Genomic DNA, 72,089 nt, shown 5'->3' on the forward strand with positions numbered 1-72,089 from the left:
GTTATGAGCGCCACGATCACACTGAGGAGAGTGAACTGCATTTTAAAGACAAGTTGCTAAGCATTAAGTAAATAATCCTCAACTTACTTTCAGATTGAAAAACCTCTACAAGTTTATGAGGCAGGGAGCTATCCTTGCCATGTCACAACAAGCGGATACACAGGAATTCAGCATCCACTTTTCACGAGCAATCTTCAGTTTTCTGTACCCCACACTCAGCAACAACAACTGCCTTTAAAATCAACACCAGCATTTGTCCTACACAGTCCTGGCAGTCTGACTACAGCTGTGTTCTCAGGCACACGACTGAGGTAAATAAATGCCATGCACTGCTACGTGTTAAGAGTAGACTTACACATAACTCCAAAGTGGATCCAACTTTATATTGCCATCAAAATAGTTGGGCTGCTCTCTCTTTATACACCCAGCAATAAATCTCTACTGATGGCCTTGACTGGATCACAGGAGTCAGTTGGATTAGATCTCATTGATCCAGTGGAGAAATACACTTGCAATTAGGTTTCCTTGGAATCAAAAAAATCTGACTCAGATTGCAAAATTGCTATAGCCAACACTATGGAAGGGATAATATATAACTAGGATACAAAATAAGCACAATAAGTAAGGAATCTCAAACACATAGAGTTACTTCTCCAAGTCTTAAGATGCTGTCCATCAGAATGAAAAAACAAAGCAAACAAACAAAACAAACCCAGCAATGCAACTGCCACAGACAAAGCCCTTAGTTCTCTCTCTGGTGAAAATGGAAAAGGACTGGGACTAGCGGTGGATGTAAAAGTTCACAGAACAGTCAAGTCAATGAACAGACAATCTCATGATAGTTAGCTGCTATAAAACTTTGAGATCCACTTTAAGTCCTGATCTTCTAATGAATGAAAAGTCCCTACCACACACACAAAGTTACATCCATTTTTTCCTAGAATGTTTCCTGAATGTTCCAAACTGCTAGAGGCAGCCTCCTAAGGCTACTGTTAAAAAGTAGGTAATTAAACACCACCTTTTTTTCAGGATAATTCCCACCTGAAAACTCCACTTCATCTCCAGTACACACATCTGCAAGTCTAGGTGAGAAATGCAGAACCACTCATTCAACATAAACTGTTACTCTGAAATACAATATTGTTAAACCAGAAAGGAACAGGATGTTTAACAAACTGTAAAAATGTTTTGACTCAAAGTGTTGTACAGCAGATGGAGCTACAAGTATAGCCCAAGAATAGCCACCTACACTTGAGAACACTCAGTAATGATAAATATAAAGGATGTATCCCAACAAGTATATTCAACAACTTTCCTTTCTACTGCAAAATGACACACAGACATTCACAACAAAGCAACTCTCAAAGTTTCACATCAACAAAGACTGAAAAGAAACAAAGGTAATTAGTTAATTCGGTAATTTTTACTTTGACTGTACTCACAGGGACTGTCCATCATCATCTAATAACCTTTCATCTCATTAAAGAACACAAAAAATACGTCTTCATACACACAAACAGGTTATGAAATAATTGACCTAAACCAAATGAACTAAACTAAACATAAAACAGACTTTCAAGAAGTCAACCACATGCTTCTAATGAATGTTTGCACACTCCCACCAGTCCCAGGCTGGAACAGCTCCAGCTGGAACACTCTCCTAATGCTGAGGAATCCAGTGGGCACAAGGATTTCCGTGACACTGGACATATGGAAAGTGATATAAACATAACAGTACACATAAAATTTATTAAAGTACAAACAGATTTTTGGTTTCATTAATAACACAGGAGAGATTTCATCAAGTACAAACAGATTTTTGGTTTAAATAATGACACGGGAGAGATTGAATCAACATGTTGTACTTTAATCCAAAAGCTAAGAAACTGAAGGCCCCATTTGTGTGGGCAAGACATTCTTGTTCACCTTCCTCCCCCCAGCCTCACATGTATATGCTGAGGGTAGAATTCCAAACACTTAAGGAGCTGTAGCATATAATTTCACATGGTACCTTCTCATCCTCAACCTGGCTAGAAAGAATAGCTTAAATTCCTGCAGGACAACACAGATCCAAGACTTCTGTAGAATATTTTCAGAGGCTCAAACAAAATGCATCTTGTCTCTTCTCAGTTCAGACTGTGGCCCTAAACTAGATTGATTTAGATAGGACAAACTGGAAATTATGGACAAAGTTTCATGAACAAATTGCTTCAAAAAATTCATCAAAACCAAATAAATCTTGCCCAGAACACTGTTTCACAAATGTCCATAAATACATATAATGTGGGACTGGGATGAGACTGAGAACAGTGTCCATGTTCTGAAAACTAAAAAGGAGAATGCATGACATCTGCAAATCAGCCACATGGAAAAGGTTCAGTACTTCTTTGTCAGACTCTAAAACTGAAGTCATCAATCCCAAAGAGCAAGTCACGGTGTCACCACCATTGTCTGGCATCCAGCACATACTCTGAAGATCCACATGAAACAGTTTTGTAAAACAAACATCAAAGAAGCCACGTCCAAGTGCCCAAGTCCAAGAAAACAACTGCCAAACCCAAAACTTGCTTGAAGTAAAGCAACTCTGCAATACTTTCTGAGAACACAATTCCACCAGGAAGATATTTTTCTTGGTGTGAAAATCCTTTTTTTAATAAAACATCAAAATAGCCTTTATAATTAGATAAAGATCTTCTCTTTCCTCATGTGCCTGTCACGTTAGGTGTTCAGCCATGACCTTCCACAATTCCTGTAGGAGCAGAAAAAATACATACAGGTATTTTCTCAGATCAGTAGGTTGCAATTATGAAAGTTCAACATTCCCAATGTAAGACAAGTTTTAAGACATATCCTACATTCCCACCCACAGACAGTATCCATCTATGGATGGACAGTAAATCCATTCTATGTAATCTCCTAGAATGACTACCAAATTATCTTTGAAACAGAGCAGTATCATTGATTTCTTCATTCTTATAGCATGATTTAAAAAAGTAATTTGTATTTAGTGTAAGATAATTTGTGTTTAAATAATTTCATCGGTCTGCATGACCTTCTGCAGTATTTTGATTGATAATCTTGCTCTTTTTCTTAGCCTGTATTGACAAATGCTTTCAATAATGCTGGTAAAAATACAGCTGAACAAATACCCAATTTACTGAGGAATCAAGGTCTCATAAATGCAGGTTTTATACAAACACAAAACCCCTTCTCAGTCTGTTGGACAGTGAGGACAAAACCAGATCACTTTATTTATTTAGAATAAATGAATATACACTTTGTCTGCTATACAAAAGACTATTAAGCAGAGGATAACATACCCTTCACCAGGACATCTTGAATTGTGACAATATACTTAATGATAAATAAAAACATAAGCATTTTAAAAATACATGTATTTTGAGGACCAGGAGCCTTCCTCAAATAGCCAGGGAATGAGTTTACACTTTTAGGTATAATCCAGGTTACTTTTATACGCCTGTAAAACTTTTAAACAAGTTTTGCATGAATGTTTTATGCCTGAAGATATCAGCATTAAGGAAAATAAATCAATGTCATTAAGTAACTGTGGCCCCTGTAATCTTACATGCACACACACCTATAGTATGTTGACTACCTTATTTCTTGGTACCTGATTTGCCATCCTTGTACAAGACTGCAAGTTCCCTGAAAAGATCTGTTAGATTGGACTATTCTGGAAGCCAGCAAGCTGTTAGCCAGCCTGCATAATATTCCTAAGAGCAGATAATTTGAAAAAAAAATGGAGAAAGAGAACCATAAGTGCTTGTGAGCTAACTGGATAACCAGAAATAGTATATCTGACATGTTTCTGAGTAATAGAAGTTAACAGCTAATCGACTTCTTCAGAGATATCAGAACATTATTTCCTGAACCCTGAACTGGGAAAGGAGTTACTAAAACTATGAAATGAAAGCACTTCCACAAACAAATAAAGGAGATATTGGTCCGATTTTCTAGTCAATCACAAAAATTTTATTTTACAAAGTAAAAGCTTCTCATCCTTTGAGGGACTGAGTGCAGTCTCAGCCACTCTCCTGCTGCTGATAGAAAATCAACTCTGCCCCAGCCAAAACCTGGACTTGTGTCAATCTAGTTCAGATTGTGTAAGCACAAACAAGAACCATTTTAAACCAACAAAAAGCTAAGTGGAAATAAAAGAAATGTTTATTCTCCTGTTCTTACTTCACGTCAAGTCAACAGTTGAATACTAATTTGAGATGATTAGCCTGACACATTATATTTATTTTCATGAATGTCACTTACCAACTGCTCAATTCGTTCATAAACAAGAAACTGGCGGAAATCAGCCTTAATGGGCTCCACAGTATATTTAATTTTTCTATCTTGAAGGTTCTCCAAATCATTCAGATTATTTCTAAAGTGACTGTAGGCTTCACATGTAACATCCATATGTCTTAAAGTGAAGTTCAGCCTGGCAAGAGAATATTTAATTTAAAACATCTCTCCTATACTGTCATCTTAAATGGGTGTGTAACTTTGCTCAGCTAAGTGGGTCTTCCCAGCATAATTAACTCCCTTCAACAGCCAAAAAAAATGTACACCCCTCCATTCCTGAAAAGCTGACAAGACTTATGTTAGCATCAATACACAATAACTCTTGGATGAATCCTTGCATGGATTTTAAGGCACTTTGCCAAACAGAATCATTGTCTTGGCTTCCTGGACAAACACTTGGCACCACATCATAGGACTAGCTACTGCTACATATCTCCAGAGATTTAAGCAAAGCCTATTTGTATATTAGTTTATGAATGGACTCCAACAAATAAAAGCATTCAATGATTCCTTCAAAGAAAGCAAGGGAAATTGTTCCAGAGGCACTAAAGTTGGGAAATATATATCCTCATTCTAAGCCCCTTCATTCCACTCCACGATCTCAAAAATATATAACAAATGTTGTCAGGTACTATAGAATACATCAGTCTAGCCACCTATTTATCTTTATTTGCACAGACATTATCCCATACAAGACAAAGGCAGGACAACAAAAGCCAAACTCTTGTAAAACTCAGATTCTGAACTGATAAAAATTAAGCATGCATAAAAATAAATGCTTGTCCTGAGCCTACACTGGCATCAACTGATGCAGTGAAAATTAGAAGCCAACCTTCAACTAAAACAGATGTTTCTTCCAAATAAAGAAAGCATGCAACGTTTTTAGTGCTTTTTATTTTAAGTTCTTGGTAACACTTACCTCTTTTCCAATGCCAAGTAAACTGTGCAAGAATTTCTCAAGTTGTGTGTGATTCTATGCAACGTTCTGAACAAGGCATCTGTCAGGTCATCATCATAGAACACTACAAGAAAAAAGATTAACAGCATAGAATATGCACATTGAAGTTTATTGTTTACTTAAGTTTCAGGTATGAAACAAAAACAGGCCTTAGTTTGATCATTCTAATCAATCAAGTCACTATTTAACTAAGTGCTGAAGTATGTTTTTATTGGCAATAACTGACCCTGTGACAGTATTCACTGCTGCTATTTATGCCAAGCTTTCTTTAAGTGTTCTCTTGTATCAGTGGGAATCACTTTCAGACAACTTACAAAACTTTAACAAGATTTTTCTCAGCCTGTAAATAATCTTACTGCAGAGCTAAAGAACACAAGATATCACAGCACACAGGACCTCATTTCTTACAAAAAACCAAACCAAAGGCATAGACTCTATGGGGAAGTGCAGCATCTGAAACTATTCTTCACATTACGGAAAATCTTGGTCTAACCACCTATTTATCATTATTTCACAGTATTTATCTGATACTACACAATGGTAAGACAACACAGGACTTCTGAAAGTCAAATTCACTTACCTGTGATTATGTTGAGTAATTTATTTAGTCACGAATAATTACCACACCAAAGGAAAGTAGTTTGCAACATCTGTTCTCCCATTGTTAAGACAGAAAGTAAATACAGTTTTATAGAAAAGAAAAATACAGGCAGGAACACTTAAGGCAGAGATTTGACAAATTAGGTAAGGATCTGACCTATTAGATTTTAAAAGCAAATTAGGTACGTTTAAATCATTACTCATAAGGCCCGAGTGTTTGATTGAAAAGGTCACTGTTTATATTTTCCTACCATCAGCTGCCATTATCACAGAACAGTGATCATGCAAATCAGCAATCTCTTCTTCAGACCAGCTGTAAGGAACTTCAGGATCTGTAAGAAAGAATATGGCTTTGTGTATGTGATTAAATGTCTCAGATGCTTGAGAAAAGAAACTTCTTAACTCCTGTGGACATCTGCTACTTCAGAGAACAGCAGTGAAAGGAAACCAAACCCTCCCTCTGGTAATTCTCTGAAATTCCCTGCAGTGTTCTGCTTTCTCTGTGGATTCCAACCCTCCCAAGGCTGACTGGCAAGCACAGAATTTACACTTCAGAATTTACAACCAATTACTACCCTGTAGCAAGGTCACAGATTTAACTACATTGAAGTAAGTACATCTTTAAATAAAAACCCAAATGTACCTTTGCATAAGTGTTGACTAAGTTTACTACTTCATCATGCTTTTTAAAGTTTAGACTTTGTTAAAAAGAAGCTTTATTTGAAAGTCTAAAAAACATAAAGCCTTTTCAACTTGCAGTATTAGATACTTCCATTAACCAGAATTTTTTTTTTTTGAGGTCCAAGAGAGGCTTTTGAATGTGTAAAGGATGTTTCTACTTGCTTGAATAGTTGCTCTATTTTTTTAGATGCATTACATCAAATTCAGCTTGGTGTGTACTTTCAACTAGGTGTACTTTCAACTATTTTTCCAGAGGCCTGTGTGCTGGAGGACTCACTTTATAAACACTGAAATGAGCTTTTCTTGATGGCTCTGAAGAGAAAAAAACCCACAAAAACAGAACACCAAGCCCTATCTGAAAAGACCCATTGTAACCACTTACCAGTGCAGAATTCATCTTTCAGCCAGTCCAGTTCTTTCACTTTAACTTCCCCTCCTGTGGGTGAAGAAAGATCACATCAGTCACAAATGGCCTTTGAGAGAGTACCTGAGCAAAAGTAAACAGCCAAAACCTGTACTGAAACAAATGATGAAGATCTATTACGAGGACATATGAAACAAGTGAAGTTGAACTTCAAATCATTTGCTTTAAATCAAAACCCAACCATTAAATCAAACCCAGTTACCCACTCTCGAGAGAACAGAATGAAAGATCAGAAAGACAACCTCTGTTCTCTTTGACAAGTCTCACCCACAAAATACTTCTTTCCAGAGTTCTACCTCTGCCATTTACACCCTGTTTATGTGACCCCTGGCACCTGCACTTCTGTGATGCTCCCAAGGACCTCAGAGCAACTCACACTGTGACTGTCCAGGAACCACAGTTGGTCTAAAATGATGCCCAGAGGTAAGTATTTTGCTCTTCTCAAAAGGAAGCTGTCCCACTATGGACCACACAGAGATATCTTGCATCTTTCTTACCAAATAAGTCACTTTAAACCAAGACAAAACCACACCTGCACATGTGGATGTGCTGGGTAGGCAGTGACTGTGCTGTCTCATCCCAAAGCAGTTCATGTATAGGCAATTGCACAACCACTGACTATACAGCACTTACCTCCTGGCTCCACCAGGTGTTTGTTTAATGCAACATTTTGCTCACACATGGCCAGAAGATCTTCACCAACATCTGGAAAACAGTGATAATGTAATTAAAAATAAGAATATTCGCTATGGGGTGGGTATGCCCTTGACCTCTCAGAGTAATAGTTGAAGTTTCTCTGATGAGATTAAGGACAATTCAGAGCAACTCTATCCACTGAGGATTGCTTCCCTTGTATCCTCCCCTTCCTTCTGTATTTCAGTACTAAGCTCTGAGGCACCCTTGAAGAAAGAAGTTAGTGTGTCCAGATTAAAACAGGTAGGAGAGGGATCTATCTTGAGTTCACAGCAACATATCTTGCTTTTAAACCCTTGTGCTTAAAAGTAGTGCTGTTTTCTCAACCCTTGAGAAAGTTGATAATGTGTATCAACACAACTTGATACACATTAATAAAATTATTAACTAAAACTGAACATATGAGTGTAAAAGCACTGCTCTTTGTGAAGTTCTATGAAAATATTTAACTGAAAATAACTGCCTTACCTGTGCAATAAACTCTCTTGGCAACTGTTCCCATGATAATGCTTGTAATTCCAGTGCCACCTCCAAGCTCAAGCACTGAGCAACATCTGAATGTGTCCCGTTTAAACAGGATGTAATCAGCAAGAAGAAAGGCTGCACGCCAGACCTGGGGAGAAGAGCAGCAGTTAAAACTCAGTAAACTCTGAAGCACCACCCATGAACAGCAAGATAGTCCAAGGCAGAACACATACTTGTTTACCAACATCTTCTAAGGGGGTTGCCATAGTATGTTCTGTGGAAATGAAAGCAGAGCAGAAATAATTATCTCAAAATGTTGTTCCAATCAAGTTCCATAGTGGCAAGTTTGAAACTCAAGTCATGCTTCTCTTTCAAATATAGAACTCAACACCCTTCACTCTACATAATAATGGCAGATAAAGCCAAACCCCAAATCTAACTAAGGAGCACTGAGTTTCCCATGGTATATATACAACTGCCCCAATCACTTCTAGAGGAAAAAAGCTAAATGTAAAAACATTTGCAAAATCACAGTATCATGATTATTATCTTTTTTCACTGAACAACTGCTATTCCATTTCTAAGGAAAACCTATTTTTGTTTTACACAAACATATTATTTACCTATTTTAACAACATCACTGCAGGTGCATTCTCGCTCTTCATCTTCAAAAGCATCTTCTCTCCCTTTCATCAGAATTACAGGGCACACTATATCCCTCAAAAGATCCTCTGCTTCTAAACCAGAGGCACTTCGAGGCCTTCTGACCACTTCCAAGTCTCCATCACCATCCAGCAGAGCTTCTACTCCTTCACTATTTAATTCACTTTCCTTTTTCAGGTTACTCCTGTCCTTGTCACACAGTTCATCTCCACCTCTGTACTGCTGTTCTCTTCCCGTTGTAACTTCTTCCACGTGTTTCTCAGATGCCAAATCTTCTGTGTTCCAAAGGAATTTGAAATATGACAGGAATACTGTAAGAACACAGTGGGGCAGGGAGGGAAAGTTAAACACCAGATAAGACAGAATCTATGCACGATTTCCACATGAATGAAATTCTGGTATGTGTTTCACATATTAAAAATCTAGGTGTTAAAAAACTACACACATAACTTGAAATATAGTTCTATTTGCAATGAAGAACTACTTCTGTTATTAAGTTCTGTCAGTAGAAATAAATGAGGCATTTCCACAGTCTACTGGCTGACTCAGCATCTCTGCAGTCACCACAGACACTTTAATCTGATTTAGTAACACTTATTTGAACAACTGGCAGAAGAGATGGTTTCTTACATGCTCCAAAAGTTCTTCTGTTCAGACAAGTTCAAATCAAGTTGAAAGCAGAATTAATAGAAGTTAGAATTTGGTTTTTTCTGGTCAAGATCCCTGTGTTGTAAGAAACAAGAGTGTTCTAGTAAAAAGCAAGTAGGTTTGGTTTTTTTTTACTGTTTTAAAAGTCTTTAGGAATTCAAGCAACTTGAAGCCTTGAAACTGGCTCAGTATGAGAGAGCAGAAATAAGTGCACAGGAGACCCTTGAGAAAGCCAGAACATGCTGACACCTTAATAACTGTTTTAAAAGTCTTCAAGCTGATGACTTAAGCCATTGTTCTCAATAACCAAATAATCAAAAAATATTTTGCAACAATCACCCAGTGACATCACTGTCTATTAAAATTTTAAGTTATCAGAACATGGACCTTGTAATTTTAATTACAGGAATCTGTACTGTCTGAATACCACACACGAGGAAGAAAAAACGTTCCATAGCCCTTCCATCTATGTTCATTCACAACAAAAGGGAAGAAATAAAGTGCTTGCCACCCCTGCTTTTGAAAATTTCACAATTTATGGAGTTCTGTTCCAGTTTCTTTAGGAAGCACGCAAGACATTCAAAGCTGGTCTGCTGTAATCTGACCAAAGTTTCTCTCTAGGAAGACCATTTTCACTAGATATGATAAAATCTTCATTGCCTGTCCCAGCATGAGAGATTTTTAAACTCATCTACTGTTTGCATGATGGCCAGATTAAACTGTTCTGGGTATTTAGCAACTTAGAGGATGCAATCAATGAAGGAAATACTTTTGTTCTCCAAGCCCATTCTGATCCTCTGCATGTTCTATGGCATTCAAAAGTTTTAAGGGAAAACTGACACAAAGGAGAAGAGCCTAAACCCCATAAACTTCCCTAAAATACAGCAGAATGGCAGTGGTAGGTTGTCCTTGTATTTGTTAGAGTAAAAGCTGTCACACCACAACCCAATTCTTGTCTCAATAATGAGAGGAATTTCCCAGACCAAGCTCATTCAGAGTAGGTAGAAGATGCTGTCATTTCATTCTGTTGAAAGGTTCTTTGCATGGAGCAAAATCACAGCAAACAAATGTCAAACAGCATGAAGACACACCACAGCATTGATTGCCTGGTTTAGACCTCATCAGGGTCAAAATTATTATTCACTTCTTTGTCAGGCTTTTGACAGGCCTACTTTTATCACTTTTAACCCTGTCATGTGCCAGAACAGCTGCAAAAGTTACACTTTTTATGTCACAACTCAGTTTGAAGAAACAATTAACACTTCTGTCACAGCAGGACTTTTCTACAGAACATTTTACCAGCAGCTTTAAGGTCACTTTCCTTGACAACTTTATAGCAACCTACAAGCTGGCAATCAGCCAGGGGCATTTGCCAACTCATTCCACTACAGCCTTGACTCTTCAAATTCTGTGTCAGTCAAAGCCATTGCTATTCTGAGTCTTCTTTTTGACAGTTTTTAAAAACAAACAAACAAAAAACCCCACAAAACGCCCCAAACAAAGCTGTTAAGCTCCCCTGGAACAGATAGTAAATTGTCACATAAAGACTTTATTAAATTAATAAATTAATTACTGATAATTTTTACTTTACGCTTAAATTACCCCAGGGATACCCCCACATTTATATATAAGAAACATCCCAACTTTTTATCATGATTCCTGAAGTGTTATATTGACATTATAGCTCAATGAACAAATAAATAAATAAAATTAAATCTGCAAGCAAGTTAATTTGCTTACTTCTTCTCAGAAAGTATTTGTTAAGATAGGCTGTCTACAAATTCTACATTGTTTTCATTTCTGGAGTTAATTTCATGAGGAGAATTTAGCCAGCACTCTTCTTAAGGACTCAGTATGAGGTGATTTGGCTTAAAATATGTAATTATTAATATCAACCACTCAAAGGAGGATTTGACCATTATGAAGACATGAGTACAGTTAAAATACAGCTCCACCAGTCTAAGCATAACCCTACCTGGCTGTCCAACTGCATTCAGTCGTACCATGAGGTGTCTTTTGTTTGGGCAGTGCAGGTGAACATCAGATAGCACAGTGTCACTCCTGAACGTGGGGTTATCCATCTCCTTCTCTGTTACATCTACCATGATGTGCTGCTGAGAGGAACATCAACACAGCCCATACAGTCCCCTGTGTAGTGCTGTCACCGAGGGATTTGACACTCTTCTGTTAACAGGCATCCAGGAACAGCTTTGCTCAGCCAGGTAACCTCACAGCATTCCTGAGGAGACCCCAGGTGAGAGGTGATCGTGCCAGCTCCATGCTCCAGTAAGACAGCAAGTTGCTCATCAGGATATTCAACCTAAAACCAAACACAGGCAGCTTTTAGTGATCTCCTGACACTGTTTGAACATTGCTCCAGCAGTTTTTCAGAAGATAAAAATCAGATTACACTGTCCAATAAAGCTGCAATGGTCCAGTGCTCCCTTTTACTGTGCTCCAAAGAATCACCAATACATAACTCTTAGCAGTGCAGTGGCAGACACTGTATATTTTAGGAAGAACTGCTAATTTGTGTTAAAAACAACTTCCCCCCAAAAAAGCAAATGTTGCCATGAGTCCTAAATCAAGGTCTTCAAAGGAAATAAGGCCTTACATGCACAACTTCACTGGTTTGAGGGATCTTAAAGCTGTTCATAGAAATCTCTGAATTTCCTTAGAAACAGGCACTATTATCAAATATGTTATCACAGGTTAGTCTCCCAAACTTCATAAAAGGAGCATGTGCTCTTCCTGGAGAAAATTCAGTTCCCTTTATGCACGCCCACTAACTGGGCAGTTAATGTCTCCCATCTTTGACACTCTTTATTCTTCCATAGAAAAAAAATCCAACACCTGAAACCATCCTCGCTACCTCATGTCCAAGGCTCAGCTGCCTCTATCCCACACCACGAACAAGGGAATTACCTCTTATGAATGGAAAAATACAGAGGACATTGATTTCCCTATGTTCTACGAACCCTGACATTTTGTGAAAGGGAACGTGAACTGTAGATCTGAAAGTGAAATCTGTGTCTTTAAAAACGTAAAAAAAGTTCTCTAAGTTTCTAAAAAAACTTAGAAAAAGCTTAGATCACACATGCAAATCATCAAGCACTACATGAATTTAGTCAGCAAAGACACTCGAGTCTCACCAGCTATGAGCACCCCTTACACTCCTCAAAAACTGCTGATGCCATTTCCTATGTTGGCATTAATGCCTTGGAAGATTATGCTAAATTTTCTGTTATCTGATTGTTCTTGAACAAGATCACAGAATGGGTCAGGTTGGAAGGGACCACAGTGGGTCACCTGGTCCAACCTCCCTGCTCCAGCAGCGTCATCCCAGAGCACACGGCACAGGTTTGCATCCAGATGATTCTGAAGTATCTACAGGGAGGGAGACTCCCCGCCCTCTCTGGGTGATCTGTTTCAGTGCTCGGTCACTGCACAGGAAAGAACTTCTTCCTTATGTTCAGAGGGAATTTCCTGGGCATCAGTTCTTGCCCGATGCCTGCTGTCCTATTGCTCAGCACCACCGAGCAGAGTCTGGTCCATCCTCTGACAGCTCCCTTCACCTTAGATACCTCCTATTAGACACCTGGTCCATCCTTTGACACCCACCCTTCAGACACTGACAGACATTCCTAAGGTCGCCTCTCAGACACCCCTTCTCCAGGCTGAAGAGGCCCCGCTCCTAAGAGAGATGCTCCTGACCCTTGACCAACTTCGCTCTCTGCTGGACACACATACACACGCTTAAAACGCTCCGAGCTTTACAGGCAGCCTCTGTACCTGCAGTTATGTAGCTCTATCAACCTCTGCAAGACCCGCTCCCCCTCCCGAGCCGCCCTTTGCCCGCGGGACCCGGCGCAGGAGCTGCCGCGGGGCACAGACCGCAGCGCTCCCGCCGCCGGGGACGCGCCGGGCTCCCGCTCCTCCGGACCCGGGCTGTGGGGGGACAGGTCCCGCCTGTCCCGTGTCCCCTCCGCGGGCAGATCCCACCTCTCCCGGCTCTACCAGCACCTCCCTCGGTCGCTGCCGCGGCAGCGGCTCCGTCCGCCCCTTCCGCTGACGCCGCTGCCCGGCGGCCCCCGCGGGCCCGGGCGGTGCCTCCCGCGATGGGGGGGTTCTTAATCGGAGAGTTACCCGCGAAACCCGGGTGAAAAAAAACAACTCAGCGCCAGCAGCCTTGCGCTAAAGGTTCCGCAGGAGTGGTTTCCGCGGTTTGAACCCACGTTCCTTATCGCGTTCCTTTATTGATTGGTTTTAGCATCTCTCGCCGTGTCGCGTTTTCCGTGCAAAAACATCTAAATGGCTCGAAAGCAAAAATGGAAGAACACTCTGCGGAGGCAAATAGGCGTTTCTTCCTTAGTCCAGATAATGTCAGAATTCTACTATCGCCGTAAGATTAGCTGGAGCAGCAGCAGTATGTACTCACTTGTTTTGGGGTAGTTGCTTAATTCTGCAGTTTTTAATTAGGTGAAATGAACAGAAGACTGAGTTAGGTGTTGAGCAGAAGCACCATAACCAGAGTGCTTTGGAAGGATTTAATAACAGGAATTTGTCTAACTCACGGAGTTACTATCTACATTTTGGACCTTTGCTACAGATGATGCTTGTATTTTTCTTAAATAGATGCTTGTGGGGAAGGAAGAATTAAAGAGTCAGTGTTCGAAAACCCCCATGGAATGTAATGCATAGTCTGTATCTGTTTCTGGGTATCTGCTTCTCATGATCTGCATCCTTCAACAAAGGCTAAGAATTATTAAAAGAATGAAGTAATCTTTCCCTGTTTTTACAGCCAAGAGTGTTGAGTGGCAATGGAATGGAAAACACAGCAAGCCATTCAGTTCTCTCCTTGGTGTTTGTGTAGGGAATTCTGTTGGATGAACATCTGTCAAAAAACGCTTTGGAGATTTGTTCTCCTTTTATCTGGCTCCTGTGAAAGAGCAGAACATTATTTTACTTCCCATGGTGATACACTGCCACATAAATTATTACTGCAGTCTCTCTCTGCTGGCATGTTCCCATTGCTGTAAAGTGCTAACAATCTGCGGGAAAAGCAGTTTTTATTTGTTGGAAAATCCTGCCTGTTTGCAGCAGGAGACACTTACTGGCACACAGACTAAGTATTGCTAGAGGAGCTAAAGGGTGAGTGTTTCACTGCACTACACGGGAGCTTTTGAACACAAAGGTACATTATGTGAGAAATGGAGCTGCCATAATTTCTTTTCTACAAAATGCTGCTACGTAGTTTCACAATATGCATAATTATTAGGCAAAGCAGGAACATCTTGTGGCTGCAGAAGGTCATAAAGGAGCCGGTCCGGCTGCAGGCATTGTAATGTGGGTGATAATGATAGTTGTTTAGGGAGATGCAGTTTCTGTACTACACACAAGAGGGCTTTGGCAGCAAATTCCGGACACCTACCTCTTTTTTTTTAAAGGATGCACCTCAGCTACATTTCCTATCTTCCCCACAGCCATGTGAACTGTCAATTTGCTTAAAGAAAGCAACTCAAGAGTATCCCTTAGTCACATCATACCAGGTATTAGAGGAGTTAAATTACTCCTTTCCACATGGTTTTCCCACAGTCCCATGGCCCAAAGGGTATTGTTAGACAGTTCTTGAATACCAGCACTGCTGCAGGAGGCTCAGAAAACTATACAGACAATCCTGAAAAATATGTATCCCAGGGAAAAATCGAATTCCTTAAGATTAGATAAGAGAACATAGCTGATTCTAAGCAGACAGGAATAACAGATGAATTAATACACCACCACATCCTTGCTCTTGTACTGTGCAGTAGGGCATCCCTGAAAGCTCATGCTATCTTTCCAGCATGTAGTGTACTGTCTCTTTGCTTGTCTTCTTTTCTAGTAGACATTATATGTCTGAAAAAAACCCCAAACAAACAAAAAAAAACAAACCCAAAAAGCAAACAAGCAAACAAAACCCCCCAAAACCCCAAACAAACAAACAAAAAAGTAAACCAAAAAAGAAACTGAAGGCTCTCAGGCAGAAAAAATATATCAGTCCTCATAATTTTAATCCTACTGTACTGGGGCTGTTGAAAGGAGATATGCTGAAATAGTTTTCACTTCATGTTGTTAACTGGTGTACTGGTATGCAAAGTATGTGACACAAGTCGCTTAAACCATCAGGCAGCACAGAAAAATGTCAGGCAACACAGTGAATAAAATGACTGTTGGTCTACATGATAAATCAGTGAAGAATCTTCCTAAATAACTGCTTGAGGTTGAAAAGTGCATGAGGGGAATAATGGAAAAATTATTAAAAAGGACAACTGCAGCTGTCAGCTTTTTTGTTTCCACATTTCCTGAATATCCATTTCTCCTTCCCAGGGGAGGTTAAGAATAATACTGCCTTGCCAACAAGAAAACTGAATTAAAAAGCAGTAACATTAACTTCACAGAGCTAAAATCCACATTGATTTCTTTTTTGTTAGCTACTTTCATACCCTTTGACAATAACATTTATCTCCAGGAGCTTATTCTGAACAATAACTTCCATGTCTTTGACATCACCCAGTTATGAGTTCCCATGTCCAACACAAGCTGATTTGTACACAAATTTTTCTAAGAGAGGCATGTATGTAACATATCAGGTGAATGTCTACCCAAGTGACTATGGTTGCCAACACCAAAAATGAGTTTGCCTATGAGGATGTTGCGAGAGACAATGTCAAAAGCCTTGCTAAAGTTAAGATAGACAATACCCACTGCAAATATAGTTGGAACAAAGAGACAAGCTTGGGATCCCCGTTAGGACTCGTGCCCCAAGGCTTCTTCATTTTGTCTTACTGCATTACTTAGTCTAATTAAACATTTTCACTTTGCTTCATTAACTTTGTATCACCCAAACATCACAATTACAAGGAGGCAACAGGTGCTTAGTTTGTAGAACTACACAGGCACTTTCATGTGTTACAAATGCAACTTGGAGGTGTGAGAAAGAGATGGCAAAAGCTCAGAGTAATGCTATATCTGCTTAACAGTGTATTCCTGAATGGAAAGACTATTGTATTCCCAGCAGTATACACCTTTCAGTACTTTTGCAGAGCAAGATGTGGTCTGTAGTGCTGATGATTACTGTGTTTAAATAAACACACTCTCTCAAGAAATATTTTGCTTTTAATTGATCCTACTGCTGAAGCCCTACTGGTTCCTGATAGTTTGTTGCCATGGATGGGTAATGATGTCACACATTCTGCCCAGTGTCCATGCCAGAAAATAAATGAGAATGACTTTTTTAATTATTGGGAGTTACTTAGCAATTCTCTGGAAGGTCTGAAGTGAATTACAAGGAAGAAAACCTGATGTCCCATTGACCCTACCTGTATTGTATCTTTATGCCAGGAAAGTGGCACAGTAAAACTCCAGAGCAAAGGGTCTGCAGGTTTAAAATCAAGGTTCTGTTACTGCAATTTACCTTGTTATCCAACATTTCTGTGGGATAGGTGAAGTGTGGCTTAGGGGCTCACACATAGAACACAGCTGTGCCCTTGGAAACTACATAACTATAGTTTCTGGAAGAGGGTGTACTACTTGTGTCCTTCCCTCCATCAGTGACTTTCTGACAGGAAAATGATCCCAAGCAGGGTACAGACATCCCTGCATCAGGTAGCAATTTCCATGCTGCTGTCTTCTCTCACACTGCCTTTCAAATTAGGTTAGATCTGTCCTTTTGAGCTCGGCATCTGGAAGGCAAAGAGCAAGAGGAAATCTGTTGTAAGTACACGGGAAAGGCTGCAGGAACACCAGCACTGTCACTGCTCCCTCCTCCCCTCCAGGACCGCGGCGTTTGGAATAAGGGAGGATCAGGATCCCCATCCCCGCGTGTTCTCGCAGGTATCCCTTCCTGGGGGGGCAGAGCCCACCTGCTCAGCGCCGCCACTGATGCGCAGGCGGGTCGGGACAGGTACCCGGGGTCGGGGGCAGGGGGGACCCCTCTGTGCCGGGCGAGGTCCCCGCTCCGCCCGCGGGGCGCGCAGGGAGCGGGGCGGGGCTCGGGGCGCGCAACCTGCGCGGCCGGCGGGTCCGGCCGAGGCGGGGCGGCGGCGGCCACATCAGCATGAGGGTGAACTTGGGCGCCCTCACCCTCTTCGTGGCCCTGGTGGGACTTTCCAGCTTCGTCTTCCTCGTGGTGGCCATCGCGACGGACTTCTGGTACATCATCGATGCCTCCAAGCTGGACGCGTCCCGGAACGGCTCGGACGCGCTCAGCTCGCACTCGGGGCTGTGGCGGACCTGCCGCGGTGAGTGGGGCGGGCGGAGCGGCCATCCAGCTGCGGATCCAGCTGCGGCCATCCAGCTGCGGATCCAGCTGCGGCCATCCAGCTGTGGATCCAGCTGCGGCCATCCAGCTTTGGGGATCCAGCTTTGGGGATCCAGCTGTGAGGGTCCAGTTGCGGAGGTCCAGCTGCGGGGATCCAGCTGTGGATCCAGCTGCGGGCATCCAGCTGCGGGGGTCCAGCTGCGGGGGTCCAGCTGTGGATCCAGCTGCGGGGATCCAACTGTGAGGGTCCAGCTGCGGGGATCCAGCTGCGGGCATCCAGCTGCAGGGTCCAGCTACAGGGATCCAGCCGCGGGGATCCAGCTGCGGGGATCTCTCTGTGAGGTTCCAGTTGCGGGGTCCGGATGTCCGGAGGGCCCCGGCATCCGTGGGCAGAGCCTTGTCGATACCCCCCCGTGTTACCTGCCGAGGGAGACATGGGGAGAGCGACTTTTCTGCTGCTGTAACCTTATTATGCATTAACTTTTAATCCGAGCTAATTTAATAAACGTTAACCATTTAGGAGGAAGGAGATGTCTTTTCATTTGGCTCGGGGAATTAAGGGGCAAAAGTTCTGGGTTAAAGCCATTAAAATAATAAATAATAATGTAAAGAACATAAAGAACATAAACATAAACACTATAGTTTATATATAAAAACAATACAGTTATTGTTATTATTATTATGTATTATTAACATAGCAATATAAACATTGTTAGTTTGAAATGTGCAACATTTATTGAAATTTTTAACATTAAAATTAAAATTAGGTTATCCATAAATAATTAAAGTAAACTTAATCACATACTAACTAAAGGTAAGTGACTAAAGACTCACCAAGTTCACCAGGTAATTGTACTGTGTTTGGTTTTGCTTGGTGTTTCATAGTTCTAGTTCTAGATTTTAATCTATAAATGCTATATGGATAGTACAGAATTTTCCCCATTGAGTTAATTTGTTACTTTTGGTTTTGATTCCACCATTCAAAGCAAGGAGTAAGTAATGTTCACCACAGTCAAGAAAGGATGTTGCTCCCAGTGGAGTGGGGAGAAGCAGCAGGTTTCAGGAATTCTCCCTGAGCTGTATCCCAAGCCCACTGCATCGAGCAGATGTTTCCCTGCTGACTCCAGTGGTCAGGCCCCATGGAAGCAGCCATTGCTGGGTACTGAAAATCCCCTTCTTTCCTTCCCTACCTAGGAATAACTGTTTTAAAAGCAGTTAATATTATATGAATTATACTTACATGCAAAAAAAAAAAAGCAAAAAAATGTTATAGTGTAATTTTTCCCTCTTTGTTTTTCCCCTTCTCTGTTAGTGAGGAGTGAGTGTTACCCTTTGATAAACCCCTTCTGGCACAAGAATGCAAACATCACCGAGTCACACAGACAGCTTTTGTGTGAGTAGCATTTATATTATTTTTATATTTATATCCACCCTTCCCTTCCTCCTTGGCCACTTACAGGGACTCATTTCTGATTCAGAGGGGGAACTCTCTGAGATAGTGTTTTGTCTCTGCTTCTGTACAACATCTGTCACTGTCTGTGGTCTTTGAGTAGGTTTACTTTTGAAATAACCATGTATTTCATGTCAAGTTCAGCTAATTTCTTCCACAGGAACAAGACCTTTCTGACCGGAATGGCACAGGAAGGTAAACAATTGTTAAAAAATAAAAGGCAAAAATGGTCAAAATCACCTCAGAGGAGTCTGATCACTGAAAATGCTTAAGCACACATTTAAATGAATCTTTTAGGCAGTTACTTTTCTACCCTTTCAGTGAGATTCCTTGCACTGATAAAAGGCTTAAGTTAGTGAGAATTTAAGAAGATAAATCACTGACTAAAAGCAGTGTTCGAAGTCCTTGAAGAACACTGTGTTCAAAACCACTAAGCTCCTAACTCTATTTACTTCCTTTTTTTTTCCTGATACATTAGTCAATGTCAGGATGTTCTCAGAAAGTCCAAACTGAACATTTTCAAATACTTACAGGCACCTCCTAAAAGACGATTTAGCTTCTTTGCATCATATTCTGCACAATCCTCTGCTCACACATGCTCATATATGGGCTTGATTTTTACAACCTTTTAATTTACTTATCTCTCCTCTCTGACTCTGGCTCTTCCCACCTTGCATGCAGAATATGTGCATTAGTCCTGTGTCTTAAAATGGGACTCTTTCCCTCAAAACCAGCCATTCCCTGAACAATCCTCCAGAGAGGCTTGGAGTGTCTTCAATCTCTTGGAGCAGCATCCCATGATGAGCTGAGAGTGCAGCACATGTGGGAAGGGAGGCCTGGGAGGTGCTGATGCTGGTGGGGCTTCCAGCTGTAACTGGGAAGCTGAAATAGGAATAAGATCCCACTGGGCTACTGAAAGAGCCATATAAACATACTGACAGGTTCAAGACTAACAGCCCAGGTTGCCTCTCTGAGCTTTCAAGTAGAAAAGTACCATTTTTTAAATTCTCCTTGCTCAAGACAAAGGGCCTTGGCTGCTTGGTGTTGCTGAAAACTCTGAGGAACAGTGAAAATGATTGTCTGCTTGATCACTTAAACCTTTGAGGGGTCACTGTTAATTGAACCCAACCAGACTGATCACATTTTAAGTGTGGGCACCTCAACTGTTACGTTGGGGATGGTCCAAAATTTCAGGATAAAATTGTTAGCATTTCAAAAGTTGTGTGCATATTTGCAAAAGGCACATCTGTTATTTCCCCCAGGTGAGGAGATTTTAGGTTGCATCTCTTCAAAGAAATAACAAAACAAAATCAGAGATGATACAGAGCTCTTTTGGTTATAAAAATGATGTTGGCTTGGAAACAAAGGTAGTCATGAAGTGTAAGAAAATAGTGGATATGAGTAAAAATTGGATTAATAACTATGTTTACAGGCTCTTCAGAGCTTAACAGATTTTTTTTCTCTCACTTTCACATCAAGTACTATTTTTGGGTTCCTGGACAAAGACTTCAGGTCTGCAAAGACACTTGCAGATTTTACGATAAACAGGCATAGTCTGCCTAAAAATGATGATATAAGAAATCAAAGATACTTTCAGTGAAATAACCTGCTAGGCTTGATTAGAATTCCCTACAGAGTGAACTTTTTGATTTTTCTGGTTGTTCAGCTTCAGTGCAGTTTCAGTGACGTGAGGCTACAGGTCTGCAGCAACAGCAGCTGAACACAGGAACTGCCTTGCCAGTACTTCTTCCTTCAAAGAAATACAGATATTTCTGAGTGATATCTAAGTTCATTAAGTACTGAGATAGTACCTTCTGCTCTTTCTTAAATATTTTCTGACTGTGGTCACTGAATCATATTTAGGCAAACCATTTTCATCTACGACACATTTTAATTAGAATTTTAGAGGAAAATTCTGAGGGCATGGATTGCAGTGTAGTTACAGTAGTTTCTTCATCTGTTACTGTATGGGGCAAACAAGCTAATTGCACAGCTTTAACTGGTTAGTTCAAAAAAATCATATTCTTCTCTGCGTGTGCCTGTGCAGGTGTCTGTGAGGAACATTTACATGGGATTAATCTCATTCCATCTAGCTGTACACACATATTTCTCACTGATTATTCCTAAAAAGATTTTAATGGACTGCCTCCTGATGTAGGCACTTAAGTAACACATCAGTCACATCCCTCAGAGTTTGAATGCACTTCTTGGCGTCTTAACCAGACACAAGTGCCAAAAAGATGGGAGAAAGTCTGTATGTGAGTGCAAAGAGCTGGGTGGAAGTGGAAACAAAAGTCCTGGTTACTACCAGAAGAAAAACCCTTTATTAAAGAATGAAAAGCCTCCACATTCCCTTCCTTCACACTTCCAATCTCTTTCCTGTTCATACACAGCATATTCCTTTTAGGTTTATTGTGTACTTCAAATAGAGTTCCTGGTAAATTAAAACAATTTGGTGTACAAGTTAACATCCTGTGCCAGCAGCAATATTACTCAGGCAATCAACACAGGTGCTGTTAAGCCTGGCAGTATGACGTGATTTCACATCACAGGAGTACTCTTGGCTGATTCCTCTCCTGGATTAGACACAAACATGCCTCCTCCTCTGCATTAGCCTTCCACTTCTTTTCTTTCCACTCCCTCCAGCTGAACATACAGTGTATACCATCTCTCTCCCTCAAGCCCACAATGTATAAAATGTTTTCCTACTACAGATTACATTATGACATGGTTATATATTTGTTTAAAACATCAGCCACTGACTGAACAAAAATACCACTATAGACTTCCTGCCACTAGTTTTCCTGAAATTTCTGCATTTTAAAAATGCCTTTTTACTGGAGATGTACGCTTTCCTCTGTCCTATACAGGATTTAAAGAGTCACTTTTCACAATTTAGATAGTTATTAGGGTCTCTTGGTGGCCAGGAGGATTAAAGATAGTCCTCTGAAAATCACCCTTATAACTGAAATCTGTCATCAGACCACCCCCAGATATTTTTCCTTGCTGTGTGTTCTCCTGTGCCAGCTATGGAAGACAAGCAGGAGGAGCAACTTTTTTTCATGGTGAGCTGAATCCATCTCTCACTAAATGATAAAATAAGGGTGTCACTCTCACTTCAAAGGAAGCTGCATCAGGAGTTCTGAGCAGCTTTGCCATTTTCCAGTAGAAGAAACATAGCATCCACAATCACATTGAAGTGTTGAGGATCACACACAGAGAGAGGGAAGCTGGTGTGTAGCAGAAATGGCAGTATTTAATCACCTGAAAGATTTTCCCCGAGAGTTTCAGCTTTGTAAAAGAAGTTCTTGAAAGAAAAACCAAACCAAAACAAACAGAGCCAAAACTACCAAAAAAATACCACTACCAAAAAAACCCAAACAGAAAAACCCCCCAGGAAGTTACACTGGGCAAAGGTTGCTCTTAGGTATTTTTGTAATATAAATATTTTCCATTTACCACAGACTGTATTGTTAATAATTAGTGAATACCAGTATAGATTTAGGTAAAGGCAGCACCAGTGTAATCCCTGCAAAATGAACAGTGTTGTAAATATTTTTAATCAAAACCAGACAATTTCTCTCGAGTCTTAGCTTTGCACCTGAGCTGGTGTGGAGTCCCACTTGCACTGCAGAGCTGGGGCTGCTGTTATGAAAAATTATGTGAGAGGAACTGGTGTTCTTTTTTACTGTCTGCATGACACACAAACCCATCTGCATTAGGTACCTACAGGTACCTACAAGCCTCTCACAATCCTGATTTTTTTGTTATTGACATGAACATCATGGGCAGTGATTGATTTCCTTTTACAGGTCCATTTTTAGTGCTCTCCTGTATTCTTGAGCCATCTAGAGATGAGCAGTTAATGGATGTGGTTTCCACTTACATATGACTGGAAGAAAATCTTTTTTCCTGATATAAAATCAAGACTGGAGCGTGCAGCTGCCCAGTGCAACTGCTTAAAGTATTCTCCCAAGAGTATTTTTATTTTTTCTTTTTTAAACTTCAGTGTGACTGGAACATGAGGCTGCAGACAAGTTAGTCCTTCCAGCAGGGAAACAATCTTTGCAGCAGAGGCAGTTACTGATGCCTCAGTTGTTTTAATGTAACAGCTGCCTTGGTTTCTTCCTCAACAAAATTAGTTTAATAGTACAGATAAACTTGTCTGGATTTCCTTACAGCATGTGGACCCTGTAACAGTCACTAACCAGCTGCTTTCACACTTTACCCTGCTCTTCATGGTCCTGCTTCATTTTTACTGAGCTTATTTTATTTTTACAGTTTGTAATGTTATAAAGAATCCCCTATTATTTGGCTGCCATGACATTTTTCCTTGGGGATTTACAGCTCTTCGCAATTTTTCTTGTGGTTTGAAGTTATCAGAAGGAAAACAGGGCTGGAATATCTAGCAAGAGCTAGTTCAGAGGCCAAGTGAAATAAGACCCAAATGATGTACACAGAAATTCTAATTTAATTGATCTGGTAGGTGTGTACCTAAAGGGATCTGCTTTGTTTCTGAGCAACAGTGTACTGTTCCTTCAGAGAGGTCCCAGTGAACATCTGCCGGGTGCTTAGAGTAGATATTACAGTAAATATATACAGAAATCTGAGATAACTCCAGCATCCCTGCAGCTGAGACCGAATGAGTGTCAACCTCTGATGAATGTTCTCGTTTTCAAAGTCATTGGTACCGTGGCAATAGAGTGGGAGCCCCAGTGCACCGCTCACATCCATCATTCTACCCATTCCTGCTTGTCACCGTCCCCTGTTCCCTCTCCAGCATCATTTTATTTCTACTGTCAGCAATTTGTCTTCCAGTTTAGCTCAGAGACTTTCTGAGAAGACCACCAAGCCAAAACATGTAACACACAGGCCAGAGGCTTGCTAATTGTCCTGGAGTTCCCTAACCCTGTGAGCAATCCTCCACCAGCATCTTTTCTCTGGTGAACTGGAGGGGGGTCCAAGCCCAGAACTCTCCCATTTAGCCCCTGACAGCCGTTCTTTTCAGTTGCTCGTTGTTTTTCCAAGTTGTTTCCTTCCTTTCTTCCCTACAAGCAGGTAGGTCTTTCTCCATACACTGATTCTTCCTGGCTTTGCCAAGACTTTCCAGAGCAGCCCCATTGGTTTTAGCAGCTGCCAAGCTTTTCGTTTCAGCTCGAGGCTTTTGTCTTTCTGACTGGGTATTTAGTAACTGCTGGGTAAGATAAACAGGGCCTTAATTAAGCTCTTCTGAGCCGCTGCCATTTGAAGTATTTCTGATGAGGTGACTATTACAGTCTTCTAGAGATTATTTGCTATTATAAGCTGTGCAAACAAATCCAAAGTTGGTTTGAAGCAATTAAGCTCCAGCACGTTAACAGGGGATGATTAACAAAACTGATGATTAACAAAACTGCTCCGCTTGCAGTTGGTTACTTCTGACACTGCTCAGTTTTTCCAGTTCATTCCACAGATTTCTCTTTACAAACAACTCAACAACAACTGTGTTGGGTGGTAATTCAGAAGTGCCTGCCAAATCCTGAGATCTGGACACACACTGCAGATGTCATTCTTTCAGATATTTGGTCCCATCTCTACTAAAACAGCTTTGGCTAGCTAATGTAAAACTTCATTAGCTCAGATCAGGCAATTTAGTTCTTTTTTTTCTCTACAAAAACCAGGAGTGTTTTTTAAATGTTTATGAGTTTGTTTCAGTATTTCCAAGACTAAACTATTGGACCTTTTGTGACAGGGAACTCTGGCATTGAGCAATAGATGTGGGAAACTGAATTCTGTTTTGCAGGAAAGTGTACATACCTCTTCTTGTGCAAAATGTTTAGGCTGGTGGTTTTTTTTTCAATACTAGATTAATTTCATCAATATGAAGAATTATATGTACAATATATAATGCATCAATGTGTATTTCAACAGAAATTGAAAAAAATACTAAAATGACTGCAAAATTAATGTTTTAACTTCTTTCACAGATGATTATTGAGGACAGAAACACAGTAAAGATATTTTAAGTCATGTTCTTCTATAAACTAATTCTGTTCCTCTAATCAAGGAATATAATGGCATAATATCATATGCCAGATGGCATGAATTCAGATTCCCGAGTGGTTTCCATGGCAGCATTTTAGAATAAGTTTCCCAGGCAGTTGCAGATTTCACAGGACAAATGAGTATTAGATATTGAACTTGAACACTGGAGATGATAAAACTGCTGTTTAACCAAATACAATCCATTAAATATTTGATTTTTAAAAAGCTGCAGGTGATTAATGGGAAATGTAGTTCCAGCTGTGTATAGGAAAAGTGAGGCTCTGTCACAGTGGGCTCTGTGGGTTTCAGCTGAGATATCCCTAAATCTTTTATTTTCACTGAAGAGGGCATAAAAATCAGAGTTATTCTGATGTTGCATGCAACTGCCACAGATCATTAATGTAATGTGACACTCCCCAGGATGTTCTGGTATGGATTTGCTTTCCCTTTCCTTCACGAGGTTCCATTCAGAGCCTGATCTACCTCACCCACTGTCCTGGCTCAGGTTGCAGTAGCTGAAATCACACCATGATAAGGAAAGTCAAAGAAATAGCAACTGTAGGTGCTACTGTCCTGAGATGTAGTTTGTTAGCAGTCAGTGAGGGACACCTGGAAAATCACAAGGCATAGAGCCAGTGATGAGCTTATTTCTGTTTTTTCCCTCCTAGCAAAGCCAGGTCTGGGGACAGAGTTGTACCATTCTTACATTCACAATTTTAAAATGTTAATTGTATCAGATTTTATCTGCTCAAGGCCTTTTCACCTTTTACATGCAAGACCAAGGGGGGCACAGGGATGTCAGTGGTGGGGAACCAAAATCAGGCCCAATAACCCTCAGCAAGCACAAATGTGGCTGAAGATCAGCCTGTTCCTGCTGCTTCTCTGGAATCTGAGAGCTGAATTGGGTTCCAAATCTCTGTTCTGTCACATCATGTTACATCACATCCCCAACAACCACTTCTACCTATATAAAACTGCTGAACTGAGTTCCATGGCTATTTCTCGTCTTGGTATTCAGCTAAGAATTGCAGACAGTTTTGACATACTGCTTTCTACCCAGTAAGCTGAAGATGGATTTGGCTGAGAATTGCTATAGGTTTGTGTTTCTTAGCCAGCAACAGCAGCTGTGGCTACTTTTGCTGAAGGAAAACACAGGGAACTGTCCTCAGCTTTAGAATCAAAGAGAGAAAGTGCTCTCTTCAATGCAGAATGCTGAATTTGTCATTTTGAGCATCAGCTGGTCCTGATGTGGGCATATGTGGGATTGAATACGAAAATGTAATACCAGCATAAATAAACAGAAACAGAAGAACAGTATGGTCACCTCCCAAAACTTTGTCATTTGCCACGTTTTTCCTTGTGATCATGTTCTGTGCTACATAAAACAAATAATTATGTCTTGAAACCACATTCTCCACAAGAAAAGACATTAACAGTGTCTGCCTTGATCCCATGCAGACCCTTCCTAACCTTCCAAGCTTCTAGAACTGAACAGAGATACACAATTGTGTCTTATCTTTATAATGCTGTTGAAGGGGATAAGCTGGATCCTTAGCCAGTGAGAGAGGGAGTACTTCCAATTCAGTGGGCAGTTACAATCACTTAAAAAAAATTGATCATTTGATCACACAAAACCTGTGGTCTCTTAACTGATTCCTTTTCCTTGGGAACCAGCTAATGGTGTATTGTGATTCCTCTGTGAAATTAAGTGAGTCACTGAAGCCTAGACCTCTTCAGAATATGGATTTTAAGGGATTTTTTTTTCTGAGCACTTTGGTATTAAATAAATTGATACTGGAATTACTTTTTCTTGGTTATTATTCTAGAAAAGGTTGGGTTGAATGTTGTGGACAGATTACATGAGAAGGAACAATGACACAAAGATGGTTTATGATGGAAAAAACCAGTGTGATATGAAAAAATACATAGCAACCCTCTGTTTACACAGCTATTAAAATGTTATAGGGATCAAGAAAGACTAATGTAAAACATTTAGCATGGGAGGAAGCGAGCAGGATAGGTTAATGTACTTAGTGAAGCTGCTGTAGAAAACAATGACAGACAGAATCAGAGCTGGATGGGAAAATTTACCTCTAGTTGATGGTCAGCTGCAACAAAGGAAAAGGTCACCAATTTGCTAGATCTGTTCAGCAGAGGACATGTGACAGAAGAGAAAGAATTTAATCAAAAGCATGGCTGGATCTCACCACCCAGAGACAACAGTACCACTCACTGTGATCTGTGTGATAACCAGGGCTACTTCTGATTTAGGTTGTCAGTGCCTACCTGGTATGCAGTGCATGACCTGTTATCCAGCTTGGCTTAATAGCTCAGTCAGTTTAACTGCTTAAATATATCTATGCAGACATATCCTTTATATCTGTGGTCTCTGTTTGAAACACAGGCTGTGATCCTGTGAGGGCTTGCTCTGTATGTGACCTTTTCCTCCATATCATATATTTGTCCTGCCAACTTAAACTGAAAACCCAACAGGTTTTCCAATTTCTTGTTGATTCAGCACAGAATAAAAGCTTTGATTCTGATCAGGGGCTCTGCACTTAATAATTATTAGTACATCCATTGACACCATAATCAAATATTGAAATATTAACGTTCTTTATTTTTCTTCAGACATGCATGGAACATTTGTCATCCTGATGCCCCTCAGCCTGATACTGATGATTTTTGGAGGAATGACTGGGTTCATCAGTATCCTTGCCAGGGCCTACCTACTGCTTCTGATGACAGGACTGCTTTTTCTTTTTGGAGGTACAATATCAAACTCCCAACCTAACCAATTTAAATAATAAGGAATTATATCTGGGAAACATCACTTTGTTTTTCCAGAGAATAAGAGCTAAGCAGGAGTTTCCTTTCAGAATGATGCTGGTGTTCATCCTGATGGGATTCTGGAGTAGAGCAACTTAGAGTCAGGACAGGCAAATAATCACACACAGCCAAACATCCTTGTGCAGTGAGTCACTCTTTGAACACAGAGTGTTTGCTGTGCCCATTAACACAAAAGATTTAATACCTTCTAAGCACAGGGCACAAATTCTTTACAGACAGGGTAATGGGGTAATTGAAAAGTGACTTTGGAACTGCTAAAGCAGAGGGTTTGATAACCTTGCACAGATCTTACACCCATTAAGAAAACTGACAATTTTTTAAAGGCTTTTGCATTGGGTTTCTGAAAAGGGTCTTGCTGGGCATTCCTGGGTCAGCTGCACTGCTAGTTTTGAGCTAGAGTGGTGTCCCCAAACCATGGGTCACAAAAGGAAATCCCAAAAAGATATTTCAGAGTATAATTTTTCGTTTTGAAGCTAGTAAGTCAGAAGCCAGACCAAAGTTTTTCTCCCTGACAATCAGATAAGACACTATCTTGTCCTACAAGTGTTCCAGTATCTACTTTACAAGGCCTTTCTATGACTTCTTTCCTGCCACTGATCAAGTAAAGTTATGATTTTGGTTAGTATATGTCCTTTGAGTGACATAGATGCCAGGTTTAGGATTTGGTATGTACTTGTGCTAAATGTGCCATTCCCTAATTTCCTACCTTCTGTACAATCCTTTCATTCTGAAAACATCCAGCTCCTTGTTTGAGTGCCTTTATTAATTTATTTTTAGTCTGCTCCAAGGATGTCTTTGACTCAGTTATTTAGAAGTGATGAACAGTCATAACTCCACAACACTTGGTGGGAGGTGGCAGCAAAGACCAACACGTTTACATTAAACACTCAAAATTTACAATACTCAAAATCAGAAAGCAGTCTAAATTCAAGTCAGTGACATGACATGCAAGAATCTGTGTCTCTCTGGGCTTTCTGGCACAGAGGTAGACATCTGCACATGGTGCTCAGCAGTGAGGAATCAGGATGCACTATAATACAGTACTGAAAACAGAGATGTGTGTGCATTAGATATCTGTGAAATATATGACTCAATTTTTATTGTGGCAGGCTTGATGTTAGACATTTTGATTCAGTATTTAACAGTGGGAACACATTATACTCAATGGACGGAAAACCAACCTCAAATAGATATCAAAGATAAACTGGGAGTCTGGTCTGGGTGGGATAGGAAGGAGTGGCAAAGAAGCCCTAAGCCATATCCAATTGATTGATTTTGATTTAACCAGCTGAGTATGTCTCTCTCTCTCAGCTCTGGTCACACTTACTGGGATCAGTGTCTATATTGCATATTCAGCTGCTGCCTTTGAAGAAGCTGTCTGCCTCCTGAGGAGCAAGGACCTCCTGGTGGAAATCGATATCAGGTTTGGCTGGTCCCTTGCCCTGGTCTGGATCTCCTTTGTCGCAGAAGTGCTCACTGGGGCCGTGTTCCTCCTGGCAGCAAGAGTTGTGGGTCTGAAACGGCAACGTGAGCAGACATTATGAACAACAGGTATCCCTGCAACAACAGAACCCTGAAGAGCCTGACAGTCTGGATTGCTCGGTCCAGCTGGTCACTGGGGGTGTATAAAAGTGGAAGGCTGAGTACCTTGTCCACTACTGTAAACCTTTTCCCTCACAGTTGGCTATAAAACACAAAGATTCTCATAAATCAGTAAAACATTGCAGGTGCTGTCAATAAGGACACCCTTGTGACTTTAGAAGAAAGTACATTGCAGTGTTAGTGGTTTCAGACTAATTTCAGCTGGCAGCTCATAAGACATCTCCATTCACTGCTTGGAACAAGGCTGATTTCTTGCTTTCTTTTATCTTTTTTGCTGTCTAAGCAAAGTGCCTCAGAGTACTTTGCAGTTCAGCTTTTGGTTTCTCCTCTGAGACTCTTAAGAAGGACATGGACCTGCTGCAGTGAGTCCAGAGGAGGCCACAAAGATGCTCTAAGGGCTGGAGCCCTTCTGGTATGGAAATGGACTGAGAGAGCTGGGAGTGTTCAGCCTGGAGCAGAGAAGGCTCTGGGGAGACCTTAGAGCCCCTTCCAGTACCTAAAGTGGGATACAAGAAGAAAGGGACTTTGGACAAGAGCCTGGTGGTTGGAACTAGATGATGTTTGAACTCCTTTCCAACCCATACCGTTTCATAATTCTGTAATCCAGCAGATGGTAGTGACTGTGATGGTAAAGTCCTTGCAGTGGTGAGTGTACTGCAAGAGAAAGATATAGCTGCTTTCCCAGATGTTTTAACTAACTACTGTAGCCAGCCCCAATCTACTTTAGATGCTCAGGCTACATACTTATCTCTTTCAGCCTGTCACTAGCTGCATTTTCAATTCTGTAATGCCAAGGATGTGTCTGATGCATTTCCCAGTTTTTATTTTGCATTTTTGATGATGCTTCCTTTTCATGAAGTTTGTGCACGTGCTTTGTGCTAGAATATGTTTGTCTTGTGCTGCAAGCTGCTGAATAAAGTGAACACACAGGACACATGAATTTCATCCTAGGTGCCAAAGCAATCTAGTTTTTCCTCTAGGTAGTAGCACTTAAAAGAATTTAAGTTACTCAAGAAATTTCCACCTGACTGCTGTGGCTTTGAATAAAGACATGAATGTGTTAACAGCTTCCCTCCCTTTCTGTGAGGTCATGTATTTCTGGAGGGCCTCAGCACACTGCAGTTCAGGACTGTGACTCAGGAGCTGTGTCAGGCACACTCTGTCATTGGGCAAGTCCCTTGTACATCCTCCAGTAGTGCAAAGGGCATTCACCTACCTCTGTTATATATCAGGACAATTTTATCAGTGTGTCCCACGTTAAAGATTGCACATTCACTCTTACTGAGCTCAGCTTTTAGTCCCAGAGTACCAATTCCTTCATGAAAAATAGTGGCAGGGAGCTTCTGGGAGCTTCCAGTCTTTGAAGACAGAAGGGAACATTATTATTACCATGCTGTGAATGGAGAGCTGAGCCAGAAGATCTGTCCAAGGTCATGTGAAACCAGAGTTTCTGAATCCCAGCCTGAGTTGGCAGTTGCTTGTTGTCAGACTGAAGTAAGACTAGAAATCCTGAACGGACTAAGTAGTAGAAATTCTGTGGTTAGCCAGTCCAATTTTGTAATTCTCACTTGCTCTGATATTGGTTTTCAGGTATTTTCCATGTTGCCTTATGTTAGGAACATGTTATTGAGTGATTTTACAAGTTAATGCATACCAAATCGGCTCTAGAAGAAGAGTAAGAAAAACAAATCCTTTGTAGTAAAAATTCCATGTGCTTAAGTGAATTATGTAAAATGTGATTCTGTGTTTTGTTGCTGGTGAAGCTATTTATAATACAATTTGTATGATGTTACTCAGACATTACTGTAAGTGTAACAGCAAAATATAATCTGAGTTATTTTTTGAATATTTATTACAGATGTTATTTTAAAGTGGTTTTGAATGTTGTAAAATTAAATAAAATGACATCTCAGAGCTGGGAGTTATTTATCAAGACATGGAAGAACTAGGTTTTATGTTTTTCCCTAACTTTTTCTGCAGAGCTACTGTTTTTATGATTATTTTGAAGTGCCTGTGTCACATGTGGTAGGTATTTAAAAGGTACTTGCACAGCTACAATATAAAATACTCAAGTGATCAAATCTAATTAGAAAGCCAATGAATCTGTTATTGAATTAGAGCAATTGTCATTTCCATGGCTCTCCTAAATTTCTCATTCTGGCTTCCTGCAATATCTGGCACAATGGTAATAAAGAGTATCTTCTGCTCCTGAATGTTTGCATAACCCCAGAATTTCTCTGAAATTCCTTCTGAATACAAAGAACAAAAGACTGTTTGGAACAGACAAATTAGCACTGAACATTTTGAAAAATTATGCTAGGAAGAGAAAACATCCTAGAAAGGATTTTTACGTAATTTGAGACAAATTACCTTATAAGCTTCTTCCTCTTACTGAAACTAATGTTTATTTAATACCCAGTTCTTTGCTGTGTTTTCCCCAAAATACATTACTGAGATGAGGACACTGAGTGTTCCCATTACTTTGTGGTGAATTGCAAACTCATTGGTAATTGGTCACATTTCAAGTGAAGAAAAACAGATGTACTGAGCAGAGCAGTACTGTTTGAGGGGTAAAGGCACAGAGCTGCTGGCCAGTACCCATCAGTTATTTAAAGGCTTCCTCGGGAGGTGACAGACAAGGATAGGAGAGGTCAGGGGAATCCATGAACATGAAAAAGGTGCAGATATACAAAACATTTAGAGGACATGCTGCTGAATATTATGTAGACATGAAGCCACAAGGATTCAGTCTGAAACTGTGCTGTTCCCCACCTTGGCTCCTGCAGAGCAGCTTGAATGTCTCTGTATACCCACCTCTGGTGACCAAGGGGACATCACTGGACAATTAAAAAAGCTCCATGAATTTGCTGACCACTGATCCAAAGCCAGTAGACCTGTGTGGTGGGTTGATCCTGGCTGGATGTCAGGTGCCCATCCAAGTCATTCCGTCACCTCTCTCCCTCAGCACAGGGGGAGAGAAAATCTACCAAAAGGCACAAGATAAGGGCAGGGAGACGTCACTCACCAACCACTGTCACAGGCAAAACAGACTCAACTTGGGGAAATGAGTTTAATTTATTACCAGTTAGAGTAGGAGACTGAGAAATAAAACCGAGTCTTGAAGACACCTTACCCTCACCCCTCCCTTCTTCCCAGGCTTAACTTTACTCCTGATTTCTCTGCCTCCTGCCCTCTGAATGGCACAGGGGGACAGGAAAAGGGGGTGCAGTCAGGTTATTTCTGAAGCATCTTCCTCCTCATGGGGTGAACTCCTCACACCCTTCCCCTGCTCCAGCGTGGGGTCCCTCCCACAGGAGCCAGTCCTCCATGAATTTCTGCAATATGAGTTCTTCCCGTGGGCTGCAGGTTCTACCCCAGAATTTTAGCTATCCCTGGTTTCAGCTACAGGTATTTAACCACTGGATTGCATTCTAGTTAAGTTACAAAAATTAGATTATTTTGCTTTTACTAAAACATTGTAGTGCTGTTTTACTGCAACGGCCCTCTCTTCTGTTTTGCACATCAGCTTTAACCCTAACCAGGCTCTAAAACTTTCCCCTACCTTTTTGCCAGGGCTTTCGGCAGCTGTCACTGTCACATCTAATCTTTGGATGCGTATTCACAGGAGCAGTACCTGCTGCTGGGTCCCATCTCACTTCGGCGTTTGCGCTGGTAGCGATCACAGTGTGAGCGCTCTCACTTGGGAGATCTGTTCGGCTTTGTGGCGGTTTGCACAGAAACCGTGGTCAGTACTGACACCTCATGGCTGCGCTGAGCACTTCGCTGTATCTGGGGAGAAACCATTTCTGTGCTCACAGCATGTACAGGACAAGCAGGTGATCAGGCACAGCCACCCTGACTTTATGAAAGGCCGTTGCACTCGATGGTCTTAAAGGTCTTTTCCAACCTAAACCATTCTATGCTATTTTTGTATGGTTTGAAGAGCAGAAGAGACTGTGCTCACTGTGCTCCAGCTCCTGTATTTTATAGCCCAGATATTCTCAGTTACAAACTGCTGTAACACCTCCCAGCTGCTGGGCATCTGAAGTTAAAATGTCAGGTGTTGGAAAACGTGCTGTTAATCATGCCTGTGTTTGTTTTTAAAAAAATAATCACAAAACATTCTTAAAGGTTTTTGTGCTTCTGTTCATAGGAGATAGATGCTATAGCCATTCCATTGATGGTTATATCTGGAGTAGATTGACCAGTATTGTTTTTGATTACATTTGTGGGATAAATGTGGAAACTGCTAAGCAGAAACTAACCAAACTGAATAGCTGAGGATGCAAACAATAAATAAAACCAAATAGCTTTATATCATGGCTGATATGACAGACTGTCTAAGAATTGAACACATGAACAGGACAGACTTCAGTATTGGTCCAGAAAATGTTAGAGGGGTTCTGGAGGGAACAGCATGCTACATCTTTCTGTGGATATTAATTTTTTTACCCTCTTTCAGTAACTTTTTTTTTTATCCCAACAAAGTCAGGAAGTTCTGCTCTCAGTATGAGCTGAGCAACACCACAACACTGCTGAATTTTGAAACTGTGCAACAGCTGTCAAAGTAGGAGAGACCAAATCTAACCTCTCGCATTTATAAGATTCAGTCTTCTTTCCTAGGAGCTGTGGCAGCATTATCCACATCAGATCTATGAATATATCTCTGTGTAGACTCCTTAGACACAGCTGTAATTCTTCCAAGCCAAATTACTGGGGCAGAGCACCTCCTGTAAAAATTTTTAGCTGTGGTGCAAGATCAAGTTGTTGGACTCGTGTTGGATGAACACTATTTGGGGATAGTTCCTTCATCCCTGAACTACAGTCCCCAAACAGATGAGCAGCAGTTTTGTTAACAATCTGCAGGTATTAGAGGAAAAGGATGTGATGCCATACCCTACCATACCCCATGGTAGCTAAAGTGGCATTGATAGATTGAAATCTCTTGTTATGGGTGACCTACTTTCTCACTCTATTACCTGAGAAAAACCATCTTTGTGATCTTACAGGACCCTTCCAGGTTCCATCATCATTGAGGACAAGGCACTAAAGTTAATACTTGTAAAACTGCCAGAAAGAAAGGGATATGGGACAGTAAGAAGGCAAGTTATCATCAGTTAATGAGTTACTGTTTATCAGCCAAGCTGTAATAATTGAATGTATTTATACTCCCAAGTTATCTCCCACCACTCTTGGGTATTAAAATGCACAGCATCTCTACAGCCTGATCCTGTTGCTTTAAGCTATTGGGTTTAATATTTAATTTAGAGCAGACCAGAGCAGATGAGCAGCAAAGTGATAAAAAGTAACACCTTAGTCCCCGTGGCACTCTGCTTGTACAACTCCTTTCAAAGATAGTTAAAAGATGCCTTGGTTGGGGCTGGAGGGATGGAAGGCAGTTCCCCCAAGGGCTTTTGGCTCATAATTTTACTGTTTTCATTTTTACCAAGGACAAGGCAAACGCTTGTCATGGAAGGCTGTGATTGTCTCAGTGTAATACTCCCTAGGTGTCGAAAGGAATCTGTCTGCCAATAGCTGAACAGCATTTGCTAATGGCTTATGCTTCTGGACAACACATCTGGCTGCTGATGGGGCCAACACGCTTCTCCATCCAACCTGGCCTTCTCAAATATTTATAAGCCAATGCTGTGTGTAATGCCTGTAGCATACTGAACTGCACTGTGGAGGAGTCTCTATTTCCACAACCTTTTGGAACTGACTGTATCAGTGCTGTGGAAACCCTTTGGCACCATACACCTTTTATTGCCACAGTTCTCACTTGACTAATACTATACAGTGAAGCACTTAATCATGCAAAAAAAAAACACCTCCCCAAAAAATCCAAACAAAAAGACCTACCATAAAAAAGAATTTTATAACTGTAAAGCATAATCCATAGAAGGAATAAACTTTGTAGGACTTACAATAACAAGTCTTTTGAGTTATCTGCCTTGCTATTTATAAACAGTACCTTACAGGAATGGCAACAGCTGTAGCCAGCAGACTTGGCAACTATATCTCCTTCTTGTCTGTGGCGATCTTTGTATATGACAGCACCTTTTTTCGGTCCAAGGCACTCCTGATAAAATGGAGAAGTTCTACACAAGTAGCTGAGAAGCCCAGGTCTGTTTCATCCAGTGAACAGACAGATAAGAGACCTATTTAATACAACGTGCAGCAAGAAAGTGTAAATATTTATTTCTCAGAGCTCAGGAATAATGCAATATGTAATGAAAACAAAATAAGACAGAAATGCCTACGGGGCACTTTCTCAGCCAACAGAAATCAAGACATTGACAGTCTTGTCTTCTAGATTCAGACCTGCAGGGTTGCCTCACACTCAGGTATTCGTTGTTTAGCCTGCTACTGGAATTTGTGCAAGCACCCAGGTGACAGGACTTGCTGCTGTGAGTTCCAGTTCCAGGTGGCAATTCCAAAATCCCTGTGTTTCCTTGAGCCACTCAGTCCCCTGACCGTGTGCACCAACAAGACCCACTGGTGCCAGTTTGAGGTACTCAGCACGTCGTAGCAGGGAGGGTCTGAAGCAGCTGTAACTGTGTGTCCTGGGGCATCACTGCAGTAACAAGTGCAAACAGGTAGAAGAACCATCACTGGTGACCATGTCTTAAGAGAACTGTTGTGGCTCACCACAGATGAACCTGTAAGTGGAAGCTGCTGTTACTAATCCAGCCGAGCAGCAAAACCTTTGCTGGATGGGCTGATTAACAAAAAGGGACAGTGCAGTGTCTTTACTGTCATACTTTAGTGATCACCTGCTTGTCCCATTAGTGTCCAGGGACACAGGAGTGTAACTGCGCAGGGAGCCCTGCTGGACTGGCTTCCTTGAAGGAAGGTTTTTTATTCCCCCTCAGGGGTCTCTGGCTGTGTGTGTGGGTAGACAGGAGGCTGTTACATCATCAGAATAAATGAGAAAAAAGTCTACTTCCCATACATATATCCAATAGGAATGACACACTCCTGCTCCCAAGCCCCTCCTAGGCACAGACCTGCCCTTCAGAATCTGTCTTGGGCTCACTTTCTCTCTCTCCTGTTCACCAGAAAGTCCTTTTACTCTGCCTTGGCAATGACAGCAGTGGATGGGGACCCTCTGTCAGGATAACAGCTGGGCTATCTGCCTCATAATTGAAACTACCCTCTCCAGCTTCAAGGACCTCTTCCTACACACCATCTAGAGCTCACCAATCCTTCCCTGAGCCATTCTACATTTTTTATTGGAGAGTATCTCCCACACCCACTCTTTCTAAAGCTGCCTCTCTGTTGTTTTATCTCCAAAAGCCTGATGAACCATATACTTACCCATTTGGGAAGATAATTGAATTGGATACAGGTAAGCTTTAGTCTTTTCAAAGACGAGCCAACCCTGTGATTAACCCTATTGTCTTGGGTTTGCCTGTGGGAACAGAGGCCTCAAGGAGTTCAGAAAATAATCCCACGGAGAGCAAACAGCTCACACAGCAAATCCTCTTGTAACTTCTGAGTCCTTTGGAATGTAGATGACCATGACAAGCATCAAAACACTAAAGGTTCATAGAAAGAAGCAAGTTTCTCCAAAATGCAACCCCAAAATCTTACTTAGCTACTAACTCTGTGACATGGGACTAAGAGATATCCCTTTCTGTACTTCACCACCTTTAATGGCAGTGTTCCTACTCAATTGCCTCAACTGGAATAAATGACTTTACTAAACCTCCCCTATAGCTCATTTAGAGATTGAATAATTTTCATCACATTTTGTTTCATTATATGTGGAGATTTCAGCCTGCACTGTCAGCTGCAACCCATACACACACTGCAAGTCAATACAAATATTTTCTACTAATTTGGAAATTAGGTTAAAACGTGATTACCCTCTAAATAGCACTGCTACATGTGAGAGAAGCATGCAGTATAAATTAGGGCTTGAAATGGGGTTTGCAACACACATAGTCATAACTTGGCCTTTCACCAAACTCATTTAAGAACTGTTATCACGACATAGGGACTCAACTTACTGGTAGCTGTTATGTGTGAATGTAATTTTCTGCAGAGAAGCAGCCCCTGAGATGACAGAGTTCCCAACTCTGTGTTGCTGTGCTTTGCCTGAGCAGCCACGGCACGTCACTGTTGTTCCACACAAAAGAGTCAAAAGAGACTCATTTCTCTGAGCAGGGAGCAGGACTATTTGCCTTTTCAATCAAGGGAAGAAAATGTGCTACGAACCAAGGGATGAAGCCAAGGGGGATTTTTTTCCTCCCAGACTGAAGGGAGGCCATACCTGTTGCTCTTTCTCTTTTTCATTTTTGTGTGCAGAAAGATTTTCTCCATCTTTTTTTCCTTAAAAGTATAAAAAGACAATGGTCATTAGCCAGGGATTACAAATAAAGATCTTGCAGATTTGGCATAATTGTTAAGCCTAAGAAGTCTTCTAGAACCAGAGGTCTGAATTATGTTTTTCTAGAAGCATAACACTCCTAAGAAAGCTTTGTCAACTGCTATGTCAAGTCACATAAGCTGACTAGCACTGAGAACCTCCTCCCAGTACGTGCCACTAAAAGTACAGAAATATTCCCAGTTCATCACATGACTTTTTCCCAAGTTTTCAGCAATTCCCACACTGTCTGAGTGCCATGAGGAAGCTTAATTCCTTTTTTGGCAAAGTTTCATACAAAACAATTCAAGAGGAATGATACTGCCAGTAAGGAGAATTCCTGTACAGGGTAGGAAAGATGCTTGCTGAAGGATAAAATAAAAAAATAAAACAAAAACATGAGAAAATGCCGAGGAGAATTAACAATAGAAGATATATATATAAACTTAACAGAAAATTATTTAGCAAGTAGGGACTTTGTGGGATCTTCTGTAGCACTGAAAGCAATATTTCCCCATCCATGGGTTTTCATGCTGTGCTTGTAACCCATCAGTGATAGCTGCACTTACCAGATCCTGCTGCAGCCTGACTGGGCTGCTGTTGGCTCAGTAATTCATCACATGGCTGGCAGCCCATGGATCTGGGATCATAAGGAGGAAGCAACACTTCAGGTGCAGGTGACAGAGGTGCTGTGGTTACATTCTCAAGCCGGGTTTACTCATCTAGCTCCAGTTTCAGCAACTCAGCTGAGAGACAAATTCCAGTGTGGAGTAGCTGTGTCCATGCCAGGCTTGGGTGGTGCATGATGACTCCCATGCCACTGTGTTTTAACTGGTATTACTACCCTGATTTGTAATGATTACAGTTATTTCACAGATGCTTTCCCACATCTCCAGTCTGCAGAAGAGATATGACCTGAGAAATCCATTCTTCTTTTCTTTCCTAGGACCCCACTAAAGGTAGCAGGAATCAGATGCCAGCTTTGTGATGTCGAGCCCTGGCAATTCCCACACTGGGAACACTTGGACTGACACAGAAATACCTGCATCTCTCTGGGTGCATGAAGAAGATGAGCCTCTGCATGCCCAGCCTGAATGCTGCTGTAGATCCTGTGTCACAGAAAGGAAGAAAATTCCCCAAAGAAATTATCCTGCAACCTGCAGCCATAATCTTAATCCTTTGAGAGGCCTAAGATCAGGCCAGAATTCTTCATGCAGCACAAGAACAAGGAGTTTTGTTTCTGAGATTACAAAAAAATGTTTATTTCATAAGCCCAGTTCCACAAACATGAGAGGAGATCAAACTGCCAGAGGGAAGGAAACCCTTTCCTGAAGCAAATGACTGGGCTATAACACTGCATCCTACTGAGACAGGGATGGTTTATAAAAGAGAAAACATACATGGTTTGGCGATCAAAACAGTTGCCTCCAGATTGCTGAGCTGAGTGAAGAAGGGAAGGGACACAGAAGAGAATCAAAGTCTAGAATCGCGGGCAGAGGATTGAAAATGTCCGTCCCTCTTCAGGCTTTGTGAGGAAATACCTTTACCTTTGCCTGCATCTTTTGTTCTCATTTGGTGTGTTAGTCCTGTGCTGCTGAGGGAGGTGTAATTTCAGATGTCCTGGTCTCTGCCTCACAGCAGCATCACTGGTCAGGATGATCCCTGCTGCTGCACTGCCCCAAGTACACTTGGCCTGCAGCTCTTTTCTTTCCCACAAATAACAGATGAAAGAAATCTGAGAAAAACCATGGGCCAGATTCTCCTCTCAAGCAAAAGCCTTGGCAGAGGAAGTGAGGCCTTGGGGAGCCACAGATGCTGTGAAATGAAGTCCTGGTACCCTCTGGCTCCTGAGCCTGACTGACTGCAAGTTCATCCTGCAGGCAGGGCTGGGGAAGAGCTGTACTTTGCCTTGCCCATTGGCTGAGCTGAGAATTGGCATTTAAACCAGTAATACCTGATTTTAGGGGACAAAAATCTTATCAGAGACTTTGCTGGTGCACTTTTTAGCAAGGCAGTCCTGAACAGCTTCAAGTTCTTTGTGTGATTAACAAGCTGCTGGATGGCTGGAGCAGAGTCTGGTTCTGACTTGACACCCTAAATTGTCCTTTTCTGTATAATAGCAAGATCTGTTTTTGTTTTGTTTGCTATATGAGCCCAAATGGAAGCTCGAGGATCTATTTGTAGACCCAGTTATCTAAAGCTTTTCAGCATACATGCTTGCAGGTCCAGCTTTGTATTATTTAGAGCTTTTTCTTGTTATTTTATGTTTAATGTGTTTGCTCTCTTGATGGCTCCGTCAATAGACATTCTGTGCTGAAAAAGTTAAGTGTCAACATATAAAAAAAAAGACGGGGCAAAAAATACCCGTCCAGAGTCTGGAGATGGAAGGCAAATTGCAGGTTTGTCAATAGTGTGTTTGGGAGCATTTTAAACAGTGAATCACTTGATGGTGGCTATTGTAAATATTGGTTTAAAGGTGCTATAAAATTGATGGTGCACAGTTAAACCTTCCTCCAAATACTGATCTATTTATGCTGCCTCACTTGGCATCAGATCCAAAGACCACTGAAGGTAACTGAAGTCTTTACCAAGCCATTCACAAGCATGGTATAGTTTCAGCAAAAGCACATAATCCTGCAGTGGGAGCACAGCACACAGCACATTTTCTTAACATTTTTGTGAAATTAGACAAACTACTCCAGAACATGTCTTTTTTTATTATTATTTTTTAATTTTTTTTTTTAATGTGATAGCAGAGAAGAATGGCTTAGAGTGACATTCACAGAAGAGTATCACTCTCTACCTCAGCTGCACAGCTTTCCCTGACATAAGGTTAGACACTGAAAACAGTGTTCAACTCCCAGCACAAATCATTGTGTGACTGAACTCTGAATCCTGAGCAGACCTGGGCTGAATATTATTTTGAATAGCAATTGGGTGAGGTTTGCTGTGTCTGCAGAGTCCTTCATTGAATGCTGGATCTGATCAGAGTAAAACATTTGAGCAGTGATGCCAAAATAGTGAACCTGAAAAATGATTAATGTAACTTCTACCCAGTCCAAGCTCCACTCTGCAAAATTTGAAGGAGTTCTTTGTCACATTGGCCCTAGTCTCTACAAAATCTTATTTTATCTTCTCAGAGGCATGTAACTGTCCCATATCTGTGCATTAGATTAAGTCCTGATTTAGAAGTAATGAATTATCAGTGAGGTCTAGATTTCACAAAAGGCTTAACATCATCAGCACAGCCATATTTGCCAAGTATTTAATGTATATGGATGTATATGGAAGAGTCTGGCCAGCACTGTCCTAACACTGGCTGCTGGCTTTTATTATTTTTTTGCATGTAGAAACCAAAATGGAAAAAAACTTTTAATGTATGGTGAGCACCTTAAAATGTGGCTGAAAAGGTTCGGAAGAATAAATGGGAATTCAGGCTCCACAAAGGAAAATCAGTGCTTTGCTGTTGTTGACCTGAGTGGAACTGGCATACATGGGTTTGGGGGTTTTTGCATGAAAATCCATTTTTCAGTCTTGCAAAGTCAAGTGCTTAGTTCACCCCAAACCTTATGACAACAAGATCCTTGCCTGGAGTACAAGTATACCTGAACTCCACATGGAGAAAGGAATTAACGAGGAAGAAAATCCAACAGAAGAGTTATTCATGCTCACTTGCTTTTGGTGTAGCTGTCTATTGTAGTACATCTGCATTTTCACCCTTGTGTCCCCACTTTCCCCCCATCCTTTTCCCAGGGAATAAAGTGAAAGAATTCTGCTGTGGGCAAGTCTGGAACCTGTCTGGCTCTTCACCTGTGGTTTCCATCACCGAGGAAACCGTGATTAAGGGTGACAGGGCCCTTAGGAGACTGGGAGGTGAGATGGCAGCTGGAGAAGGGAATGACAGGCCTCTAGAATTATCTACTCCCATGGAACAGGTGTCAGCAATTGCAGATAAGGCAATGCCTGAAAGTTTCAGTGCTCCAGGCAGCACTGAGAAGGGAAGATGTGTTTGCAAAAGGGCATGTTCACTCAGTTATAGAGTGCATGTGTTGTGCTAAATGTCCTTAAATCCCTCTGGTAATGCAGCCGTCTGTAACAATAAATAGCAAATAACTATTGTCTCCTCTGGGATTACAGCTATCCTGCTTCCAAATAGGAGTCATCCTGCTCTGTGTTGAGGTGTAAGAGACCATATAGTTACTGTAAATTCTGGGGAAAAAATACTGAAACACACGTAATTTAACCTGAAATCTTAAATTGCCTCTGTTTACACAGTTCTGCATAAAAGCTGTAATAACACTTTAAAAATCCCAAACAGCCCACTCCTCCCAATTATTCCAGGTTTAAAAACACCTGATAGGTAATAACTGTTTGTGTCTTAGCACTGAAAAATGTCATTATTTGTCTGTCTTTCCATTCCACTTCCTGCCCCCTTGTATCCAGGGACATTCTCATTTAAAATTTTCCCCTGATTAAAGAGAGAACTGAAAAACCCTCATTGTACCATTTTTTGTGATTGGTAGGAGTATAAGGAAGTGGATAGATTAGCTGAGAAGTGAGAAATCTAGCAGATTATGTACATACTTAATCTTGTAAAAGTGAGTAGCAGCTCGCCCTCTTTGTTTTAAAATGTTCATGTATATTTCTGAAAAAGAAGAGAATAGAAGATCTAATAATAGCAAAGGAATTTATAAGCCAAGCCAAGACACTCAGTGTCTTTAAAGTATTTTACAAACATGAGCATAACTGTTCTTCATGACTCATCTGTAAGGAGCTATCATTATTTCTCTTCTTCAGATGGGAGAAATGGCATCTGGAGAGACCAAGAAACTCAAATAACTGGCACATGTTAAAACAAACAAACAAACAAGATTATATTATTACTTCAGTTTACTGCCTGAAATTATTGGAATAATAACACCCCCTAAAATTCCAGGGTCATATTTCACACCAACATACACAGAGCCAGAGCACCCTAAGGAAAGGTACAAGTAGTTCAGAGGCTGTAAAGAACACTGAGGTTTTTTCAGATGATCACAATTCTTGGATCAGGCTCAATCATAATAAGACATTTAGAAACCCTCCAAAAGTTAACATTTTTTCTCACTGCAATGCCATGCCCAGTTACCTGACAGGTTCTTTACATGTAAACCAATATTTCTCTCCTAGATCTAGGAGAATCTAGGAGATTCTAGATCTAGGAACAGAATTCAGCAACGTAGATACCTGCTACCTGCTTACTGTTTTCCATACATGCACTTATACCCTCAAAAAGTAGAAGTGATTTAAAATTTGCGTGGGAACATACTGATTTCCATGGTTTTGAAGCAGTCTTTTAGAAAGGCAAAATCTGTTAGATTAATTCCTGGTAAAGAACTGTCACACAGTTCAAAGCTGAATCTTGCAATGAGTTGAAGGACAAAACTGGTTTTACTGGAAGCTGGTAAAACCTAAGGCCTGAAGACAACTCAGATCAAGCTATTTATCTGCATCCTTCTTCTCAATAAAAATGATTTTACCCTTGGAGTTTTGAGTTCTAGAATCACATCCTAGATGTCAGTCCTAGATAATAGTCACGAATGGGGTCTTAGAACTGCAGTGCACATCATGCAATACATGCAATGCTTACAAATCTGTAATCAGGACCTAACAGAACATCAGTAGAAAGGTCAAGGCCTGCTCTGTATCTTTCCCCATTTTTCTATAAGAGAAGTGAAAAAATGTTTCCTTCTGGCAAGGCATGCCCACTGTCATGTTCCTCTCAGATAGACACATAACCCACAGTGGAACCTTAAAAAGGATCTCCTTTCCACTAACTGCCTCCAGAACTGGATTTCCCAAATGGTGCCTTCGCCTTTTATGAAAGTATTTTGTCTGTAGTTGTATGGAAGCACTGAGCTTTTGTTTCTTCATCATACCCTCTAATAGCTCGTGCTCAGCCAGCACATCCCCCTCGTGCTGAAAGCCAGTCACAAAATCGTTCCATTCCAGAGATTTCTGCCAAGAACTCCTTTTCTGTCTGCCTGTCCCCTTTCTGGATTTGTCAAGGTATTTGGAGCCAGGCTTTTGGCTTCTGATTTGCACCACTGTGACTCTGAGTCTTCCTTCTGCTGTACCACTCCACCTCTGACTGCTCTGCACTCCCCCAGCTGCAGCATCGCCCCTGCACTGTGGACTCACTGATGAGAATCACTTGCTGCATTCCCGTGGTTTCGTCTGGGGTCTGTTTCTAATTTCAGTTGGTGGTTTAGCTCTTCATGTTCTTCCAAGTTAAAACACCTACACAATGCTTGGCCCTGCAGAAGTGTTGGTGCTGCTCTAGCCTCAGCCAAGATTACCACTCCATGCTATTTAATGGAGAAAGATGCTTCCGTTAGTCAGGTCCTTCCAAGTGCCAGCAATAATGTCTCTTCCTTTTCATAGCTACTGACTAGCAGCCTTTGTTTATTCACTGGGCTCAGCACTGTTCTGTAGCTTTCCAACATCTGGTTACATTTCTCCAACATGACACTGCTGTTTATCGCAGCTGCTTGGATTTTATTGAGCTGGAATTTTACTGGTCATTGTCTTATTAACACAGCTGAAAATATGGCAGTGGAATGACTGACAGACTTCTTTGGTAGTCCACGTATGCTGAAAATCTTCAGCTTTCTTCCCAGGTCCCTATAGCTCCTCAGAAAAGACTTCTGAGAAGGACTGTGTTTTCTCGTGAGATTCAAGGAGCAGCAGGTAGCAGAGAGGGGCCACAGAATATACCCAGAGATTTTTTTCTGACCACAGAGGCTGTCAACTCTGTCTGACTCTTCTCAGGCTTCTGAAAACATCTCATTTACAAGGGGCGTGCTGAGAGGCTTCACAGGGGTATTAGCACAGTCAGTTCCATTACAAGAACATGACATCTGTCTTTCCCTCCCATGTCCTCCCTGTCTTTCTGCTGATCACTCAAACTCTGCAGAATCACTTTCTATTTTCAGCGTTTTCCATTATTTCTGCACATACCTTCCACCTCCTGTCCTGTTCTCATCCTAGTTTCTTGCCTTCGCACTTTCTGCGGCATCTTCCCCCACGAGAACAATTGTTCTTATTCTTTCCTTATAAAATTCTAATTCTCTCTGTGCTTTGCATTTGCTCTTCTTCACTTCTATTATAATTCATCAGGTTTTGAACTACATAGGTCTTAAAAATATTACAAGAGGGATTAAATTATATCCATATTATGATTAAACTCAGATGAAAACCGAATACAGTAATGTTTGAATGTAAATGGCTTGACAATTGCCTTAAAGAAATCAGATATATCTCAAAGCACTTTAATCAGTGCTACAGTTTGGAAAGAATAATCACACCAAAAGGCTTGGAGGTGCATGTGTATATCAGTACACATACAGGTGTGCATAGACACACTCAGAAATAAACCCTATGCAGCTGACATAACTGAGTTCACTCTTGAACTGGTGAGTGTAAGATACTTTCCCAAAGGTTTACAGCACGTTGAAATATCCACATAGACAACTATCCACTTCCATGTGCTGGCTGGAAGCTGCACTTCTGCTCTGTGAGCCTCTGTAAGCAAGAGCTCTGTTCCCTGCAAGAGAGGAGACAAAGCCTCGGTGATTTTTTTTTCTAGTTCTGCTTTGCTTTTCAGAGTTACTTCATTTAAAAATAGGCCAATTTACAATGTTTCAGAGTATCACAGCCCATTTTAGAATTGAAACAGGCTTTATTTTCCAGTCAGCTGCAATTACTGGTAAAGGCAAGGCAGAATGCCTCGTAGAACGATCCTCATCAGGGTGTATAATTCTTCACAGGTGCCAAAACAAGTGGTCAAGTGCTAAACTCATGGAAAAGAGCACAAACACAAGTATTATCTAATGCCTTATTTTAATGGGTAAGAACTGTTTCTGTCCTTTAAAACACATTTTCCTTTCATCGTTCGCTGGGCATTTGGTTGATTACAGGCTGCAGGGAGGATATGTTACTGGGTTCACAGGGCTGGTCAGATGTTTGCAGTATTGATGTTTTGAAGTGGTCAAGCCAGGTATTTAGAGTCTTATTCAATTTTGTTTCTCTCACACAGCTTTCAGATTCCCCATTTTTTGATCCACCATGGTTAAGGTCAAAATTAAAGAGGAGAATCCAATCAAGATGTTTCATAAAGTTTCCAAAATATGGAGACCAGCAGCACTGGGATGAGATGGGTCCAGAAAGAGGTTCATTAGCTGTGAACATAAGGAAAAAACAAACCCCACCACTGTTTGTTTAGTTTGGCCTGATGCTGGTTTCCAGAGTCAGTGGCAGGGACATAATAGGTCTAGATCCTCAAATATTTTCCTTCAAAGAGCTTTTCCAGATATTTCATGTTGATTTCCCCTTATGCATAAGCAGTTATACAGTTGACTTGCCTAATGTCTATAATAATTTTAGAACATTTTTAATTAGCAGATAGCTAATTAATGTGGTATAAGGTTATCTTGTTAAATGTTAATTGAATATGTAAACATTCTTTACAAGTTAATATTCAGAGGAAAAATATGTAATATGCATTTGTTGCCTGTGTCATTCTGAATTAATTACATGACAGCCAGATTTATCCCTTCCCAACTTGAGAACCCTCAATAAGTACTCTTTTAAGAATCAATTGATACTTAATTAATATGTACTGGCTGTCCTATTTAATTTAAATTAGTTCTTTCAACAAGTTACAGCGTTGCTGAAAGACGCAGCATTCCCCGTGTGACACGGAGCATTTTCTGCCGAGGGCACACGAGGGTGCTGTGAGAAAAGGCTTGGTGCTGCCGGCCCGCGTTTCACGACCGGGCACGCAGCCTCCTCCTTCCTTCTTACCGAAAACAAAAACTACCCACACAGAAATCTTTATGAAAGTTGTATGTACCGTGCTGTATCTCATTCCACGGGGCTTCATATTGCTCAGGGCTCTGCGATAGCTCCCTACCTGGCTGGTGTTTATTACATTAGATGATGGGGTCAGTAACCTTCTCCCCCGACCAGGTGGGGAGCGAGGTCCACATTCCTTCACACTCCTTTTATGTTGCCTTCATAACATCCACTGATGAGATACGTGTAGATTTAGCTCATTGTTTCAGTGCATTGATATTCCTGGCTACAGGAGAACAGCATGATTGAGTCCCCCAGGGGCTGAATTCTGGGATGGATGCATGGCAACAACGCTCACGTATAATTTATTATGTGTATGAAATCCTTAACATCAGCAAAATGGGAGCAGAGTTTGCCTTTCCTTTCATCACACAATAAGGCTGTTAATGAATAAGAAACATCTCTCCATGCTGCAGTTTAACACATTCTGTGCCCAAGCAGCAGCCACTGGGATCTGAACAGCTTTTCTGTCTACCCAGACACAGATTCCTTCTTTTGTACCTTCGCTGCAAAGGATTGTGGTTTCAATTTTTGGGTGATTGTAACTCCAGCGATCCCTGAGCATTTTACAAATAACAATTAAGTGTCCCCACACTTGGGTGATGTAAGTATTGCAGGTGGGTTAGCTGAAAGACAGAGGGAAAGCCTCTTCCCCAAAGCCACTATGTGATATAACAGCAGCTCCCAAGAGCTCTCTCTCTCAGCTTCTCCCTCAAAACAGAAGATCGCATTTCCTTTCTGAGGTAACTGCACTTACTGACCTCTTTCTGGACAGGGCATCTGTCATAATAAGAAAAATAAACCCCTGGAACTCAGACTGGACTCTGCCAACGTGGGCCTGGTCTGGCTCTCTGAGGTCAATGCAAAAGATCCCTCTTGCCCTTGTGCGGTATCAGAATGACAAATGGTGAAGATTAAAGGGTCTGATTTTCATAGGTGCTTAGACCCTGGGCCTGCTAGTAACTTCAGGAGGAGTTTTAAATCCTTAACCTTTCTAAAACCACATCTGAAGGCTTGCCCAAGGTCAAACAGGCAGCCTTTTGCAGTGCTATGGCAGCAGTAAATTTGTCCAATTGTCTTGTCTCCCAGTTTGCTGGCGTTACTAAATTTTCCTTTAAGGAGGTTTGCCCCGTTTGTTGCGGCTGAAAGAGCTGTTCTTACAGCTTGAAGCAGCTGAAAGAATCTGAATACATTGTATTGTAATCATTAAATACCAGTTTTCTACTGGATACAAGCAGAACACCTATTTTTAGTTAAAAAGCTGCTGTTAGGTTACACAATATCTTTTATGGTTGAAGTAATGCAGCAAGCTGGCACAAACCAAATGGTTCTTGACTGTTTGCAAATTGAGCATCAACACGAACAGCAGGTGGTCACTCAGCTCGAGATGCCAATTGTTACAACAATAGCTGCAGTAATAATGCTAAATAAATAACACCCAGAAACCTTTGTGCTTTATCATGGGGGGGTTGAATAACAAAGGTCCACTTTTACAATTCACGCTCAGACAGTCATCACTACAGCTTTATTTTTATCATCACTTTCTTCATTTTCCTATTGTTGAAAGTCAGGATTTGTATCCCTGTAGTCAAGCCCTTCAGATCAGACAGGTCCTTTCCTGGAGCTCCAGGGGGCCTTTTTATTGTACACGACTGCTGCACCTAGTTTTGTCTAGAGTATTGTAAATGCTACAAGTAGGAATACATGACCCATTTTAAAACATCTAGGAATCATAACTAAAAATTTCTAAAATAGGTATGTATGAAGCAGTGTTCTTACTGCCTTTCTCCCAGCTTCACTAAACATTAACTGTCTAGTTAGCTTCCCTATGTCCATCACTCTGGGCCGGGGAAGAGCAGAGTAGTCCTTCACTTTTGGAGCATTTAATGACACTGTGTCTGTGTAGGTGCATGTGAAGAACTGCAGCAGCCAGGAATTTTAAACTAGAAACCAGAAGTTAGGCTAAAGCAATATCTTGGTGTCCAAAAATGCTGAAAATGTGCAGATATCCATCACTATTGCCCTACCTTTTTCTTTTTCTACTTTCTACAGTTTCCACTGTTAGGAACTTCAAATGCCTGCTGATGTGTTTACAGGGAGGAGAGTTTCCCTCTCCAATCATTTGTTCTAACAGGACACTGGGAATGTTTCAGTCACAGACCAGCATCCAGTGGCCCCATGTGACAGTTCCCATGTGCCTGCCAGCCCCTCACCCTGGCTGATGCTGATGGGCACCAGCACAGGCTGGTGCAGGAGGATCCAGCAATGGAACAGCATTAACTGCTTGGATAAGTCCCCCCATGGGGTGAGGAGGACACTGGTGCAGAATGAAAGGTCTGAGATAAACGGCAACTCGGATATAGAACAAAAAAAAAGCTGACAAAGGGAAATCCTAAACGAGCCTTGTGGGTCTGGAAGAAGAAGGTGAAAGTGAACACTATAAAGATGAAACCAACAGGGGCTTTATCTCAACAAAATTTAGTTTCATGTGTAGAGTATTTAGTACTTAGTATTTATCTTGTGCATAAAAGCCCTCCCAGGGGTGCTACAAGACGTACCCAAGAGTAATGCAACACCTAATTATGGTTATTAGAAGACAATGAAAGACAATGTTAATGCCGACCATATAAAGCAGATACAAAGTTTAATTTTTAATAATTTTCAGTGCATTCCCATGAAACTTCAGATCCCCAGAAGCAATCAGTTTACAAATGTAGCCTTAGAAGTATAACACAGCAGTTCAGTTCTACTAGAAACAGGCTAACCTTCATCCAAATATTCTAGTTGCCCCAAATTCTAATTTGAGGGGACCTATGGCTAGCTACAAAATCATGAGAAATATTTTTGACAGGGCAAAAAAAGACTATATTGAAACATTCCAATATTATTTGAACTGTTTGAAACTAGAACTGTCTGATCAACTGAAAATTAGGAGTAACACGAAACAGGTTAATAGGAGATTTCTAGTCTGAGACCCTGAAGTATGAGCAGTCTGAGATGAAGTTCCAGAGCCTGTGGGCAGACACATCCTCGTGTGACACACCTGCTGCATTTGCACACACCTGGCTGGTGTAATGAGCACTTGGCACCAGTGAAAACTGGCTGCTACAAAGCAGGGGAAGCATGAAAAAGATTTAGCAGCCACTCTTGCACACAGACGCCACGTGACTCCAGATTATCAGCAAGCCAGGCTGGAAAAGAAGCAGGCATTGTACTGTTACAGGTGTAACATGCAGGGAGATTGCCACAACGGCTCTCAAAGGACTGCAATTCCCAGAACTGACAACCCCAAAGATCATACAAATACTTAAAGTGAAGCATTAAACAGGGTCTTGTCGGCTGAGTGGCATGTCTGTTAAACCTTCTAAAGCAACACAATCAACTTCTGTCAGAAAATTCAGATTCATATTTGTGTCAACATTTGTGCTCTCCAGTGTCAGCTGAGATATCCTCTTCTGTGCTTGTCTCCTGAAATGATTAGTAGACCTTGGGAGAGTGAAAGCTATTTCTGTGAACAGCTGGTTCTGATACTGTAAAACGAATCCACTCTGCATTCCTCTGAAATCTGGTGACAGGTGGGATTTTAATCACAAATGGCTGGTACTGCACGGAGAAGGGGAAAAAGTGGGGACTCAACACCCAAGGCTACATTTTTCAGTGCTGGTTTTGGCTGGGGTAGAGTCAGTTTTCTTCACAGTAGCTAGTGTGGGGCTATGTTTTGGACCTGCCCTGAAAGCAGGGTTGATACTACAGAGATGCTTTAGCTATTGCTGAGCAGTGCTTACACAGCATCAAGGCCTTTTTTGCTTCTCACCCCACCTCACCAGTGAGGAGGCTGAGGGTGTGCAAGAACCTAGGAGGAGACACAGCCAGGATGGCTGATCCCAACAGACCCCAGAGATAATTCCAGACTGTATGGTATCATGCTCAGTGCATAAAGCTGGGGTGAGCAGGAGGAAAAGGGGGACATTTGGAGTGATGGTGTTTGTCTTCCCAAGTCGCTGTTACACATGATGGAGCTCTGCTTTCCTGGGATGGCTGAACACCTGCCCATGGGAAGTGGGGAATCAATCCCCTGTCTTGCTTTGCTTGCACAGGTGGCTTTTGATTTACTGTCTTTATCTGAATCCACCAACTTTTTCATGTTTACTCTTCAGTTCTCTGCCCAATCCTGCTGCTGGGGGAGTGAGTGAGTTGCTGTGTGGTACTCTGCTGCTGGCTGGGGTGAAACCACCACAAGGCACCACAATCCCTATGGCAGAGATGGATCCCCAGTGCCCACATAAACCTCTTATTCTAGTCTAGAGGTTGCTCCAGGAGGTGGGAGCTGTGTTGGTCCTTGCCCCCAGAGGAGGATAACGTGGAGTGGGGTTAGCAGAAGGAGTGGGGATGTCTGTGTGTGCAGAGCTGTGGGAGCAGATTTTGCTGTGCAGACCTTCCACCACCCACCCAATGAGGTATTCACAGCACAACCCTGGTTTGGGGACGCTGCCAGGACTAAAGCAGGCAGAGGGCTGGAAAGAGTGAGCTGGGCACAGGCAGGGCCCAAAGCTGGAGCAGAGCAGCTGCCACACATCTGGGAAGGTGTGTGGCCCTGTGAGTGCAGCACAGCCTGAGCTGCTGCTAATGAGGGGAGAGCCATGCTCCCTGTGCCTGCTTTACTGGCTGTGACAACACAGAAGCTCTTTAAGTGGAATTAAAAGCTCTTCCTGCCCTTAATATGTGTGAGAACAAAATGACTTTCTTCAGCAAGATACTCTCATTTTGTGAAACTTCAAAGAAAGCTCAAACTCCCTGTTTCTTCAAGAATAACCCAGTTTGAGTATTATAATATTAATAAATGCATTAGAACTATTTTTAAGTAAGCAAAGACTGGATGATAGTCGTCCAAATTAATGAAGGGTATGAACTTAAAATTGATTATGTAAACTGCACTAAATCCCTGCGCAGATTTAATGATTTAAATTCAAATTTAATTTAGATTTAACTCAAACACTAACTTGAATTAAAGCCACTTTAATTCTGAATGAGAGTGCCCAGAATGGGCTTTGGTATAGGTTAACAAATCTGCTCTGTGCAAAGATTTTCTTAAATTGCATTATTTTTTCTTAATGCCATTAAGTCAGTAGTCAGTAGATTGAATACAGTGGGCTCTAAAAGAGAGCCTATGCTTGGAAGTAGAGCATGACTCACCAAAATGCATAAGCAGCCCCCAGCTATAAGTATAGAAGAAAATTCACATTTTTCAGGCTAATTAAATCCCTCAACAAAAGCTTAGGTTTGCACTTTTCCAAAGAAGAGGAATTCCTTTCTCTGATGTGCAGGACAGTAGGTCTTGAATCTCCACATTTTACCGGCACTCTCTCCCCTAGGGACAGAGCTGGAAAGGAAAGAAAGTTCCAGGTTACCAGCTACTGTTATTGGGGTTCATACAAACCCGAAAAGCTAAAGGAAAACTTGGCAGTTGAAAATGAGACAGAAGCTCCACACTTTCCTTGGGGCACAGCTGAGCTGATTTCAGAAACCATGCCCAGACAGTGAGGAGAGAGGAAATCAGGATGAGGTGCTGGAGCAGGAGATGTGGGAGTAGGGATTTCCTGGCAGCTCCTGGGGAGACCATGGCAGAGCAGAGGAAAAATGTGAAGGGGAAGGATTGGCAGAGAGGAGCTGGTGTGGGCTGGTATGTGCTGCTCAGGGCAGGAGGTAGAGGAGTCCTGGATGAAGGAGTGAAGCTGAGGTCAGTGAGGAAGGGAGTTATGGGGGTATGTGTTTGTATCAGTTTTTTTTTGTTTCTTGCATTCAAGCTCTATTTTTAATTGGTAATAAATCAGATTAATCTTCGCCAAGTGAAGTCAGTTTTGCCTGTGATGGTAGCTGGCAAAGGATCTCCCTTCTTTACCTTGAGCTGTGAGCTTTTCCATTCTATCCCCCAAGCCTGTTGGAGAGGAGAGGGTGAGAGGGGCTGGGTGGGCAGCTGGCTTGGGCCCCACCTTGGCCAGATTAGTGTAGGGTTGAAGAAATGCTGTGGAAAGTGGTGGTATTTAGATGCACACACACACACTCCTCTGTCTCGTACCAAAGGCGTTGGGCAGTGCTCTGGTGGACATCTGGAATGTCTTGCTGAGGCAGCAGGAGGGTGGTTGTCTCTCTAGCTGTGTGCCCTGCCTTTCTACCAGGGACTGCCTGGCCTGGGTGGTGCCACCTGCCCATGTTCCAGCACTTGTCCCCCTCAGCTCAGTCTAATCTAAATGGCAATGAGAGATGGAAAGGGTCCAGCTAAGTAATGAGTTCAGTCCTCCTGATTGTCTGTGGATGGGACAGCTTCCCCTCTTCCATGCAGAGGATTTTGCTTGAGATAGGGCTGAAGTTTCCAGGGCCAGAACACAGGCTGGCTCAGGTGCCTTTGCAAGCTGCCTACCCTGAGCAGGCTGGGTTTCTCTTTAAGAAAGCACACAGTGTGCTCTGGCTTAATGGTACGTGTTAAGTAAGAACATCTGCTTATGAAGAGATAGATATGCTGTAACATTTACTGATGTTTTGCTTCCTCCCCTTGTGTCACCTGAAATCTATCATCTCACTATGGCATCCCAGCACAGTCCTGCTTGCAAATCCAGGGAAGCAGGGCAGTGGTGCACAGCTTTTAGAAAATGATTAGTGGTCTGTCAGGCTTACGTCTAAACATGGGCACTGACTCAGATGTGTTACCTATAAATCTGTTCATCAGCAGCTGAGGAACATATGTGCCTCCTCTTCCTTAAACATAAAAACATTAATTACATTATATTGTACCACAGTAATGGGCAACATAGTGACAGAAGCTTGCCAAAGCTTTAATTTTAACCGTAAATCTGGTGGGTCTGAAATGGCGATTCAAGCTGTTTTAAAAGATGAAGATAAAGCTGAAGTCAGGTGTGTAGGAGCAGGAGTTGATGGGGGTGGGGAGGGGGCATGGAAAATTAGCATAGACTGGCTGAAACACTTGGGAATAAAGTGGTAAAACTACAGTTTTCCCTGGAGAAGGGACAGGAGAGAAAAAAATTCAATTCACTAAGAGATCCTCCTCTGACTTTCTGCAATAGTTGTGGGATAAAGAGGTTTCTTCTCTTCTACTATTGGATTGTGGCTTCCTACTGTTTGGTTTTGCAGTCCTTCTTTTTGTGTTCCCTAGTGTAATCATCTAAGCACAGAGGGAATACTGAACAAGCAGCCCTTGGTGTCCTTTCTCTGCCTGGATTTTCATTTTAAATAGAGCCCATCAGGAGAAAAGATGAGGCACAGCATGTTGCTTGCACTGTCCTTTGTGTCTGGATAAAAGCAATGAGAAGGAGCATCCAGATTATTTATCAACAGAAGCAGGAGGAATATGGAAATCTGCGTGTACCATTAAACATGAAAGGCACCAGGAATAGGCTCTCCTGTTGCATTAGGTGCTGTACCATTGCCTGTTCAAAGGCTTTATCAGATGAAGGAGTCCTGCTGGGTTGGGCAAGACAGAGAGTGGAAGGCAGCAGCTGCCAGTGCCTGTCCCACGTGTGCTCCTCCCAGATCTGACCCAATCCTGCCTGGCTGCTGCCCTGAAACAGCTGATGCCCATGAAATCAGGGCAAAGATGGGCCCTTTGGCAGCCAAAGATCTCTGCTGCACTTGCCTCAGTCTACCCCCTTATGCCACAGGCAAAGGGCAATAACTTCTTTTGCTGAAATTTATGTGGATTCCCTCTGAACTCTCTACCTTCATTTTAAGGATTCGACTGCAGATTTTCAGAGCCATCTGGCCATGCACAGGTTACAAACCTAAAGCACTGCAGCAATCTGCATCAGACAGAGGGATGGTTTTGGTACTAGGTCTTGAAAAGGCTTGTCTTCCCTGACTTGCTTGTGTCCATTTTTTAAAAAGGAGAAAATTATACTGGAGATGGGATTCTGCTGAAGGGAAACCTACACCTTTCTCTTCTCATTTACTTATTCTCTAATTCTTCTCTCTCTTACATCAAATTCATCTCCACAAGAGTAGTAACTCAATTTTTTCCATGCTGCTTCTCCCTTCTGATGCAAGAAAGCTTTCAGAAATGCAGAAATTTGAGCAACAGATGCATTTGCCCTGACTGAGGAGTGCTTTAATTCATCTAGGTCCTGGCCTAGCTTCAACTGGCCATGTTTTCACAGGTATTAAAAAGGCAAAAAAGCTGCACTACCATGTACAAATAATCAGGCCTGGACTGAGTAGGTATAAAGATATATAATTATTTAGAAATTCTGTAAAGTCCATGATTTTTTTTTTCCTTCCCAAAGCAGGAACCACAACATGAAAAATGCTTTCATTTGCCCCTTGGCTAAAGGAACTTAACTGGTTGCTGGATGTATTAGGCTGGAGAAGAGGGTGTGGTGGCAGAAGATGACAACCCATTTGACACAGAGTAGGGGCTGGTGTGCAGGGCAGATCTTGCAGCTGCTGTGTGGGGCGTTTCTGCCCTGTCACATCAGCTCAGGATGTATCCATCATAAAGCAGAACACTGAATATTCACTGTGAACTGGACAGCAATATTTCATTTCATGCATCATTAAGAACCTGCATTGATTCCAACTAGTCATATAACCTCGTCCTGCACACTCTTTAAAGCAAAAAGGGGGGGAAAAAAGTCTCTCCTTCCCAAGTCATTAGATAACTTTAAAACTTGTATGCTCGACAGAATAGTGTTTCTCAGTGTCATCTCTCTTGGGGACTAAGATGCCCAGTGCAGTACCCTGTGACTTGGAAAACAGCAAGGACTGCATGGAGAGTCTTGGTTTCAGTGTAACAGAGGTTTGTTTAGCACAGGCCCACTTTGTGGGGTCCTTATCTCCCTGTCAGGGTTGGAGCTGGTTTGATTTGGAGTCATGTTCAGTTCAAATGTAATACAAAGAGAGGAAAAATATCAGAAGAGAATAAGCTGGCAGGGTAGGTGGTGTTGGTCTGTGCAGCCAGCTGAGCTGGCTGTGAAGTACATGTTCCTGGGCAGACTTCTTTGGTACTCTGGTATGATCCTGGAACAGAATCACAGACAGGAGTAACAGAATATCAGCTTAAAAAAAGAACATCTTTGTACATGTTTAAGTTTGAAGTTATTTGGTGGATTTCACTCAATCTGCTGTTGGTGTCTAGAGCTATATCTGAATTAGGGCCTGGATCTAGATTAAGAACCATAAAAGTATTCAGTGATACTGAGGCTGAGTTGTCCAGTGCTAACACTGCTGTGCTTGGGAAGGCAGAGTGCCCTTTTGCAAGAACTGTAGAGATACTGGAGAATGGTACCTCTTTCTCCAGGCTGTAGTACATCAGTTGAGAGCCTTTCCTGAGGGTCTTGTCTGGACTTTGATAGACTGTGAACTCAGTTTAGGGTGAAAAGATCCCAAGCAGAGTGATCTGGAAAGACCCAGTCAGCTCTTACAGTAACTTTTCAACGGACATTGCTCATTTCTAACCATGGTCTTTGGCATGTTACTGTTTCTATCTGAATTTTCCCAGGATCACACACGCCTATCACTCTCAAAGGGAACCCGCAAATGTTTATCAGCTAAAGAAAGGAGCCCTCAAGACTGAGAGTTTGCTAAACTTATAGTATTTAAGAGGAATGTTATTCCTTGTTCATATTACAGTCCCTCCCCCTCAACTTGAGGGAAGAGGCAAAAAGATGAAAGTTTAACTGGCATCAATGCCAGCTGCTCTTACTGACATCCATCTTCCCAGAAACACTCTTTGAAGGCTTTGAGGGCCTCTCAAAGGAGAAACCACCTCTTTGCCACTAGTTTGTACATCACTCTGTCCCAGCACATGGGGCAATGCACTACAAAATATAGTATCATGTTAATATATTATTTACTGTTTCAATGAGACACAATATCCTTCATAAGGTATATGATAAAACTGTCAGGGGCTCTCACTCTCCATGAATAAGCAATGTTTGTTGTACGTGTCATAGTCCAGAGTAGAATAAGAGCTTTGCATTCATTTTTGACTACAATTTCACAAAAAAACCCTACCTTTTTTCTTCTATTTTAGTATCTCAGTGCCATTGTTTGACTTTTTTTTTATTCTCTCTGTATCTTCAGATCCCACAGCATCTGGTGGCAAATCAAACATGGTAAAATGTTGGTTTTGAGCTTAATAATATTTTCCAAGTCATTTATTTACCAAATGCTCTTGGTGGGAGTGTTTTGTTCTGTGTGTTAACAGGTGGTACCTACTCAATCTGAATGTATGGGTAATCAAATTATAGCAAGTCTCTCAGGGTGCTCTGTTGAAGTTGGACAAGTTCTCAACAATTCAGAGCCAGCATGTTTTGACTGTCTGAGTTTCCTGACCACTCCCCTCAAACACGGGTGTGGATTTTGCCATCACATTACTTTAACTGTTATGGTTTGTTTTTCTGCACCTGTTCTATTTATATTGCAGGGCAGTGATGGCCCCTGTGAGGGAGAATAGTAAATGGGCTTATTCAGTACAAAACTTCAGCTAAAACCTCAGGATTCAGGTAGAAAGTTACCTTCTCATCTTCAGACCCAAGCCAGACCTCAGCACTCTCTACTCTCTCCTTGGCAGGCTGAGCTTCTTTAGAGCTTGCCAGATGTGTCTCATTCTTCAGGGGGTTACTCATATTCCCCCAAACAGAACAGAACTGACAGTAAAAATGTATAATTGCTGTTCTATACACTGCCTTTGGATGAGGTCACAGCCTAGTTTAACATTAGTCACCTAAATTCTATAAGACAAAGAAAATGAACAGAGAAACATTATAAACAAAGTAGCCTCTTATTTTTTTTTTTGTTTTCCCATTGGAAAACCACATCTTTCTTCCAAAGAATGTTAATTTTTATCAGATTTCCTTTTCTTGGAGTACCTAGAGAAATGTGGTGTTACCCTTCATCACCTCTGTGACACCAAAACATGAGGGGCCTTTCCAATATGATACTATTTATTAAAAAAAAAACAGAAAAGTTGTATGTCTCTGTTATTCAACAGAAGAGAAATTAATTATAATGGTATCAGACTGTCTAAAATCATGACCCTTCCAACTTAAGAGCATTAGATAAATTCAAACTGTAAACTTAGACATAGAAGTTGTTTGTTTGTTTTGTTTTGTTTTTTCAATCCACCAAACAACAGGAGCAGATGTAGATTATTTTTTGGATAAGACATCCCTCTTTTGGAACGATTTCACATGCTAACTTTGCTTGGGAACTGCTCCTGTTGGTGACCATGTGTTCAGCACATCTGCTTTGGCTTGTTGTTTTCTCAGAGACTGACAATATTGTGGCAAGGCGTCAGAGTGAATTGAGGTGAAGAAAAAGGAAAAGGAAAATTAACATGAAAGAGCTGCACTGCAAGCCCAAATGAACCCTGAGAGACCCTCCATCCCTTGATCCTCCATGTGTATATTAGGATATGTGTAGAGGGATTTGAAGAGGTGGGAGGAACTGACAGGCTTGAAGTAATACCTGGGCTTGTCTTGTCAGAGTCAAAAACTGAACTGGAGCAGGCATGCTGGGAGGACATTTCTGACTTTTAGCCCATAGGAGAGGATGCCTTAAAAAAGTTGGGAAAATCCTGCCAATGACTCATCAAGGCTAGTTTCACTGTTCAGTGCATAATGCACTCATTCATCAAATTGAAAGGATTTCAATCAATATTGTCAAACTAAAAAGTTATGTATTATATACACATGCACACACAAGTGCACTCAGTTATGCATAATGTATGTGATGGCCATCATCAAATAAATCACAGAGCTGGGTTCCAAACTGAATTTACTAAAAATCCTTGTCTCTACCTGTCCCTTATTTTCACCAAGGTTCCCACATAAAATTCAGTGTTATTCGTCTGCTTCAAGCAATCATCAATTAATGAAAATGTGAAAAATAAAACAAAAGATCGGGAACCTTTCCTTTCTTTCTCAGCCTAAGGCTCCTTCACCAAAATCACACTTCTGAAGATGCTGAAGAGGCAGCATTCAAGCCAGCAGAAGCTCAGTTCGGTAACAGTGTCGTGCTTTGAATAAGGTAAAGACATTTTCACAAGAGCCAAGGCTAACTCTAACCCAGAAATCATTTCACTGTGCAACCAACATGCATGTTATGTGATCCTTATGTATGGAAGTGTGGGTGCACACTGGGTGATAAGGTTGGGGCTCTCTGGGTTCTGATGCTCATTGAGTCTCTAACTTGATGTGTGCAAAGAGAGAAATGATAAGAGTAAATATTAATTACCTTAATGTTCCACTCCTTTGGACTACAGATAAAGCTGGTTAGAGTGAGAAAAGGAGGTAAAAATAAGGATTTTCTGTGGCCATTAGCCTATTCAATAAAATTTAAACACTGCCTGAAAGGAATATGACTTTCTAAATAGAGGCCAGAGTTGTAGATCTCTGCCTTGATTCCGGACACCTCAGCGACTCTGATTCATGGCAACTTGCCTGGTGAGAACCTGGAGAGACCTTATTTTCACCATCCGTGGCTCCTCAGCCACCAGAATGTGTCAGCCCTGGGGGTGGAAATGGTCCTTAATAGTCCTGAGCATCCTCATCTCTGTCCTCCCCCTTGCCCATGGCTCATCTCTACCCCTGGTCTGGGAGCTCATGGACTGCTGTCAGCCCTCAGCTCTGCCTGCCCTGTGCAGGCACTGTGGGGCTGTGCCCACTGCTGTAGGTACAGCCTGGCTGTGCTACCTTGCCTTCTGATTCTTCTTCCCACATGGAGCAGTCCTGCTCCTCCTGGTCTCTTACACTACAGCCTGTGGTCTGTTAGGTTGCCATTCGGGGTTTCATGCAAGAGGTTAGGAACTAGGAGTGCTAATTGTGAACTGAATCAGACTGTGGTGTATTGCTGCTGTTCATGGACTGCAATTGCTGCCCTTCTGTGAGCTAATCAAATATCAGTCTAGATAACAATGTCTTCCCTTGCAATTATCCAGTATCTCTGAAAAATTATAAGAGCAGGTTGGTTTAACAGCAGTTCTGCTGAATTTTGCCTGCATTCCAGCTCCCAGAGCTCCAGCAGGGAGTTCCTTACTGTCTTCCCACAGTGCCAGTTGGTATCTCCTGCCCCATGGGCTGTACAGTCATGCCCAGGAGGCATCACTCTCTAGAGATACAGAAGAGTGGGCTAATGGCTGGCTTTTAAGGCAGACCACTGGTGCAGATGAGGATTGAGTAAAGAATTTGCCTGTCAGGTTGAAACCTCACTCACATGAAGCATTTTATATGGGGATCTCAAAGAATCTTGTAAGATAAATATATAAAAACATAAAAAGACATGAGAGTTCAAGGGATTTTTTTAAAAAAATATGCACAAAATGGAGCAGTAAATCATGTAGTAAAGATTTAATTTGACATGGGATGTGCACTCTAGTGCTCAGTCTAGGAAAGTACTTATATATAGATTTTAAATAGGGGTGTGGATAAGCTCACTGGAGTTGATGTTAAGTATGTAAGAATTGTATTGGTTTGGGGATGGATGCACCAAGCATCCTTCAGCAAAAATACCTTCCATTTCCTTAGGGCTTGGACTGCATGAGGCAGGCTAAGCTCAGCTGCCTTGTGCTTTCTGTGAAGGCAACTCCTCTGATGTCACTGTCTCAATTTTCTGAACTGCCAGCCCAGGCATCTCAACCAGTAACAACAATTCCTGGCATCATCAAAGGAATGGCAGAGTATCACAAGCCATGTGAAATTAGAGTTGGGCAGGGTTACCAATCTACCCTGTGGTGGTCACTATAGAATAAACAATGTTTTAACTAGGTAATTATTTTAATTGTTCTTATTATGTGTAGGGAGGGAAAAAGAGTTCCTCTTTCCTGCAGCTCTGGCCTAACCCTCATTTTTAATTATTTAGGTATCTCTGTAGGGATAGTTTCTCTCACCTTTTCTCCTACAGCTTGTCTTCCTTGTTCTCCCTACCCATTCAGTAATCAAGTACCAAATACTGAGACAGCATTTTTTAAGCATTTTTACAGGCTAGGCACTTTGGTAGCCTTTTAGCAAAACCAAAGTGCATTAACATCCACAGGAGGGTCTATTTTCTGGAGTATTTAGTTACTAAAAAACCTAATCCTAGCCTGATCGTTATACTTTTGAGAGACAGAGTCAACATTTTTCTGCTAAATGGATTGAGTACTTGATAATATCAAAGAATTTGTGCCAGGGTCGACCTTACTGTGACTGGAGTTCCCTCCTTGGTGAAGGTTGAAAGCTGTATGGGCAGGCACAGATGGGAGAGGTTTATTGCAGGTTTGGGAACCCATCTGATGAACTGCAGTGCTAGGTGAGGTATTTTATTTAGCATTTAGCTTTGCCTCACATGTCTGCAGCCTATTAATTCATTCCCAGGAGGCCTATTGTAATTTTCCAGACACTTGAAAATTTTCAAGCAGATGTCACTTTAAACAAAACCAAAAAACTTGGAGACATATCTGCTGATTCTTACTGGTGTCTGCAGGCAGTAATTTCTGCACTAAAATTGTTCATTCTTAGGATAAGAAAGGGACAGTCTGCAATATCTGGCTTGTAGCAATATTTTTTACATTTAAAAATGGAAATACGGAAAAGAGATGTCTTATACTGGAGGAGGAAAAGTTGGGAGTGAGCGCTTGGTTTTAATTCTGGAAAGGTCTGGAATAGTCAGCTTCAAACTGGGATGTGTCTAGATTGAAAAGAGCTTTACATAAGTCTTTCTTTGAGCCTCACTCAGGCAGACAATGGAATTATCTGGAAGATGAATAGGGAAACACAGTTAGGAAAACGCCAATGCCAAAAATATTGTTAAATGACATTTAAGTAGGGAGCTTGTCAGCAGGTGGCTAACACCTGAAAAATTTGAAAGCTTTGCTGTCATAGTATGGCTATAACTTCCCCTTGCCCAACTCTATACAATAACTTCTGAAACTGGATAATCAGTGTATCCAGCTCCTTTGCAATCTAACAGACTTCCACTACACCCCCCAGTTTCCTACACCATTTCAGGATAACTACAGAGGTAACAGCATCAAGGTGAGTTTGATGCTGTTCAAATACACTCATCTCTCAGTTACCTCACCTGCAGCTTTTTCTGCAGATTGCTTGGTGTGGTGAGGGCTGCTGGGAAGCTGAGGTGCTGCTGCCCAGCGGGTTTCCTTGTCCTTCTGTAGACTGGGAGGACTGGACAAAAGCACAGCAAACCTGCCAGCTTTAGCTCTGCCACCTTCAGATTTTGTGCCATTACCAAGTGTGCCATGTTCCTTCATCTCTCGCATTGCAAGAAAAGAAGAGCATAAGTACAACTTGTTTTCTTTCACTAAACAGTTAAGAAAACAGAAACATTCAAAAGCTAGATGCCTGAGTGGTTCCCTGGATGCCAAGGTGGTGAAGTATTAAGAACTTTGCTGGCTCAGTCAGGTCACTTCATGAGCATCAGAAAATCAGGCAGTGGACTGTGTCACCCATCTGTCAGGAAAGTTACCAAGCAGCTTTCAATTAATTATTTTTAGGAGGAATGCAAATTGTCTTCACTTGGGACAGATCTACTGCAGGCCAGAGTCTGTGCCCCATAAAGTGGTGTTCCAGTGAAATCCATGTGACTTTGTTGGCTTTTAACAGCTGAGGGTGTGGCCTGTGCTAATTTTTTCTTAAGCCTTGTACAACAAAATGCTTTAACACAGGGTGAGTGTTAGGTTTCTTGGTAGTTCCAGATAATAATGGTTGCTTAGGTTAACTCCCAGTTGTTGAGTCTTCATCAGCAGACTTGCAACAGTTCCAGTTCAATGAGTTGTGTATTTAATGCCTTTTTCCTCTGAGCTGGAGAAAATGGTTTGCAATAGTTATAGCAATAGGAAAGACAGACATAACAGAAATATAATATAGTATATAAAATCAAACCATGTACGATAAATAGGAGAGAAGACACTGAGTTGAGAGGAAATACTTATTGCACAGAGCACTGCACGTGCATGGCAAGCCCGTGTAACACCACCCTATTTGTGATAGGAGCTATCCAAGGCAAGAGGTTTTCAAGGTTCTCTTCCCTTGCACTGTCATGCTCAACCCCTCCCTTCTGCATAGGCAGGCCAATTACTGGGGTAGCTCAGAAGTTTCTGTCACAACTCCAGCAGTTTCTCAAAACAAGTATCAGCTTAAAAAAGCAAAGGCGGAGGAAACCGAAAAAAGCTACAGGAATATAGCTGGAGGGGGAAAAGGGAGGGAATGTTAGTTGTCGACTTCCAAAGCAATTGTGGATATGGATTGCATGGAAGGCTTCTCATCAGCAGGGAGTCTGACAGGTCTATCAGGGGAGAGTTCATCTACTTCTGTAATAGTAGTTATTTGAACAACTAGAGATCGATATAGTTTCTAGGGGAGATGCTGCTATTTATTGGGAAATAAGAGAGAAACATTGGTGGAAGTTTCCCTTCTGTTTCTACAGTAACCACCATCAGGAGGACTGTGTGCATGTTTGCTTAGCTGGGGTTCACGTTTAGTGGCTGCAGAGCCCAGGCAGGCTGTGTGTGTCAGGGATGGAGCACTGACACCCAGAGCCTTGAACTGCTGGGAGCTCGGAGCAGTTACTCCGTGGGCACTGAAGAGATGAATTAGCATCTGAAGGGGGGCACTTGTGATGTAAAATCAGCTCCGAATTCACATCTGCCTCTGGCCAGTGCTGGGGTGTTTGGGCAGGGGCCCACCCATAGCTGCCTGTGATTCCTGCAGCCCCTGCTGCTTCCAGGCTCTCTGGGAAAAGCCCTGTGTGCAGGAGGCAGCGTGTTACAAGCCCGGGAAGCGCTCAGTGCTCAAGGTCAGCAGCTCAATTCTATGTAGAAAGCAGAAATATCCTGATAGGTGGTGGGTGAATTTCCCTGAGAAAGGGGGTCCATCTCATTCATTGCCTTGCAGGACAGACCTGGGTCTGTCACCCCACGTGAAGGGGACGTGCCAGGCACTGCTCCCCTCCACCACCTCCCCTTACAGAAAAATCCCACGAGTCCCATCACAGAAAAGCAACACACTTAGGATGTGGGCACTTAAGGATCTGATTAAGTAATGATTAGGGAGACAGTAAATGCTACTGCATCAAAGCCAGGCAGGAACACTTCTACTCTGTTAGCAAACATACCTGCAATATCTTTACCTTAAATGAGCTATAAAGTTGTCTGCCTCCCCTACTCTGTTTACTTTGTGTTACCGTTTTCTGCACATGCTGCAGTATTTTGCTCCTTAAGAGGTGTGTGTGATAAGCTCATGAATAACAAATGAGGATTTATGTTTGTGGATTGTGAAATAATATTAACGTGACTATTACTTTTAATCTTTGCTTTCGAATGATGTAGTGAGCTGCAGGTAATCCCAGAGGGATATTATTAGGGTCTGAGTATTGAAAATGTCTCCTTCTTTTGTCTTCCCTTCTATTAAGTGTGGAATTGAATGTAGAAAAGTGAAGGAAGTAGGACAAACACAGGCTCTCTGATTTAATGACTTATTTTATAGTCTAAGAGCCCCACCAGCTCGATCATACAATGAGGGGGAGGAGGGGAGAACAAAGGTGAGAAATTCTGATATTCTGAATACAAAGTACTTTTTTTTGAGGGAAATTACCAAAGCCTCTCCGTGCTAAATCCTGATCTCCAGTAATGAACACTGAAATTTACTGTTTCCAAGAAACTTGTATTCACTTAAAACCCCAAATTTTCCTTGCTGTTTGGAAAGAAACAAATATATTTTCTTTGCAGCTTCTGAGTACCAGAACTGGAAGCTGGACTGAATTTTGCAGCCCAATATTTGAAATAATAGTAGACAAAAGCAAAGTGCTTGCAATTCTATTGGAACAAAATTGAATAGACTGTCTCTTCAAATTTACCATTTTCATCTGAACGGGATAGGGTGCTATTTCTGTAAGGGGATGAATCTTTGAAAACATTCTGCAAGACTGTAAATATGAGAGTAAAAATATGACATCTGGGATGGTTTCATGCAAATACCCACCAGCCCCCCTCACATACATATTGGTAAGTAAACAGAAGATCTTGCTATCTCTTTAAGTCTGCTCTTCATTTCACCACATCAACAAGTGTTGTTTGTTATATTTGCATGTCAGTAACTTCCAGTCCTACACAATTGTTGTATCTCTGCTGATAGAACTGGCTGGATAGAAGGGAAATTTGTGGACAGAAGGAGAAGTGCTTGATACTGGTTTAATATAGGGCTGGGGCAAGCAGCAGCAATAGGAGGAAAACAGAGTGACAAGTACAGGTGGAACCCACCCCCTGGCTCTTCCAGAGGCCACTGCTGCCCGGTCTGTGCCATGGCAGCAGAGGAAGGTGCCCAGCTGGCAGGACAAGCTTCCCTAAGTGACTGGTAGGTTCTCATCTTCTCTGGGGAAATGTTGGCTGCAGGAAAGCCTTCTGCAGGCTTGACCTAAGTGAGGGCCAGCAAGCCACAGCACACATCACCTCCTGCTCTTAGTCCCACCAGTGAAAGGAATGCAGAGATCCCCCAAGATACAGCTCAGCTACCTTGCCCAGTGTTGTACTACAAAATCCACCCAGCACTGCTGAAAAGGTGAAGATGGACTCCTACCTCCCACTCCTGAGGGATCTTCTGGCAAAAATATTGTGGACAGTTCAGCTGAAGGCAATGCAGCTTTGCAAAAAATGGAATGAAAAGCCTACAACTCTTGAGAAACTTGCAGTGGGTAGGAAGTTATTAAATATGGTCCCTGCTATAGGGCAGAGCAGAACTGAAGGAGCTGTGGTGCCAGGCTCCCTGGGAAGGAGGAGGGTCTGTTTTCCAGGTCTGTAGGTCTGCAGTCACTTTGTGCTCATGACTCAGGCCAGTCAAAATGATGGGTGGATAAGGGGTGAAGATTAGGTGCCTTTTTCCTTTCTAACTTTACTCTGGGAGACAGTTTAAATTTCAATGGGAATTCTTATTCTTAAAGCAGTCCTGTCCTTGAAAGCTGGTAGACCTAATTATGAGAGGCTTATAGGGATGGTGAATAGATCATCTTCGCTTCTTGAGTTAATCTTGATATATAATGCATGGCAAATATTGTCTTGTTTCTTTTAAGAACCGTCAGTGAGAGGAAATTCCAGAGATGGGAAATGCAATCTTTCAAAGGATTAAGAGAGAACTAACTAACATGAACCAGATCATTAGCTTTGTATTTTCTGTTCCACCTTCTGATGCCCATATTTCACTCATGAGGATGAGTTGGAACGGCTCCAAAAACTAAGTGGAAATTAATTTCTCAAAGGCTGATCTGAAAGTTAAGATGCATTTCAAAATCACTTGCTTTACAGATCCCATCCATTTGCCCTGCAGAGAGAAAAAATAATGCTTTATGTAGCAACACGAAGTACAAGTTAAAATGAATATGGGTGAGCCAGTGCAGGAGGCTCAGGGGGAGCCAGCCAGAAACCTGCACTGCTGTGAAATGCTACATCAGCCATTGAGAGGGTGTATTTAACAGGTTTGAAACAGATGCTTAGAGTGGAGGATTTTTTAAGGAAGCTGGGAGGACAATGCAAGGAGGATTGTACACACTGCAATTTCACAAAAAATGTTAAGATGTCAAAAATAAGTATTTGAGGAGACCCCCTATGTTATGAAAAGCTACAAAAAATTCAGAAAAAAACAGTAAAAGGTTTGATTTTACTTTCCATGTTACTCTAATACAGACCATTTAAGAACCTATTTTCAATTTGAGACTAACATTGATAAAAGCTCTTTCTTTCCTCTAAAGCATGATTTTTGTGATACATAAATTGTAATCTTTCTAAAATAGCCAATTTATGGAAGATTTAATTACTGAAAGATTAATTTTTTTGTGATGGAAAACTGCTTTGCAGCAGGTTCTGCAGAGCTGTTTTGCAACTGGCTTTAACATAAGCAATTTCAATTGCAAACAGAAAAAGAGAAAGGTAATTAATCGGGTGTTCTACATTGTTAGAATGATTCTCTTCTGAGTGTATCTGAGCTCAGAATAAACACAGCAGACTCAGGAAAAAGTAGGGCTGTTGTGAGATCAGATTCTAGGCTCAGCCTCAAATAATGTCCCTAATTTTAAGGCTGAGAAGTAAAGGGTAAAACACTGGTGCTTTGAGTTATGAATACACTTAAGATCTTTGCTGAACTATGATATGAGACTAATGATGATAAATATTGTGAAAGTGATTAAAGTGTGGTTGCCTAGAAATGCATTTGTATTACTAATATTAGGTAATTAGGGTCCTTACATTCTTCCTAGTTATTACAGATAGGTAAGAGGAAGCACAGTGAAATTGTGTGAATTCATTTCCAGAAGTGCTGAAAACGCTCTCCTGCCACTCCTTTCTGTGTGCCATGGTTACATTTAGCATCTCCAGACAGTCCCAGGGCAGCTGAGCATTGGTACAAGTCACCTGGTTTCATATCTAACCTGCAGATCCGTTTGGAAGGGATTTCTCTTGGCACAGGACAGGGGAGAGAGGATCAAGTGCTGCAAATAGGGTATGAATCATTTAATACTGACACTTTGTACCATGATTCACATTGCAAGTGAAAGTATGCCTTGGGTAAATAAAATGCTGAGTCTGCAAGAGGAAGTGTCAAAATCAGTGTGGATTTTAATAGCACTGGATGTTAGCACTGACAGCACTGACAGTGTGACAGACTCGTGAGATGAGTTAGCACGTGCCAATCTGACTGAGAAAAGTGCTCACTAAATCAGAGCTAAAGACTGAGTAGGAGTGGCTGGTTCCTTCCTGCCTTAGGGAAGCACCAAAGAGCAAGAAGGCAAGTTGGCCGAACTCGGTGGAGAAATTCGTTGCATAAATGCAGAACTGACCTTTCCAGAGCTGCTGTGTAAACCTCTTTCCTAAGGTTTAAGTCAATTTAAAAGAAAAAGTCAGTTTTTCAGTGCCCATGAAAAAACTTCCCTTTGTTCCAGTCTTCAAATGGGTCTTTTAATTCGGTTGAACCTATTTGCACTGGCTCGAAGCAGTAATTGCTAATGATTCTCTTGCTTCAGCGTTATTCTGGACAAATTATGGCAATTATCTAGATCACAAATATATGTAACAGTCTTTGGTTCCTTCTGCCTTCTGTAGTTGCCCTTGAAGTTCAAATGCCTGATGTTTGATAAGTAAAGTCAATGGCAGAAGTCCCAGTGACCTCAGTGATGAAGGTTCACACCCTTAGATATGGTTCATATTAGTTGAGAGGGAGATTTTGTTTTCTTTCAATTCACTAGGTGGTAGCAGTGTACAAATTGTGTTGTGTAGGTTTTGGTTATTTTTTTCTAGTTCTAATCAAACTCGCTTCAGAACCTTCCTTCATTTCCCAACCCATTGTTTCTGAGACTTGCACTGGGTTCTTGAGGGGAAAGAAGACAAAAGGTTTTAAACACCCTCCTGAAGGAATGCCAAAAATTTGTGCCATCCTCCAGATGTTTTCTTGTGATGGCAGAAGCCAGACTGTGTTGGAAGAGTACAGCTACTGATGTTCAGAGAATGACATCGACATCTAAGGCTGAGCTTAAACACTTTCATCCAACCAGCGTATGCAGAAAGATGAGAGACATCAAATCTCCATTAGTTCTGTATCCCTTGCACCAGTTTTTCCTGAATTCCCTGCAATGTGTCAGGCAGTGTGATTCAAAGAATGTTCATTATGATAGCAGTCAGTCCTGGGAAAGTCATGGTGTTCAGCAAGGGACAATTGAGTTGACAGTAGGCAAGAGGACATGGGCTTCCAAACTACTAGTTTAGGGTAGAGTTCTTGCTCAGTGTAATCTGTTTTCTTCAACAGGGGATATGCAGATTAATGAGAAACTCATTTCAAACAGATGTTGCTGTTTTGTACACTTTTGTCCCACCTAATACACTCCACATTTTAGGGTGAACCTCCTGATCTACTTGTTGCTGCATGAGAATTTACCATTTTATTGGGAGAGAGGAAGGAAAAATTAAGAAACTGTTGGCAGTCTTTCTCCAGCCACAAGAAATTGGTTTCAGATAGGCTGGTTTAACCTATTTCACTTTTAACACTAGCATGCCCTGTGTTTTCAGTGACAATGGCCACTCTTGAGTGATGCTCTTAGGGAGTTGGTGACAGCCAAATGTGCCAATAAAAGGGCGTTTCTCCAGAGTCTCTGTCTCTCTGATTCCTATCTGCTACTCCCCACCTGCTCTCTCACAGATTGCTCTACTAATCAAGGTCTTCTGGTGGGTGGGGTTTATTACAGTACTAGGTTTAGCCAAAAATTAACTCCAGAGAAGATGCTGTGCTGTTATGGATTACCTCTAGTTTGGTGTTGCATCTTAGCAGCCACACAGGTGGCTCTTCTCCAGGGCTGTCTGGTCCTGCCCCATGTTTGAACAATCCTGGCCAAGCAATCTTGACTGCCTCACCTAGGGCAGCAACCTGAAACTAGCTCAGTATTTTTAGAACATATGCAGCTCTAAATTTCATTCCTTATAGCTCTATTACACTAGATTAGAGATGCATGATGGAAATCTGAAGGGATCTATCAGAGGGACCTGTTTCGCCTAAAAATACACGAAGCTAAATAAGGCAAAGGTATTTATGTACTGATAGATAATGGCCAGAAGTAGCAGAGATATGATGGATACAATCCTCCAGTGAGCAGCTACAACTAACTGTAGTTATCCAATATCTCTATCTTATTCTAGTGGGATGCAGATAGGAGCCTTATCACTAACTAAAACAGAGTCCTCCTGACTGAATCAGACAGGCTGACACTGAGATCACTTTGCAGAACTTGCTCTATATAAAGCTTGCAGCAAATGTTATTTTCTGGCGGTACAATGAAATAAATCCAGCACACATTTGCAGGAGAGCTTTCAGAATTCCTCCAGGCAATGACTGTGCAAGAGAGACTGTAATATAAGTACACTCTTGCTTTGTGCAAGGCATGGTGAGATAGACAGAATTAACATTGATGGCAGAAAGCACACTCAGGTTTCATCAACGTGTTTAAATATCTGATGTCATTTTGCCAGTTTGAGTGGCTGAGTGGTAGGAATATGTTGGGTTTTATATGTTATATTTTGCAGCAAATGAGATACTGAATTTTAAAATGTACATGCAAATGCAAAATAAAAAAATCATCATAAATGGATGTTATACCTTAATGACCTTAAGCCAGTTGCAAGGCTTAATGACTTGCCCATTTTATAAGTCTTTGCATAATACCTTGGATAATATGAAACAATTTAATAGTCAGGGCCACAAAAATAATCCTAAAATTTATGATAGAGATGATGATAAAACAAGACAGTCGAGATCAGATTTCCATTTCCTTTTGGTTCTTGTTTTATCATAATTGCTAACAAAACTTTCTGAATGAGGGTCTCAATCTAAAATTTCAGCAAGGAAATGATTCACACCTGGAAAATTGGCTATGCTGAAAATAACAAAGAAACTGTACCGTTGTATATGTTGGAAGTATGTGAATGAGAGGAAAGCAGGGTGTGTGCTGATTCCATGTCGTACTAATCCTACAGCTATCAGTTAGGAATTAATAAAACATAGAACATGGTTTTCTTGCAGCTCTATCCCTGCTGGCTGCTGCCCTGGTGATACATTGCAATAATATGCCAGTGATGATATTCCAGTAATAAATGATGGTAATATACCATCAGATCGTCATCACTCCGGTGATGTGCTCTTGCCATACATCATCAGGCAGTGGAGTTTAAGCATTAGTGCAAGAGGCAAATTTCAATATACATGTACTGAACATGGTGTATGACATAATGCACTCTGTGTGTGTTCAGTAGTAGCTGTATATGGAATGTATACTGCAGATTTGGGGTTTTCTTACTCACCTGAATACTTAAAATCTGAAGGGAATGTCGGTGTGCAAATTATCACGGAATAGGATCACAGAATCATTTAGGCTGGAAAAGACCCCTAAGACCAGTGAGTGGTGGAGCTGCTTGGGAATCAGCTCTATGGGTTTTCACCATCCTGTGAGTGTGTTGGATGATTGTCTCTTGTAGTATTTATATGGCAAAATGATGTGTAGAGCCTTGGCATGATAGGTCAGGGTCAGTAGGTTTCCATTTAATTTGTGACTGCTTCTCAGCTTGTTCCTCAGACAGTGATTGCTGCTGGAGGGCTCACAAACTATTCTGTGAGTGCCAACCAAGTCCTCTGCAATGATGGTGTGATATCACACCTGATAGGCATGCAGATGGGCCAAGTAATTGGGGGGGAAAATGAAAGATCTTTATCATCCTGAATTATTATTCTTTATTTCTTTAATTTGGCAGCTGCCTTCACAGGAAGCTTATACAGATGTAAGGCATCACAGTGGTGACATTGTCTGTGAAGTCTTCTCAGAGTGCATAATTCATAGATTACTCTCCAGTGAGATTTCTGAAGAACTGATGCATCCAAGGCTCCCAAACACTGATGTGAGTTTGGGGAGTCATGCTGAATCACCTGCCTACAAGTAGGTTTAAACAGAAGGGAAGATTTTACTTTGCAAGCCAGAGTAGTAATACCAAGACCTTGGGGTCAAGGGAAGAGACTCCATTTTGGTTGGTAAAGTGCACTTTCAGAGGTTCAGTTTTGATGACAACAGACCAGAGAATTAAGCTATGCACTTTAAAGATTTTTCTTAGCCTTTCTGATACTGAATTTCTCCAGAGGAACTCAATACCAGCCAGATCTCTGATCAATAAATATGCTATTGATGGAAAGCGAGGGAAGGACTTACAGAATCAATCATTAAAGGTCAGCTGATTTGTCCCTGAAGCTCATATGCTCAGCATCTGTTTACATCTTAAGAGTCACAGATTGAGGCAGTGAAATTCAGCTGGGAAAGAGGTTTGATTTTTATGGCCAGCTGAAATTTGTATCTCCTAACATTGAAGAATATTAATTTCTGGGAGCTGGTGTGAGTAGCTTGTGCACGAGGAATTAAATTAGTCACTTCTGCTTCCACTGTTCTTTGATGTAAAACAAGTAAGATCGTTCTATTCAAGTTCAAATAAAAAACCCCAAGCCAAGTAAAGTATTGCTCCCAAAGCTTGGAGCACTGCAGTTTCATCACCCAAAATGCTGCTACTGTAAATTTGGTTCAGCTAAAAAGATTGCAACTTTTAGTACATTAGAAATAAACTTTTCAGGATACCATTGCAAGAGT

At 41.5% G+C, this 72,089-nt stretch overlaps 2 protein-coding genes across 3 annotated transcripts; one reads left to right on the top strand and one right to left on the bottom strand.

Annotated features, from left to right (window-relative positions):
* Positions 1 to 1,729: 1,729 nt before the first annotated feature.
* On the bottom strand, positions 1,730 to 13,533 carry METTL22 (methyltransferase like 22). 2 transcript variants are annotated; one of them, XM_027655013.1, is made up of 11 exons: positions 13,473 to 13,533; positions 11,425 to 11,769; positions 8,762 to 9,112; positions 8,372 to 8,412; positions 8,142 to 8,286; positions 7,614 to 7,685; positions 6,939 to 6,992; positions 6,127 to 6,207; positions 5,237 to 5,339; positions 4,285 to 4,453; positions 1,730 to 2,749 (listed from the first exon to the last, which is right to left on the bottom strand). In XM_027655013.1, the coding sequence occupies exons 2-11, from the start codon at positions 11,552 to 11,554 to the stop codon at positions 2,714 to 2,716; spliced, it is 1,182 nt and encodes a 393-aa protein (XP_027510814.1). In that variant the 5' UTR covers positions 11,555 to 11,769; positions 13,473 to 13,533; the 3' UTR covers positions 1,730 to 2,713. The 2 variants fall into 2 exon arrangements, with proteins under 2 accessions (XP_027510814.1, XP_027510813.1); XM_027655012.1 differs by lacking the exon at positions 13,473 to 13,533 and adding an exon at positions 13,242 to 13,388.
* Positions 13,534 to 17,544: 4,011 nt separating this feature from the next.
* On the top strand, positions 17,545 to 29,751 carry TMEM114 (transmembrane protein 114). The gene is made up of 4 exons (XM_027655014.1): positions 17,545 to 17,728; positions 19,061 to 19,141; positions 27,854 to 27,991; positions 29,384 to 29,751. The coding sequence occupies exons 1-4, from the start codon at positions 17,545 to 17,547 to the stop codon at positions 29,614 to 29,616; spliced, it is 636 nt and encodes a 211-aa protein (XP_027510815.1). The 3' UTR covers positions 29,617 to 29,751.
* Positions 29,752 to 72,089: the final 42,338 nt, after the last annotated feature.

The sequence above is a fragment of the Corapipo altera genome, unplaced genomic scaffold, assembly GCF_003945725.1.
Source record: "Corapipo altera isolate COAL_440 unplaced genomic scaffold, ASM394572v1 98, whole genome shotgun sequence".
Classification (NCBI taxonomy): domain Eukaryota; kingdom Metazoa; phylum Chordata; class Aves; order Passeriformes; family Pipridae; genus Corapipo; species Corapipo altera.

Bases quoted from the DNA above. Each gene is read 5' to 3' on its own strand.
- METTL22 (XM_027655013.1), bottom strand. From the start codon at position 11,554: ATGGTAGATGTAACAGAGAAGGAGATGGATAACCCCACGTTCAGGAGT. The intron at 7,686-8,141 runs GTAAGGCAGTTA...ACTGTTTTCCAG, and splicing joins CAAGAGAGTTTATTGCACAG to ATGTTGGTGAAGATCTTCTG. The intron at 6,208-6,938 runs GTAAGTGGTTAC...TCTTTCTTACAG, and splicing joins GAAAGATGAATTCTGCACTG to ATCCTGAAGTTCCTTACAGC.
- TMEM114 (XM_027655014.1), top strand. From the start codon at position 17,545: ATGAGGGTGAACTTGGGCGCCCTCACCCTCTTCGTGGCCCTGGTGGGA. The intron at 17,729-19,060 runs GTGAGTGGGGCG...CTTCTCTGTTAG, and splicing joins GCTGTGGCGGACCTGCCGCG to TGAGGAGTGAGTGTTACCCT. The intron at 19,142-27,853 runs GTGAGTAGCATT...ATTTTTCTTCAG, and splicing joins GTCACACAGACAGCTTTTGT to ACATGCATGGAACATTTGTC.